General features: G+C 39.4%; 2 protein-coding genes across 3 annotated transcripts; both read right to left on the reverse strand.

Moving 5' to 3' along the window:
* Window positions 1-15,691: 15,691 nt before the first annotated feature.
* Window positions 15,692-39,540, reverse strand: DEPDC1B (DEP domain containing 1B). Of its 2 annotated transcripts, XM_059834074.1 has the most exons (11): window positions 39,493-39,540; window positions 38,570-38,835; window positions 33,348-33,483; window positions 30,959-31,086; window positions 25,036-25,166; window positions 23,918-23,965; window positions 23,334-23,474; window positions 18,576-18,742; window positions 16,914-17,090; window positions 16,204-16,389; window positions 15,692-15,881 (listed from the first exon to the last, which is right to left on the reverse strand). In XM_059834074.1, the coding sequence occupies exons 1-11, from the start codon at window positions 39,538-39,540 to the stop codon at window positions 15,720-15,722; spliced, it is 1,590 nt and encodes a 529-aa protein (XP_059690057.1). In that variant the 3' UTR covers window positions 15,692-15,719. The 2 variants fall into 2 exon arrangements, with proteins under 2 accessions (XP_059690057.1, XP_059690058.1); XM_059834075.1 differs by lacking the exon at window positions 16,204-16,389.
* Window positions 39,541-43,372: 3,832 nt separating this feature from the next.
* Window positions 43,373-55,143, reverse strand: ELOVL7 (ELOVL fatty acid elongase 7). The gene is made up of 7 exons (XM_009820096.2): window positions 55,080-55,143; window positions 52,538-52,728; window positions 50,109-50,189; window positions 49,637-49,693; window positions 47,795-47,900; window positions 44,807-44,943; window positions 43,373-43,576 (listed from the first exon to the last, which is right to left on the reverse strand). Exons 1-7 carry the CDS (start codon window positions 55,141-55,143, stop codon window positions 43,373-43,375), a joined length of 840 nt encoding a protein of 279 aa, XP_009818398.1.
* Between the last annotated feature and the right edge of the window lie 16,946 nt (window positions 55,144-72,089).

Below are 72,089 nucleotides of genomic sequence, written 5' to 3' on the forward strand. Positions count from 1 at the left end.
TAGGGTCTCTGAGAGAAGCATCATCAAGGTCTGAGGGGGAAAGAGAAAGTGCAATAGGGTGTGTAAAAAAAGAAAAAAAATCCGCAATACTAGCAGATTGCACCAGCTTCAGTAATAATATAGCATACTTTAAAGAATTACTAAAGCACTAAAGCCTATGCACAAATCCTGTGCAGTTTATTATTCATACACAGATCATTCTAGTGATTTTTTTTCTTCATAAAAATGAAACAAAAAATACTGTTATGTCATATAGTTTGAACTCCTACCTGTAATAAAAAACACCCTCGCACATTCCCTGCAAAAGAATGGCAATTAGAAGCTGGATTGATTTTTGTTTGTTTACAAGCATTTGTAATCACCAGTTACAATTATAGGTCTCAAAACCTCTAGAGCTTTTTGAACAAAGAATATAATGCCCTGGTTGAGATTCCAGGACCATGCTTTGGATTACCTACATGATAGCATATCTGTTCTCTATAATTTTTTTGAGGCAGCTATGGAATAACAGCAAAAGATGCCCACGTACTCCCCACAGACACCAACAACTATGAAAAATAAATGGTGACAAAGTTCCTAATTTAACCTACCTGTTTGTACCTCCCAATAATATAAACAAAAAAATGGCTTCACGAAACCAGGATTACTATTAGCATCTACTAAGCTTTTAAGGGAATCTGTGGAAATATCAGTCCAACTACTCTGAAGAGTCCTAAAATGGGGTCCAAAATAGAAGAGTATCTCTGCTCATGAAGGCATTGCAGTTTCAGAAGCTTACCCATCAGTCGCTTTCCTGAAACCCACAGCAGCTAACTGCAATTTAAACTACAGCACAGTATTGTGAAGCAAGTATCCTTATAGAAAATGTTGTCTGCAATATATAGAGAGGGAAACACCAACAAGACTAAAAGCAGCCTTGATGACATCTTATTATTTCAATTTCCCTTGTGTTCCTTAGATAGGGAAATGCATGTAATACTGGCAAGACCATAGCAATGTTGCAACCATGGAGATACGCCTCTAGTCCTAAAAGGTAATACAGAACCATTCATAGTTTCAGCTTTGTTTCTGAAGATGCTTAGTGGTTTTCCTATTTCTCTCTTCAGTTAAACTTGCAAGGGGTTTTCTGAACACAGAACACTAGATGGTTCTATTATTATTTATTGCAAATTAACAATCCTTTAAAAAGTTGTCTGTAAGATCCTTTCCTGCCTCCTGAGCACGTTACCTTTCAGCATTTCTTCATACTGTTGGACACCTTTTCCCTTCCACAGTTTTATATTTCATTTTGGCAAAGATAGAAACATGTCATCAGTAGAGGACAACTCAGCAACTGCAAGCCTTCAAAGTGATCTATGGAAAGAAGTAGAAGACAATGGGCTTTTCTCCTCTCTGGTAAACCCCTAGCTACCCACAGGTAGCCATCTCTACTTTCCAAGTCTTCTCTTAGTGTAATTTTACTATCAAGTAAAGACAATTTCACACTCAGCTAGTCTCATTACTGAATCTTTTTGATTACCCTCTTGTGTATTATTTTAATTTCTGTTGCTCACATGTTCATGTATAAAGCTGAATGAAACCATATTAAGTACTAACAGTGCCATACGATTCCCAAATGGTTATAACAGGTATCTTCACAGCCAGAAAAGGTTCCACCTCCTTCTAATAACATTACCCCATTGATTTTGTCTGAACAATGTCTAATCTCATAGCTCACCTTTCTCCATTCACCTGTTTTTTGCCCCATTCTCTTTTTGTATTACCCTCAACAATTTAACTTGCTTTGCCAAACTTGCATAATGGTCTTGTACAGTGTTTCAAGATAGTGGTAAGACAGTCTTGCTCTTCTTGGACGCAATCAGGTGCAATCATGACCATACCTGGAGAACAGTCTTCACAAGTCAAGTTTGGATCTAGACTGATAGAGGTCATATACAGAACCTGGTCTCTGGTAACAGAGAATGCCTAAGTGTTCGATATAAGCATCAGAAATACTGTGAGAAAAGATGAGTCTTTGCATACACTACGTTTATTTAGGCAACTTCAAAAAAAGTAATAAACATGTTAGGGCAAGGATCAAAGATATGGGAAGCTGAAGACTGTAACATCATCTTACTTAATGCTTTCAGCAGCATAGAAATTTTTTTGGTAGAAGTTTATATAAATACTGGTTGTTCTTCCCTGAGCAAAGATAGTTACATATGTTGAAAAATATTTCCCACCAAAATCAAACACCATGGAGGATAAATGTTTAAAAAAAAAAACAAAAAAACTTTTCATAAAGTGGGATGACTCACATTTTATGTCTTTCTCATCAGTCTGGAGCATGTGGATAGCATTCAGCCTCATTTGTTCAAGGCTTGTCTCAAGACAGCTTCTACTCTGTGCTAAGCCTTTAGAATGGTATCAGTAGCATTGCTTAAGCATCCTTTTATCCATTCATTGAGACAACCTACCTGTACCAAGTGGTGGCACTCTTCCCTGCTACACCCATGACATGCTGCAGCACCATTATCAAGATACCTCACCCCCACAAGCATTAGGGCAATTCCTTTGTCCAGGTTGGATGACAGCAGACAATATTCTTCTTTACTTTCTAGATAAAAATAGAAGTGAAGTATGACAGAAATTCCTCAACTAACACACTAGAGGTAATGTGAAAAAGAGAGGTCCACGTATTCTCTGTGTTTAGTGATCAGTGACATCAGACACCTGTACCTCCTATGTGAACACTATGTAGAGTGCCCTCAAGGAGCATCACGCTACTCTTTGCTAGTCTTAGATGTCAGTAAAGCACCCCATGAGCCAATGCTTCAGGGCAAAATTTTAATTGTATGCTGTGAACCGTTATTTGTATGGTTCTCATTTGCTTGTCCATTTTTTGGCCATGCAGGGCAAGAAAATCAAAGTTCCTGCCATTTCACTGTCGTCTCGGGGTAATTTATCCCTGTCTCTGCTTTGACCTTCAGTTTAAAAAGAAAAAAAAAAAAGAATTTTTTCCTCTGCATGTTAGAAAAAACTCCTCCTGCCTCCTTGACTGCTTAATGGTTCCTACTTAAACAGTTAGAGATTTCATATAAGTATTTATTAAAAATTTGTTTTTACTTCCCTTCAGTTATTTCATGGCTGGGTACCTCTCTTATTCCTGTGTCAAGCTGTTTTTCCCCTATATTGAAGAAAATTTCTTTATGCATGTATGTCACAGCACTTCTTTCATAGATAAATACTGAGAATCAGAGAAAAATTCAGAATAAAAAATTGCTTTTCAAGCCTTTCATTTTCCCTAGATATATTTCTAGGGTTATCATTCACCATAACACTCTTCAAGAGATGTCAGAATATTTCTTCATTTATCTCGTAAGTCATGTAGGATTATCACTTCCTTGCTTTAAATACAAGTTTACAGTTCAGTTTTACCAACATTTTTGCAATTGTATACAAGAAAATATTCTGTAAACCTATATTTGGATTAATATGTTCTTCAAAAATTTCTGGTCAGATAGCCTCTAAAATCTTCTTTCTCCCAAATACATATTTCATATACCTATCGTAAGGAAACAGCCATAGCTTTGAGTTAAGCTAGCACTAACAACAGTCCTAGCAAAGATCCTGAGAGCAAGGGCTTCTGAGTAGGCCAGAGTACATCTCCATGGCTCCTGGCAGCCTTGCAAGCTGCATTGAAAGCTCTGCTTCTTCACCATTACCAAATCAAATTAAATTCACCATATCATAGAATGCTGCAGTCCTACATTTGGCTTGATAAACATGAGAAGCAAATACCAGGATGATATTTTTTTTTATTATAAAGTTCATCTACACTTTTTTTTACATCAACAGAGCAATACAGGCACTTTCTGAAAACAACTAATTTCATTCTCAAAAGGCAGGAGACAAGTAGTCTCTTGAAAATGGCAATAAAAAGGGATTCAGTTGGCATTTAGCTTTTATGTGGCTGAAGTTGCATGTAACGTTCCCACCTTAAATAAGAAAAATGAGCCTGCCAAGCTTTCTCAATCACTCCACCTCTTAATATAAATTTCATTTTCATGGTTTCAGGTAATAGTTTTCTTCAATAACAGGAAGCTGAAATCGACAAAATCAGGTGAAAACTACAAAGAACATTGCAATGTTTGGTAGTGAATTTGCTCTGATAGTGCAAGCTTGACTTCCAACTCAATTTAAAGGTGGGGGGGGGAAAAATCATATTTTATGCCAATATTACAAAACTGATATTACATCTAAGAATATTTTATTCCAATCTGGATTCAAGTGTCTAAATAAAAACATTTTCTTAATGGAAACCAGGTAACAATAGTATTTCAATCTTGCAGTGTTTTTCAAAATAAAATTCGAATAAATTTGAATTTGATGAAACAAAACTTTCTAGATGGGCAAAGAAAATTTCTTCAGATGTTATAAACTGAGTCTATTCTTGTCTTTACTTACACATTTGGCATTGAAATAGTATACAACTTTCTTTTTCCTGTGGTTCTATTTCCTGACACGATAGGAACCAAAACCTACAAAAAAAAATTGTTTGTGGTTTTAGATACCTGTGAAATGACCAAATAGGTTGTCTAGAATAAAACATGAGTTATATCAGTTAATATTTTGCAGATATTTTGGGTATATTCAGACACAATACCAACCAAATGTGCAGAATAGTTTGGGAAATCAGGCAGTAAACCTTGACTCCCTTCTATTTCTCTCCTAGCTGTAAGAAAAAGAGCACTATCATGGTAAGAACAAACATTACTATTCCACACTCAGATAATCTGCACATCATCACAGAGTAGTAGATGAACCTGGCTACAGAAAAACAACACTTACCGTTCTTGAAAAGCAAGTTATGAGACGAAGTCAATAAAGGAAAATTTGAGCCTATTTGACTCCAAGCAAGAAAAAAACATTTTAGTAGTCTTAGTCTGTCCTGTAAGAAAACTAGCTTGAGTTAAGAAACTCAGACAGGTGTTTCCCAGAGAAGCCTCAACAAAGACTTCACATGCGAGCCTGTAGCTTCAGGAAGTCAAACCTGATTTGCATGGCCCACTCCATATTCCTAGTATGTTAAAAAAACCCAGAGCCTTTATAAAATTTAGAGTGTGCATTAGTTACACATCATAGAATGTCCTATTCTCTAAATCTGAGCTGTCTGAATATGTAGTGATCCTTGCTGAGGTGCACATGGTGCAACTTTTCTGTGGAGATTTGCACAATTACTCTCGCATTTTCTGAAGTTACATAAGCCTCTTGTATTGGCTTGCATGGCAAGGTTTTGGTAGTGGAGGAGGGCTACAAGGGTGGCTTCTGTGAGAAGATGCCAGAAGCTTCCCCTATGTCCGAATAGAGCCAATGCCAGCTGGCTCCAAGGGGGACCCACTGCTGGCCAAGACTGAGCCCATCAGCGATGGTGGTAGCGCCTCTGTGGTAACTTATTTAAGAAGGAGAAAAAACAGCTGCACAACAGCAGCCAGGAGAGAGGAGCGAGAATATGTGAGAGAAACAACTCTGCAAACTCCAAGGTCAGTGGAGAAGGAGGGGGGGAGGTGCTCCAGGCACCAGAGCAGAGATTCCCCTGCAGCCCGTGGAGAAGACTATGGCGAGGCAGGCTGTCTGCCTGCAGGTCCCCATGGAGGTCCACAGTGGAGCAGATATCCACCTGCAGCCCATGAAGAACCCCACGCTGGAGCAGGTGGATGCACCCGAAGGAGGCTGTGACCGTGTGGGAAGCCCACGCTGGAGCAGGCTCCTGGCAGGATCTGTGGACCCATGGAGAGAGGAGCCCATGCTGGAGCAGGTTTGCTGGCAGGACTTGTGACCCCGCAGGGGACTCACGCTGGAGCACTTTGTGAAGAACTGCAGCCCATGGGAGGGACCCACGTTGGAGAAGTTCATGGAGGACTGTCTCCCGTGGGAGGGACCCCACACTGGAGCAGGGGAAGAGTGTGAGGAGTCCTCCCACTGAGGAGGAAGGAACGGCAGAGACAAGAAGTGTGACAATCTGACCGCAACCCACATTCTCCGTCCCCCTGTGCTGCTGGGTGGGAGGAGGAGGTAGAGAAAATTGGGAGTGAAGTTGAGCCTGGGAAGAAGGGGGGGGGGGGGGGGGGGGGGGGGGGGGAAGGTGTTTTAAGATTTGGTTTTATTTCTCAATACCCTGCTCTGATTTGATTGGTAATAAATTAAATCAATTTTCCTGCCTGAAATCTGTTTTGCCCAAGACAGTAACTGGTGAGTGATCTCTCCCTGTCCTTATCTTGACCCATGAGCCTTTTGTTATATTTTCTCTCCCCCTGTCCATCTGAGGAGGGGGAGTGATAAGAGTGGCTTTGGTGGGCACCTGGCATACAGCCAGGGTCAACCCACCACACTTCTCCTCACCCTAAAGTGGGAAAAAAAGAAAGTAAATTTTACCATAATTTGTTGTTTTATAATAGCTATGTTGTTTATCTGCCTCATAATCTACCATGGTCAGTTTGAAAGGACAGAAATGGGCTGATGTTTCTGTTTAATCCAGATGTGTAGAAACTCGGGAGTAACACATACTGGGTAAAAGCATTTAGATCTTTTAAAGGTTTAGGACAAGCTTTGTAGACAGCATCCCAGAAGAATCTAGGTGGTACTGTGTATTTCCATTCACCCAAATTACTTGTTTAAGGTAAGTTTATGGATGAGGTAAGTTTATGCACCCTTTATGGATGCAGATGTCTGAAGAGGTTATTAACTGAGGTTTACATGCCCGGTGTGACACCTTGAGAAGCAGGCTTCTCTGTCAAAACCAGACCAGGCATTCCTGCACTGTGTTCTCAAAAGGAGGTGTGATCGGGAGATGCTCACAAATCTGGAGTTTCTATATTACAACTAAAGTGGTGGGCAAAAGCCATTGTGCTAAGGACAAAACATGTTTTTGAATGAGACTGTCAAGACAGCAGAGTTAAGTACTCAAGAACTAGGAAGCACCATAAAATGATAGTTACTCATGCAACATTAATTCACAGTATCTTTTCTTTTGCATACCCATGAGGTTAGGGCCTAATTACATAAGTGCATACTATTAAGTCCACAGGATGCTCAATTTTTTCATTTCAATACAGTGAGTGGACAGGAACAAGAACAACAGACACTGTTGCTGATTAACATTAAATAGGCTTCTTTGTCTTAATACCTTGGCTTTCCTATTCTCCAGCAAATAACAAACGTTAGATGCCCTCAATAACATATTCAGAAAGAATGTGTTACAGCATTCTGGTCACAGCACACTAATAAAGGCTTCCATCTCAGGAAAGTCTTCCATTTTAACAAAGTTCTTATTTTCTCTCTCTAATTGGAGAACATTTTTGTAAGATAATGCTCTGCCTTGCAGGTTTTTGGGTGGCTTGTAACCACCTTTTGCAAACAATAAACATAGTAGCTGCTCTTGCTCCTAGCTGACCTTGCCTCCTTGAAGGTAAATAAAAGAGAAAAAGCGAAGAGGGTTTTGAAAGAAAAGCAAGCATTAAAAAGCACAGTCTCTCTATTCTTGAGGCTGATTTTCACTTGAAGTATGTTTTTATCAGCTACACCAAAACCTCAGAATATTGTTCTCATCACAGTGTGGTTTTAATGTCTGAAAAACAACTTTAGAGTATACAAAAACTGCAGTAACAATAAAGGAGTAAATCATCTTTGCGAAGTTCAGAAAACAAACTTGCTGAATGAAAAAGGCAATATGTTTTCTCTGATCCCAATGTCATACTCAAGTCATTTAAGCATGTTCTATTGCAGAAGACTCAGCTGCAGCCTTGACAATGCTGTTATTGCACCTTCAGTTCTACTGTCCAACTGGATAAAACTGCTTTGAAGCTAGCTGAAGGTACACAGAAGATTGTGTTCAAGGAGAACATAGCAATTACATCAGCTGCTGTTGAATTTGCCAATTGAAACTGAACTTATAAAACAGGTAGTCAGCCAATTTAAGACAGGACTGCCACTATTCTTGATGAGGATTATGATCTGAATCATCAACTTCATATACAATTAGACCCTTATTAGCATCAAAGAAAGCACCACTGATCATTCTTGCATTGTGATGCAACATAGGAATAGCATTTTACATTGTGAACAAATAATACGTGCTTCTGAGCTGGTGTAGAGGACAAATAATGATTTCCCTCCACTCCCCAACTTTCATTTTTTTAAGCATCACAAAGGAAAAAAAATGCTCTTTTATGGAAAGGTAAGAACACCTTTTATTCTCATAGCCTCTTAGAAAGAAGTGACAAAATACTTGCATATTCTTCCCACTTCCCTCCCCACTTTTTCTTGACCTGCCCCAGTCACTAATGCTACACAGACACACTACTTCAAAACATCATTGTGAACCTGAAGCATGTAGCATTCAAACAGTTCCATGTGTTACCTCTTGATGTTGTCTCACTGAACTACACAACCAACTCTGGAAATACAATGCTTTTACCTAATCAAATCAGTAAGTAGGTATTTTAGTATACCAACAAGGCTAACATTTCAGACAATTCATAACAATTTTACAAAACAATAAACATTCTTATTACATAAAGACATGTTACACTGAGATATTTAAGCCACACATGTAGCTACAATACATTAATATCAAACCAACTCTAATTTGCAGGAAGGTATTTTACACAACAAAATCCCAAAGGCTTTTCTAATAAGAACTTTGTCTCTACTCCTTTTCTTTGAGCGTATGTTTTGAAAAATGTCACAAGGCTGACCTCTGCTGGGTCATAAATTACCAAGCACCTACAGTGATACACAAAACATTAAATAATTATCAAGGAGGAGAAAAGGAAGGAATTTTTCATAGGATCCCAAAATATTTTGCATAGAATTCAACATCAAAAAGACATACTATTCTTCACACAGTCTCTTGCAACAAAAAAGTGAATATACTGCAAGTCATTATAAGAAACAAGAAACTAATAAACCCACTACTCATTTTCTCACCAGTATTTGAATACAAAATTAGCTACAGGACTCAGAACTACTGCTTTTTGTAAGATTAAATGTAAAAGCTAGCACAGCATATAAGCTTTGAGATCACATCGCAAACCTTAGTCATGCACAAGGCCAGGTCCTCACAGGAATAAACACTCAGGTTAAACAAGGAAACAAAAGAAAGATTTGCAAACACGTAAATATATTACATTGTGCCTTTTATTCACCTTTAGAGTCTGTCTAGAAGTGCCAAGGTCAGTCCATTCTCTCTTCAGCAGGCAAGCTCAGGAATCATTGCCAGAAGCTTCTCTCTCAGCCACCGCTAAAGTTTTGGAGAACCTTGCAGTGATTTCAAACCACAGTTATAAAGAAAGTGTAAAAAATTCACACTAAGAAGTAGCTATAGACAGCCTTAAGTTAATGTTAAGACAAGAGATACTTGAGGCTGCTTTGGATGTTCAAGAGTTTTCTTTCCTAGATATGAGAATATGATCAGTTCAGCACCACATAATCCCAGGTTAAAAAAAAGACTAAGACATACATTTTAAAATACCTACTTAGATCATAAAGCAGCAATGACTGTATTACTATAATTCATACCAGCCACCAGATCACATTTCTACGTATCTTATTCTCTCTCTCAATCCCAGGCAAAGCAACTGCAGCACACCAGAGACATACCTCACCCTCCCTAACAAAGAGTGCTGGGCAGAGCAGAGATGATTTTCATTATCCCCAGAAGCAGCTGTGCCCTGGCAACTCAAAAGGTGACCCCTCTTCACCTATATTCACTGGGGTTTGGCTGAAGAACAAAAGTAACAAATGCTGTTTTCTTTAGTTGCCTCAAAAATCAAGAGAGGAATGACAAATAAACTGTTTCACATCACCTCCTGAATATCAAGTAATTGAGTAAAGCTAATGAATCTGAACAGATGTGTGACTCACATGTGAAAATCCATAGCATGCAAAGACGGAGAAGCCCTGAGATTTTGTCCAGTCTTCCACACATGATAAGTCATTATACTTCCCCTCTGCTTACCCTGTCCTGAGCTCAGTGACTTGGGTTTCAGTAAATAACCACCGGAGAGATTTTCCTCTGAAGACACCAGGAAAAGTTAAAATTCATCACATTCCCATCATTCAGTACCCTCAACATAAAAAAACCATATCCAGCTCCATCTTCCATCTGCTGAGCATTACTTCCTTCTCAGCCCAAGTCTTTGCTGCTTACCAGTATAAGTACTTCCTTATATGAATGTACTCCATAAGATAATCAAGTGACCTCCTGTTCTTTTTTCTCATAAATGGGAAAGACTGAACTAATGCAAACTCTCAGTTTAAGGAAATAATTCCAAATACTCACCTTGCATAATCTACAGTTTTACAGAAGCTGCAAAAACTGCAACGTTTCAGTGTCAGTCAGTCAGTACTGAGTGTAGAGGTCACGCAAGATGAGTCAGCTGATTTTATGTAACAACCTCCAGTTTAGACCTTCAAGAACCACATCAGCCCTTTGCCTCAGCATAATGTTGGGAATCCTTGTTCACTGTGGGAGAAACCTTTTACAGAGCTGTAGTTTTCCAGAATACAGTCTTTTGTCCTCTTTGTTTTCTTTTTTTGCATGACCTACATATCTTGTTCTCAGACATATAACTTTGAAACGACCACATTTGAAATAATTTTCAACCTGCACTGTTCCATGTTAATGCCTCTATTATTACTGAACAGTCTGAAAACACTAATAAGATCAGCTAATGATGCTAACAGTGATTTTTGTATTTATTTTCACGTCATCAAGGAAAACACTAGCTGATAGGAAAATCTGGTACTGATTTCCTGCAAAAACCCATACAGTATATCCATAACGATTCCCTTGTGCCTACATTTGGGCAGTTCTGAATCACTTTAACACTTAATGACATTATTGAGGAATAATTTTATCAGATGCTACTAAATTAAATGCCATAAAAAGCCTATTGTACCCACCATTTTCAGCCATATCCATGGCGCCATCAGTACTTCCAAGGATCCATAAAAAGCAACGAAGAGCTAAGTCAATTGTCAAGTTTACCTAAATCTGCTATATAAATATCCCACCTTCATGAAAAAATTTTCAACAGTCAAAAACTGACACACCTTATAATATAAACTTGTAATCTCCATTGCTAACAAAAGCAAGTTTGCTGTGCAAGACAGTATACTCTCTGTAAGGAATTGAAACAATGCATTGACTAAGCTTCAGCTCTATTACCGTGCTTTAGGTTTTCCCATTAAAATTCTGTATCAGTTTTTCCACTGCTTTGCCGAGGTTTGCTATCAGACTCATTTGCTATTGGCTATTTGAATTATTCTCAATTAACTTTTTGAATAACGGTGTATATGGCACTGTTCTGGTATTTTTCTGCTTTTGACAGGACAAGCAAGAGATTTTTTTTCAGGCAGCTTTAGATACTCAAAGTTAAAAAAAAGCAATGAAATTGAAAATTACTGTCCCTAACCAATACTGTTTAAATATCCTGCATCTTTCAATTACATTTAGAAAGGACTTCACAAACATGTATCAGCTTCCTTCTTTTTAAACACAGACTTGAGCATCTCCTCTATGATATTTAATTATCTTGGTAAAATTAAATGTGAGTTAGGCACTCAAACAGAATCTCATGAAGGGGGTCTCACTTCACCTAATTTTAAATGTTTATACTTAGTAAATTTGTCCACACCCTTTACAGACAGTAGAATGCAACACTCACTTATCAAACATTATTCATATAGAAAGAGGAAATAAATAGTGTCCTGGATGCATAACTATTCTATAATCTGGGTTTCTGGAAAAAAACCCCAACAACAGAACTGACACCTAACACAGGTAGAGGTGTTGATAAACAAATACCATACAGCAGATACTTGAAAACAGAGCTAAAAACTTACATAAATTCTAATCCCATTTTACAGGCTTTGTTTTCCTGAAAAGCTTGTCACCTCACACTTCTTCAAGCCTAAAGAATTGATTAAAATAGTAATGTTAATGCATTACAGCTGATACAAAGCTCACCAGCTGTTCCAAATTAATAAAATTAATTCAAGTGCCCTTATATACCTACAGAATGGTATCTGTGAGTTTGTGGATTTAAAATCTAAGAAGTATGAGCTTACCTAACTAGAATCATAAGCCTTGAGGCAGTAAGAGACTTAAAAAATTGTGAAGAGATAAAGCAAGTCATCTGAGTTAGTTTCTTTCTGAAAGAAACAGACACTCTTACAATGTAAAATACCTTTTTAGAAAAGAGGGGAAAAAAGCTCTGGCATGTCACAGCAATAACTTAAAAAGCATGGTATGTTAACATAATACCTTCTTCACTTCAGTTCTTGTTTCCACTTAGTAGAGTAAGAGGATAAGATCACCCAGATTTTGCCTAAGTTTCCTCCGCTATGAGGTGAAGTAACATCTGAAAACAGTTTCAGAAAATAACATCAATCATCAATCATTCTCTGTAGTCTAAGTGTAAAGAGCTGATATCACAATCCTGGTGAGTTAAACAGACCTCATACAAAATATAAGCAATTAAATAATCTTTACTTATTAGCAACTTACAATGGAAACTATAACTTAAGGAGCATCAGAGGACTATAGCAGTAACAGAGACATGTGAACCAAAAGGTTTTCCAGATGACTGATTGTTAATTTAGGAGCTGGAGCAAGCTGTGTTTGCGTAAGGAAAGCAAGCAATGCAACAATTGGCAAGAAAGAGCCATGTTAAGCAAAGACTCAGCTCCCTTCCCAAGAAAGGAAGATAAATACTGTTATTCCCTCTTCCAGGAAATGCTAGAGCAAAGGTATCACAGATGTGTCACCAGGAACAAATAGGTCAGGAGAGAGGTTATGCTCAAGGTGGGGTGGAGTGTGGGGGAAAAGAGGTTTCTTTGCTAGGGGCAAAGAACTTAGCAAAGCAAAAAAAACCCCAAACAAACAAAAAAAAGCCTGCCACAAAACCAAATAAAAACACCCACACAATAGAAGTTTCTACTCAAAGATCTTGTCCAAAAAGCCTAACAGTACCATGACAGCTAATGGCATTACATTAGGAGTTTCAGTACTAAGGAGTTGAACAGCATTGTTCAAATTTAGCAAGAAATAGCTCCTACTTACATACGAGCTTACAGGTGGATGTTTCAGATGCTCCTCTTAGATAACAAACACTGGTCTAAGTAGACTGAAAAAGCAGCTGATACAACATCTTCTACCTTTACTGAGTCTTCCACCTCATGTGCTTTAAAAGAATGTCAGCTAGTGCTCCATTTAGTGAGCCTCTTCAGAAAATAGCAACTAGGTCAAGCAAAAGAATGTTTGACTTACGATCCTCACAGTTCAAGGGAAATAAACCCAATAGAGCCCATGTTGTTCTGTCTTGGCAACATCAAGACACTGCAGCGCTTTAACACAGAAGTAAAGGTTAAATTCCTGAGAAAATTGATATCAAAACTGAAGTTTCTATTGACAATAGTTTAGGGATACAGCGACTGTGTTTTTTTCTAAGACACTTCATCAAGCCCACACTCTTCTCTGAACTAGCTTTCAAGCTTTCTTTTCCTAACCTCCACCCTGAAAGGAATAAGAAAACTTACTTTTGTGTTCGTACCATATTCATCTTGCATATTTGCAGTTGGTTCAGTTATGAGACAAGGAAGAGCTGTAAGCAGCAACCATAGTCACGTTATCTTCTATTACTAAGATAAGATTTCTGAAGTGTCTCCCCAGGTAGGGCAAAAGTTAAAATTCTGTGAGAATTTGAACTCTGTCTGTAAGATTATGATCTCAGATCAAGTTCCCTCCCTACAGTCCCTTCAAGGTCCTCTAAAGAGGATTGTTTGTAGTATTTTTCGCAGGCTTGGGAATTGTGAGCAAATGGACTTGCTTGGTTTGTCTTTACCACAGTCGAGGAAATAATTCTTTGAAACAAAAGCGCAATTGATTTGTAGAAACAAATGACACATCTTCAACTTCTCCTCATGGAAACTAATGAGTAAACTCTACTTAGTGTTTAAAATAGGCTCAGGAAGGCTAAAAATTTTTAAAAAGTAACAAGGGAGGGAAAAAAAAAATCAACATGACAGTAGAAGGCTTACTGGCAGGCAGTGAGATTATTTCCAATGGCAAATAGACTGGCTTCTACTTCTCTGCAATTTAGGAATTGATGTCAGAGATCACTTAGGGTAGGTTTCCACTTCTATGCAAGACTTGCTTTCCAATTAGCCTTACTCATTATTATACTTCATGGATTAGTGCTGTAACCAAATTACTATATAGGAGTAGTCTAGTCATAGTCAAATTTTGACTGCTTGTAAGCACACACAGAATACTGACACATCTAAAAGATTATGTCACCCTTGAAGACCTAATACAAAAGATAAGAAGTGGTCTCAGACTCCTTTTACTATTTCCTTATTCTTTGAGAAGTGTAGCCTTTTATATCAATTTTGCTTAAGAAAAAGATTATTGATGTGAAGTCCAAGTATAACTGATGCGTGAAAACAGATCATGGAAACGTGTACTGTTCAACACCACATTGCCCAAGAAATACTCCAATCTATTAAACCAACAATCTTGTAATGTATATCCTAATGCTTTTTGGCTGGTTAGGAGGTTAGCAAAGTGAAAATACTGTCAATATTGCATTACAGGATAGTCACCATGTTGCTCAGTAAAATGTCAGATAGAAATTTGTTGAGATGTCAGCTGTCTTCTCTCTTGCATAGACTACTCTGACATTGAATAAGGTATGAAATGCTGCTCTTTAAATCTCTAATGGATGACATGAAATCACCAATCTAAGTAAATATCGGAAAATGGTAATGCTTTAATAGCTCAAAAGTGCTGTCAGAATTAAGTATGTTATATGCACAGTCAAGTTATAGGTACAGTAGATTTCATAATGCAAAACAACTGAAATCATTAAAGGCATGTATGCTTCAGTGTCACTTCAACATTCGAATTCCATTTCCAGAGGAAATGCAAAGCTTCAGATTTTTCTGATAAAGTATGTTCTATTGTCAAGCACCCAATTTTGTACAGTAATATTTAGTAATAGCATATAGGAAAAGACTTAAAAGACTGGGTTGCTTAAAAGAATGGGAGAGTACTACAGAAGTTAATGGAATTTCAACAGGAGTTGACTTAAGCTGTAATGCATCATATGAATCAGAAAATTAAGAATGAGTTTTTGCAGTTTTCCAAAATAACTCTTACATATCAAGAACACTAAGGTGTACAACAGCAAAACAACATCCAGTGTTTCATACTTATTCAAGCAGGTAGAGCAAATTAATTCCTCAAGCTGTATGTGAACAAACACACCCTAGTTTATGCAAGAGACTCATTGTCAGGGAAAAAAAAAGCTGTTTACTAGTTACCAACAATACCTTACACACAAATACATTTAGACCTTGAAATGGTGGTCAAATCAAACTACAGCAACTGTACTTTATCACCCATGTAGATTAATCACCTTGAGTTTGTTGTTTTATTGGGTTTTTGTTTTGTTTTTTAAAATAACAGACATTTAAAAAAATAATTATTTACAAAAATACTGATAATGGCTCACATTTCTACCACTTCAATACTTTCCTCTTCTTTTGACCTTTTCTAGCATCTCAGGAGTATCTCCAGTAGTTTTTTTTAGTAACTACATGCTGCTCAGGCTCCTTTTGCATAAAATCCATTCATAATGTGCTCTGACTCGGTTCGCTGATACATTTCAAACTGTTTACATTCGAAAGCTTCTGGTTCTGTGGAATGGTTGAAAAGGCTTTTTTAAGGCCCACATCAGTATTGGTGGTTTCTGTTTATTTTTTTCTGGAAATAGCACCGCTTCAGTTTCAGGGGTAGGAAATCGTACTCTATACACTTCAGGGTAAGATTTCTGAAACTGGAAAAATACATCAATTTAAATTAAGAATTCATTCAAACTTGTAATACAAAAAACTACTAAAGTGCAACCTCCGCCTCTGGAGCAGGAAAATTATTATTTCTCTAATGGACTTCCTATACCTTTATATAGAAAATTAGGTGATCATTTCTAATATGGCTTGATTGATGTCAGTACTGCTATTCTAAATTATTAAAAAGTTTGAAATCCCCAAGAGTACCTACTATTTTAAATCTCAGTATTTCTCTAGAGGACTACATGTCTAAGACTTGATAAAGATTTTTAAGTTAAAATTAAAGACTCTGGAGGAATATCTATTTACTTGCTTGAGCTTCTTCTTCTTATCTTTCACAGATATTTCTTTATTCATTGCAATTTCTTCCAATAAAGCTGCCAGTGGTTCTTGAGAGCCAGTTGCCCTTTGGTATTCAAATTCATCTGTACTGATTTGGTGACAAAATGATGGAGGAGGAAAAGTTGCATCAGTATCAGCTCCAGCATATTTTATCTGAAGGAAGAGTAAAAAAAGAGCATCTATGTTTTCTGCAATAAATTTACAAAAACTGTCTTAATCAAATTGACCACCTGAAGTCATTAAGTAGGGATGATATAGAATAAAGACCCTAAATTGTATCTCCTGTCTCCTGCACTGATTGAGTGAGTTCTAGTAAGTCAAAAAACATGACACAAAGGAAGCCTGTTTAACTCTTGGAATAAATTGCAAGTTACTTTTTCAGTAGAAATTAAAGAAGGAATAACTAAAAATCAGCTTTGAACAAAACAAAATATGGTATCAAGAAACAGAAAAAGAGTTATGGAAGAGTTATTCTTGTCTCTAAACCATTCAATATGTCATTAGTTTCACTTAAATACATAGTGGTGGTTGAATATCAACAGTCAAAATTAGTTAGCTCTTCATAAGCTAGCAGAGACAGAACAAAGTCTTTAAGAACTGTCAAACTTCAGAGCAGAAAGAAAAAATTTGATCTACAAGCACAGAGACATAAGAGGATTTTTTCACTAGATACCTACTTGGACTCTCTGGAGATGTACAACATGTTCCTCTATAGAGGACTTTAAGGCGGAAGGAACACTTAATATCTCTTGATAATTGTCCATGAGAAAAGATACTAGTTTAGCAGCCAGCAGTTCATCCAAGTCCATTTCATCCTTTGAGCAGAGAATACAACGGGAAAATGCCTGAACCATCTGAGAAAAAAAACCATCATTATTGCATATATTTCTGTTTGGAGGTAAGGGGTGGGGAATCAGACCGTATTTAAAAAGCAATCTTTTTTCTAAAAGATTTTAACAGCACAATACTTACCGTACTTCAAACACATCAATATAAATGAAACCAAACCAAAACAAAACAAAGAGTAATATGTACAGTGACATTATCTGAGTGGACTGAAGATGGCTCTTGCCTCATATAAGTAATCTAACCCTGACTTTAGACTTTGAATGGCTGAATTCCACTTTACTCTCAAGACTTCGTCAAATAGCCACTTCACATGGCTTTTCCGGTTAAATAGGGCACAAATATTTCAGAAATTTTTAAAATAACACAGGAATTTAATAGAAGTTAAGCATCAGAGGAAAAACTTAATACCGTTATTTTGAAATAATCAAACCAAATATCAGGTCCAGCTCAGTTCATCTAGTCTTATGCTCAAGCATTCAGTTACAAGAGTTTCCTGTCTGTGCACCAGTCACTGCTAACATTAAAAGCACAGAAGGCAATCAAAATTTTCTGTCATGTACCATAGACTACACTGCTGAATTAAAACTTAGTACAAGATACTTAACTGTAAAGGAGTCACTTCTAAAAATAACATTTAGATTATAACATAATTATTTTAATCAAAGACCATTCACATTTAATTAAATTATAAACTTAGCAGTCGAAAAATCAATTATTTTAATCAAATACCGTTCATCGTTAATTAAAAACTTAATTGCTGTGGAACAAATTTAGATTTATGAATGCTACTATAGGATTTTTATGGAGTGGCTCTATAGCTGGAGTTTTCTGCTGCCCTTCTTGCAAAAGACTTGAAAATTAACCAAAAGAAATACATGTTAGCCAGTCAGAATTGCTAAGTTAATGTCTAATAACTTTATAATAACATGCTGTTGCAAACATCAGTGATAACTCTATAAGTAGTCCTACAGAAAGAATATTAGCAGAAACCAGGGCTTGGTCAAAATCTGATTAAAATTCCTTTCAGAGATTTCTGTAGTCAAGTAATGAAAGGAAAATTAGTACTGAAATAAACTGGTAGGAATTTTTTTTTTTTTAATGGACGAAAACGGGTAAATCAAAACATGAAGCTACATATTTCTAACTATGACTGAAACAGGCAGTTTTTTTGTCTCACACTGTCTGCAGTGATAAAGAACACCAGACACCTCATCTACTGTTTTGTTTTTTTTCTACTCACTAATGAAATCAGTGGTGATTTAACTTTGAAAGGTAAGGAAACCTCCAAATCCTGAGCAAATTCTTCATTTGCTCACAACTCACCAAGAAAACCCAGTTTATTCAAATTCAGAGTAGCTTTCCACACAGCTAGAATAGATGAAACATTCTTCAAACAAACAAACTATGTTTGGTATACGCTGTCGAGTAACAATCTTATCTGTGCTACTCCAAAAGCCTTGTCTAGACCTTTTGCCTTACACTATACATACCAAGGTTCTGGTCCTCACTGATTCACAAAGAGGTGGCAAATCCTTGTTAAAGCTAATTCTTGCCATCATCCGCACCAACAGCTGTAGTCTTTTCCGATTTTCTGGTGGCAGCAGGAGACAAGATATCTGAAGAGCTTCTATGGCCTTGCTGTGTTTTTGCAGCAGACCTGGTTTATACAAGATCAGGAGATTGGGCAACATTTCTCAGTTATGTATTTCCATAACGTTTAACACAACATTTCTAAATCTGTCTCCCCAAATTCCTTTCTTACTCATTCAAGACTGCCTTAGAACCCCACTCCCCAAAGAGTCTAGGAACATATCCCTAGAACTGGACTACTAGAACTGGGCACCTTGTTTAAGTATTTACAAGATTTCCTTCTGATGCATGGAGAGATATTAATAACCATAACCAACAACTCTAAATATCAGTAGACATGAAAAACTACAACGTTTTCGTTCATCCTTTGCTCTTTTATTACCCTCAGCTCTAAACACAACTGAGATGTATGCACAGATGTAGCAACCACATAAAAAAGTTAAGTCTGGGGCAACAACCAGAGAATCTAAACAAAACATGTGTTTATGCATCAATGATAGCTATGACAATACTGACATACCCCTCACACCTACCAAAGTTAAATCTGTGACTAGTTCTACTTGCAAACTTGCAAAAAACACAGAATGTGAGCATGGCAGAGATATGTGAAGACTGGACAGGCACAGTAGAATCTGATAGTAGTTTAGGTACCTATAAAGAAGTCTCACCACCAAAATGTCATCCTCTTTTGGGTTTCTAAGGCTCAGTGAAGGAAGCATCTAAAAACTACACATTTGCCTAAATAGCACTAGTAGCAGAAAAAAACAGAAGTCAGGAGCAAGATGTCTGCATGACTGAAGTCTAACAGTAATTTCTCTTAAAAAAGGAACAAGGAAGATGACAAAGAGATACAATTCTTTTTTTTTTTTCCATAGGATTATAGAGGTTGGAAGGGATCTCTGGAGATTATCTAGACGTCTCCCCCTGCTCAAAGCAAGGTTACCTACAGCAAGATGCCCAGGACTATGTCCCGTCAGGTTTTGAATATCTCCAAGGATGGAGGTTCCACAGCCTCTCTGGACAACCTCTTCCAGTGTTGACCACTTTCTAATTAAAAAAGCTGTTTTCCTATGTATAACCAAAGTTTCCTATATTTCTGTTTGTGCCGATTGCCTCTTGTCCTGTTATCGGATATCACTGGTAGAAGTCTGGCTCCCTCTTCTTTCCTCCTCCCACATCAGTGTTTTATACATATTAATAAGATCTTCCCTGAGCCTTCTCCTCTTCAGGCTAAACAGTCCCTGCTCTCAGCCTCTCCCCATATGACAGATGTTCCAAGGCCTTAATAATTTTTGTGGCCCTCCACTGGACTCACTGGCCAGTGCTGAGAAAAGATCTCCCTCAACCTGCTGGCGATGCTCTTACTGCAGCTAAGAATGCTGCTGATCTTCTTTGCCACAAAGACACACTGCTGGCTCATGGTCACATTAGTGCCCACCAGGACTGCCAAGTCCTTCTCAGTAAAGTTGCTTTCAAGTCAGTCACCCCCAGCATGCACTGGTGCATGGGGTTATTCGTCCCCAGGAGAGGACTTGGCATTTCCCTTTGTTGAACACTGAGATTTCTGTTTGCCCATTTTTCCAGCCTGTTGAGGTCCCTCTGCATGGCAGTACAATCCTCTGCTGCGTTAACCACTCTTCCCCATTTTGTATTACCTGCACACTTGTTTAGGGCAATCTGTCCTTGTTAAGGACAGTGTCCCACCATCCAGGTCATTAATGAAGTGTTAACCACTACTGGCCCCATTATCAGGCCTGGGGTACTCCCTACTGTTTGACCCCCAGCTGGACTTTCTGCCACTGATCACAACCCTCTGAGCCCAGCAATTCAGCCAACTTCTGGTCTACCTCACTACCCACTTATCTAGCCTGTACTTCCTCAGTTTGCCTATAACAATGTGATGGGACATAATGTTGAAAGCTTTACCACAATCAACATAAACAGCAGCCACTGCTGTCCCCTCATCCACCAGGCCAGTCGGTTCCACACTGTGTAAAAAGTGAAGCTGTATGTTATTAAAAAAAGAACAGAAGTATGCAGCAGCAGGTAGGGCAGCCAAAGCAGACAGTATTCCAAGAAAAGAGTGGTAAAGCATTTTAGTTGATTTCATTTTCAAAGCAAAGCTTTCTCTGATTTCAAAGGAAGATTTGGCCAGCACACCAGTGCATATGTTTAGAGGAGGCCCTGGGAAATAATAATTAACCTTAATGAGATTAGTACATAAAGAATCATTATAATATGTGCAAAGAGCAAGTTTAATCTTACCAAGTTAGTAAAATACCTGATGACCACTGACATCTTAGTCCTGTTTTCTCACTCAGCTATTCTGAAAACTAATTTCAGCTAAGCTCTTGGAAGATAAGTACTCTAGACAGTCTTCATTCAAAAACAGAAGCAAGTGAGGCATCTTGATATAGTTACGTGAACCACCTAGGACTTCTGCAAATATTTCCCAGGTTTTAAGATGGAGCTTTTAGACGTGGACAAATCACATCACGGCTGCCTCAAATGACTAAAAATATCATCTGATAACACTTTCTTTGCTATTTCCTTAAGTCTTCCACTAAACAGAAAACTTATCCACTGAAGGAAGAAAGAAGTCCTATAATCACTGTGGAAAAGTTGTAATTCCTTGAAGGTAGCAATATGAAAAGTCAAAAACTCAAAGACTGAAATCTTGGTTTATAAATGTCTTAAGATTGAGAATTATTGCCAATTTAACAAGCCTCCATTAAAAAAAAAAACAGAGAAATGCAACTGCAGACATGGATTTGCTTTTCCATACTTTTTAAGTACACAACTTGCTAAGCAATTACTGCTTCCCGGGCAGCATTCAGTACTAGCATTGACAGTTACTACAAAATAGTATTCTATGGAGTGTACATTATTCTCTACACTTACCTACAGTTTCATAATGGTCTGTCCATTAGCTTCATTATTAAGACTTAATTACATATTTAGCAGAACCCAAAACTTTCCCCTTTCTCTTTCAGCTGAACCGAATAAAATCCCTTCCTCTGCCCCCTTTTCCCCAAGAATCACAGATTGAATCTCAGAAGACAGCCTGAGTGGTTAGAGAAGACCTTGCTACCGAAACTACAGATAAGGCATCTCTGCCTTATATTTACTTGTTTATTTTCTTACTACTGGTTCTAAGTAGTTTTGAGTACAAAAAGGAGAGTTAGGCTTCACCACAGATATGCTGAATTATCTTCTTGAACTACCTCCACTGGCTAGATAGGGAGCATAGTCTCGAATTATTAAAAAAGTGGAAAAGAAATCTGGGGATCATCTGGCCCAACCCCATTACCCAGTCAGTGAGGGTGCCTAACTCAGATATCCCAGATCATCCCACAAAGGCCAAATGCAGCTTTTTAGCCATTTAAATACCTGTGTTAGGTGTCTGGAGGAGGATGTTTAGGTAAGACTTCTAGAGAAACATGACATTTTCAAACATATGCTGCCAGTACTTTAAAGTAAATTGTGTATGTATGAAGATGGAAAACAAACTAAGTAGTCCTTGAAAGCCTGTATTCCCATGAGTTTTTTGTGTAAATCTATTTTTGCTAGTAAGGAAGGATTCCATATTAACACATCTTTTTTTTTTTTGTGAAAGAGGACACAAAATTATTTTTTTATGTTTTGAAACAGTGCATAATTTCCTTTCATTTCCACATAAACATTGTCAGGAATTCTTTCTTCTCATTTTTACATCTGTGAAATACTGCGAAATAAAAGTCTTAAAACCTGGAAGGTGTGAAATACAATGGAAAAGCAAACAGAAAGAGAGGATGAAAGGAGAGGAAGAATTTTTAAAGATATTATCAAGAATATCTGTTGTCTAAGAAAAAGAAGTCAGAAAAGAAACTATATTCAGTTTGAAGCAAGATTGTTGACTAACAAAGTATGAAAATACTAAATTCCAGAAATAACAGTGTTATTCTGAATTCCTTTTTCATTTCAATAGTTTATTAAAAGCAATGTTGTTCCCACTTCCATAAGCTCAGAAAAGTGACGTGCTACAAACCATGCTTACTTTTCAACCCAGTTGTTCTTTTCTGAAATGTAACCTAGTATTTTCACATTTATTATCTTTCAATAGGCCATCTATAGCTACAGGACGGGTAAATTTTATATAGTATGAACCATTAAAAAGTTATTAACTGTAACTAAACTACTGTTTCTTTAAAACAGTAGATTAGTTAATGTCTAAATTTAAGCAATGAAGGATTTCAATTTCCTTCAGATGTCGTATTGCCAGGGTTAAAAACAGTTCTTATAGCCCTAATCTTTTTTAATCTAGACTTCAGTCAAGCAATTTCTAAAAGCTTATGTGAGTTTTTAAGACACTTAGGCATTTGTCAAAAAAGAAAAATCTGTTAAAATCCATCTGTTAGGTGTGACTGTGCTAAGCAATGAATAAAGGCCTTTAAAAATTACAAAGACAAGCAACGGAAGACTTTTGGACTAATGTGATCAAAAAGACACAAGAATAAAACCACATTGTCTTATGAAATAAATTTAAATATTAAACTATATGCAGAATGGACAGGACAGGTCCTAAAGAAATGAGCTGTGATACTATTTGAGTATGGTAAATTAATTCCAGAAAGTTAATTAAAAAGAATAATTTTTTTGTTACATCCCAAACTACTTACCTAACACACTAACAAATACATCAAAAAAATTAAATGTGAGAAGAGGTTCTTTCATCTGGCCAAAGTAGTCCACTATAGTTTTGAAGACATCTCTTTCAAATCCTGAGTATGTAGGCTGCTTCAAATCTGAGCAGCTGGGCCCTACAAAGAATTAAAAAAAAAAAAAAGAGAAAATTAATTTGTAGCCACCAACCAGATCACTATTTTCTATTCCAGCCAATAAAAATGCAATGTCAAGTAGGAAAAAAAAAACCCAACAAAAACTTACACTCTGTCTCCAAAATTTAGGTGAAATTGTATCCATCTATTGAATTGATCTATTTCCAATAGGTCTAATGAAAACACATAGTAGAGGAAAAATATTAAGAGAATAGTTAAACCTTTATATATTTTATTGAAATAAGCTGCACTGGCAGGAGAATATATGCTGGCTGATTTTTTCCAACTTTGTTTAAGGCAATGATGAGAAAAAATATTGACTGTGAATATAAACAGGATTTGATAAAACAATAAAGGAAGAGTCAATTCAATTGATTTTTACACGGGTGGGTTGGTTTTTTTTTCCCCATCCTGAATTTACTTACAATTTGCTAGACATTTCATTGCTGATAATATCCAGTGAGGTAGTTCCTCTGCATAGGGGACAAACAGACAGAAATCAAAAGGAGAAAAACCCTGAGAAAAATATTAAACTGTAAGATAAAAGCGAAGCTGAAAATTCTATAAGAAGTTCCTCCTATATAGTAGATTGACTGATTGCAAAGGCAGGATATACCTTAATGTAGGATCTAGCTTGATATAGCTTTACATCTATACTTTAGTACCTCCAGTACTCAATATCAACAGTTATGCCTACTGCTCTTACAACTCAATCAGCAAAATGGATCGTATCACAAATCCTTAACATGCCCTGCAGAAAATTGGTCAAACTAGTTCAAGCTACACCTTCACTAGTGCATTACAGTGAAGTGTTTACTTTGCACTGAAGATGATGAAAAACACTCATACATTCAATACTGTCATTTCTGCAAGGAGGAAGTTAATATCTTAAGGTGCTCCAACTGCCTTTAAAATGAACACGTGTATGCTCTGGAGAAGGTTTCATTCACAAACCAAACCAGGTTCCAATATAGTATTTCACTTCTCTACAAATCTTGTGGAAAACATGGTGGCAATAATATTGTAAGTGATATATCACAGGAGCAAAGATGCCTTACTTTCTCCCTGATGTGTAAAACAGTTTTAAACTTGGAACTGGTTTCAAAATACATTGACTGAAAACTCAAAACTGAGAAATTTTAAGCATCTCTCAGTGTACGTTTTGATTCTTTCCCCATTTTTAATACACATTTCCCTCATGTAAACGCTCCAGTTCAGGTAGTTAAGGGCTGGGCTGACAAAGCCAGCTTGAAGTGAATAATACCCCTATTTTTATAAATGAAAAGTTGCTGTTCTTTCACCTTCATCTTTCAACCCTGCTAAAGCAGGAATATGTTTAAGAAAGTAAATATGGAATAAACACTGATTCTTACTATCAGTATGTCAGACGACAACAATGGCATACTTTGTACAAACTCTAGTATAGGTACGGCCATACAAGTATAAAGATGCTACACGTTAGTATAGATTAGAACTAATACTTTTTTTTATACTAGTAAACTACAATATAAAAAAGTTAAATGAAAACTTCTAAAATACTCACTTGATTTGTCTTCTAAAGTGACAATGCCTTGCTTATTGACATTGTATGCATTTTGGACTATATGCTTTGAATCCACAAGTTTTGCGTCTAACACTTCATCCAGAGAATCCAAACCCAAGACCTTTTGTAATCTGTAAAAATACATAAACACATAGTTCATACATCATCTAATCTGAAAAATACAAACATATAGTATTAGGATAGATACGATTCTGAAAGAGAGACCTCTATTTCATAGAATCATAGAATATCTCAAGTTGGAAGGGACCCATGAGGATCATTGAGTCCAACTCCCTGCTCCTCGCAGGATTACCTAAAACTAAACCATATGATCAAGAGCATTGTCCAGACACACCTTGAACTCTGACAGGGTTGGTGCCATGACCACTTCCCTGAGGAGCCTGTTACAGTGACTGGCAACCCTCTCAGTGAAGAACCTTTTCCTAATATCCAACCTGAACTTCCCCTGATGCAGTTTCATTCCATTTCCTCATATCCTATCTCTGGTCACCAGAGAGAGATCAGCACCTCCCCCTCCACTGCCCCCCTTAAGAAGTTGTAGGCTATGATGAGGTCACCCCTCAGCTTTTTCTTCTCCAAGCTGAGCAAACCAAGTGACTTCAGCCACCTCTCCTAGGTCTTGCCCTTGAGACATTTCACCATCTTGGTTGCCCTCTTCTGGGCACACTCTAATAGTCTGACGTCCTTCTTATATTGAGGTGCCCAAAACTGCATGCAGTACTTGAGGTGAGGCTGCACCCATGCAGTGTAGAGTGGAACAACCACCTCCCTTGACCAGCTGGCTATGCTGTGCTCGATGTACCCCAGGACATGGTTGGCCCTTTTGGCTGCCAGGGCACACTGTTGACTCATGTTCAACTTGCCATCAATCCAAACCCCCAGATCTCTTTCTGCAGGGCTGCTCTCCAACCTCTCATCCTCCAATTTGTACATATAACCAGGGTTACCCCATCCCAGGTGTGGAATCTAGCACTTGCTCTTGTTAAATTTCACAGAATCACGGAATCACAGAATCACTATGGTTGGAAAAGACCTGTAAGATCATAAAGTCCAACCATCAACCAACAAACACCATGCCCACTAAACCATGTCCCTCAATGCCTCGTCCACATGTTCCTTGAACACCTCCAGTGATGGTGACTCCACCACCTCCCTGGGCAGCCTGTTCCAGTGTTTCACCACTCTCTCAGTAAAGAAATTTTTCCTAATATCCAGTCTAAACCTCCCCTGGTGCAACTTGAGGCCATTTCCTCTTGTCCTGTCACTAGTCACTTGGGAGAAGAGACCAACACCCACCTCTCTGCAACCTCCTTTCAGGTAGTTGTAGAAAGCGACAAGGTCTCCCCTCAGCCTCCTCTTCTCCAGACTGAACAACCCCAGTTCCCTCAGCCGCTCCTCATAAGACTTGTGCTCCAGACCCCTTAACAGCTTCATCACCCTTCTCTGGACACACTCCAGCACCTCAATGTCCTTCTTGTAGTGAGGGGCCCAAAACTGAACACAGCATTTGAGGTGCAGCCTCACCAGAGCCGAGTACAGGGGCACAATCACCTCCTTACTCCTGCTGGCCACACCATTTCTGATACAGGCCAGGATGCCGTTGGCCTTCTTGGCCACCTGGGCACACTGCTGGCTCATCTTCAGCCGGCTGTCAACCAGCACCCCCAGGTTCTTTTCCACTGGGCAGCTTTCTAGCGACTGTTCCCCAAGCCTGTAGCGTTGGTGATTGTCCAGCTCTCTAGTCTATTCAGATCTCTCTTTAAGGCCTCTCTACCCTTGAGGGGGTCCACAGCCCCTCCTAATTTAGTATCATTGGCAAACTTACTTAATGTACATTTGATTCCTGCATGCAGATCATTTATAAAAACATTAAATAGCACTGGCACTAAAACTGAGCCCTGGGGAGCCTCACTCATTACTGGCCTACAGCCTGATGTAACCCCATTTACTACAACACTTTGAGACCGAGGTGTCAGCCAAGTGCTCACCTAAGATATTATGGACTTGCCTATCTGTGTGCTGGATAGTTTTTCTAGGAGGATACTGTGAGAAACAGTATCAAAAGCTTTGCTAAAATCCCAGACCACCACATCTACTGGCTTCCCTTGGACCATTAGACAGGTGACCTTGTCATAAAAGGAAATTAAGTTGGTTAAGCAGGACTTTCCCTTCGTGAACCCATGCTGGCTATGACCAATGACTGTGTTGTCTCTCAAGAGTTTTTCAATAACTCCCAGAATAACCTTCTCTATAATTTTACCAGGCACTGAAGTGAGACTGACAGGCGTGTAATTACCAGGGTCTTCCTTCTTACCCTTCTTGAAAATTGGGACAACTTTTGCCAGCTTCCAGCCGACTGGGACCTCTCCAGACTCAAGACTGTTGAAAAATAATGGAGAGAGGTCCTGTGATGACATCGGCCAGCAATTTCAGTACCCTGGGATGAATCCCATCAGGCCCCATAGACTTATGTGCATCCAGTTGGAGCAGCAAGTCTCAAACAAGTTCAGGATCAGCTGGGAGTTTATCATCCCCCAGTCACGGTCTTCCAACATAGGGTTCCGGGGGTCCCAGGGCCCATCATCAGTGTGGAAGACAGAGTCGAAGAAGGCATGAAACGTCTCCGTTTTGTCTACATCCCTATTTGTGTGGTGACTGATTTCGTCAAGCAATGGACCAATGTTATTATCTCTGATTCTCCTTTTGCAATTAACATATTTTAAAAAGCCCTTTTTTTGGTCCTTCACAGTGCTGGCCAGCTTGAACTCTAGTTGAGCTTTGGCCGCATGAATTTTCTCCCTACAGCGGCGAACAGCACCTCTGTAGTCCTCCCACGTCACCTGTCCTTGCTTCCAATGTCCGTACGCTTTCATTTTCCAACTAAGTTCTAGGAGAAGATCTCTATTCAGCCAAGCCGGTCTCCCGCCCCACTTGCTTGACTTCCAACACTTGTGAATTGCCTGGTCCTGCGCTCTTAAGAGATGGCATTCATGGACCCCAAATACCTTCAAAAGCAGATTCCCAGGGAACCTTACCAACTAGCTCTTTCAGCAGCCCAAAGTCTGCTCTCCCCATATCCAGGGTCAATGTTTTGCTGGCAGTTTTTCTCCTATTGCCAATGATTTGAAACTCAACTACTTCGTGGTCACTGTGACCAAGACAGCCACCAATCCCCACTTCACCCACAAGTCCCTCTCTGTTTACAAACAAAAAATCTAGGAGGCCACCTTTCCTAGTCAGCTCCCTTAGTACCTGCACTGAGAAGTAATCTTCCACACACTTCAGAAATTTCCTGGACCTGTTTGTGTTTGCTGTATGATATTCCCAGTTTATGTCTGGGAGGTTAAAATCACCCACAAGGACAAGGACGGTTGATCTACAGACATTCCTTAATTCCTTGTAGAATAATCAATCAGTGTTGTCATCCTGGCTGGGTAGTCAGTAGGAGAATCCCACAACAAAATCCGCTTTATTTGCTTTCCCCTTCATCCTTACCCAGAGGCTCTCAACTGTGTCGTTGCCAACTGTAAACACCGTACAATCCAACCCCCCCCTTACATACAGTGCCACCCCCCTGCCTTGCCTGCCCTGCCTGTCCCTCCTGAAGAGCCTGTAACCATGCATCATGCACCCCAGTCACAGGACTCATCCCACCAGGTTTCGCTTATGCTAATGATGTCGTAGCATTGGGACTGGGCCAAAGCTTCTAGCTCCTCTTGCTTATTCCTGATGCTGTGCGCATTAGTATAAAGACATTTAACGTGTACTCCAGTGCACTCAGCACATCGTGGAGCAGACTGAAGGACCTCGCTAGCACACTGTCCCTCAAACACTGGCGTGCCACCCCCAGGCTTATCTATAGTGAGCCTGGTTTTACCCCTTTCTCCCTTCAAATTTAGTTTAAAGCTCTTTCAATGAGCCCTGCTAACTCCTGCAGAAAGATCCTTTTCCCCTTTTAAGACAGGTGTACCCTATCTGTCTCCAGCAGACCTGGTGCCTTGTAGACCAATCCGTGATCAAAAAAACCCAAATTCTGCCAGTGACACCAGTCTCAGAGTCAGGTCTTGATGTGCTGGGTCTTCCTGTTTCTTCGCTCATCATTCCCTGCAACTGGAAGGGTAGAGGAGAACACTGCTCGTGCTCCTGATCCCTTAACCAGTTGTCCCAAAGCTCTGAAGTCTCTCATGATCGCCCTTGGAATTTTTGTTGCAACTTCATCGCTGCCTACCTGAAGAATCAATAATGGATAATCTGAGGGCCATACCAGGGTAGGAAGCTTTCTTTTCACATCTTTAACACAGGCCCCAGGGAGGCAGCAGACTTCCCTAAGAAGTGGGTCCGGTCTGCAGAGTGGGCCTTCTATTCCCCTCAGAAGACGATCTCCTATGACAATGACCCGTCTTTTCTTCTTTATGGAAGCAGTTTTGACACAGGGTGTAGGCCAACTTAACCTTGGCGACACCTCTGACCTAGATGAACCATCGTCTTTGTCATTGTTCAGTTCCACTTGCAGAGCCTTGTATCTATTATGCTAGGGCATCTGGGAAGGTGGGGTAGTAACAGAGGAGATGTGCTTCCTGCACCGGGCAGGAACTTGTCACCTTTGCCCCCTACCCCTTAAGTGACCACATTCAGCCAGGTGGAGAGAGGAGAGTGAACCCTCCATATCGTGTGTCCTGTCTGCCTGACAGGCCTGTCCCAGGGAAGGTAGGGTGCATTTCCAGTAATATCTTTCTCTCTCAGACTCAGTATCTCTCTGATACTCCTCAACCTACTCACCTCCTCCTGGAGCTCTGTCACTAACCTGAGGAGTTTCTCTATCTGGGCGCACCTCCCACAGGTGTGCTCACTGCTGCCATCTGGTACTGACATAAGAGCAGAGCCCACCCTGCAGCCTGACACCTGTGTGGCAGCATGTTCCCACCAGAGCTCTGTCTGGGAAGCTGTGTCAGTCGTGGCGAGTGCAAAGTTTAGAGAGGCCACGAGCAGTCTGGATACCACTGCTCCCCGGTCAAGCTGGCAGAGCCCTTCTGTGTAAATCGCCATGCAAACTGCCGCGCCATGCCCTGTTTGTGCTGCTTGTAGTCGCTAGCGCTACGTAGGGGCTTCTTTTATGGGGGGAGCTTGGTCGCCATTTTTCCTGGCCCCGCCCAGGTGTCCTCAGCTGCTATTGCCAGAGCTGCAGCCTCCCAGCTGCTCTCTCTGCTCCCTGGAGGTTTCCCCAGTTGAGGAAACCCCCCTGTACACCCCACTGTGGATCATGCCAGCACCGGAGCTACTCACATCAGCATCAAGTTTATTACATGGAGATAATGTGCTAGGTTTAGATTAAAGTAATCATTAGTGAGGCCTAACTGTGCTATAAAAATAGCTGATGTATATTAATTTTTTCTCCTGCATAAATAGTCTAAAGTAATGCCTTTAACTTTGCATAGGGCATTCCTTTTGGAAATAGTAAAGAATATCCGAGTCTCAAAGCCTTCTGCACTCAATTAGCTACTCCATTTCTTATCTCATATGACGTATTGTACTTGCCATTGAAAGGTTTCATCGTATCACACTTCTGTAGAAGTGCTTCTATTTCACAGCAACAAGAAAAAAAAGAAAAAGACTGAGGAAAAAAGTCATTAAACAAGACAAAGTCCATACAACAAAAGGTCTTGTATAACACAACAGGAAAAAGTCAAAAGATATTACGCACAGTAAAGTTTCTTTGCAAACTTTATTTGCTGAATTCATTAGCCAGATAACAAGTGGTATAGTTAGTCTGGCCACTATGGCTTTGATGGCAGTGATGAAAGTTGAGTGGATGAAATCACAAGCCTTATCAGAGAAGACAGGCAAGACTATTACCTACCCCACAATTTTACTTTAACAGCAAATGACTCCCAAGTATACTCACCGTGACAAAGCCATGGATTTCCATATTTCTTCTATATTTGTTTGTGTTAGCTCTCTGCGGAACACAAGTTTGCATGCTGGTACTTCCCCTATAGCTATACTGTGTCGCTTGTACCACATCTCAGAGTTCTGAAATCATAAAAAACACTCCTCATTAACTGGTGACTTTTCAAGTATTAAACAGCATAATACATTTATAGTACAGCATGCTCCCTATTACAAGTATTTTAAATATTCCTAAATTCCAGTAAAGTCTCCGGGATGCAAGTCAGTGTTTAGGTTTCACAGACATGCAGCATCTTTTCTCAGTTACATCACTAGTCCAAAGCTGAAAAATTATGTGTGTCAGAATAGCCATTAAAATTCAGGAGTCAATGGCCTCTAGTCCTGTGTTCAGATCCTCTTCATGATTAAAATCAGTTCAACTCACTTGTTTTCAACTACCACTATGAGATTAAACATCTGCTTATGGAAAAATGATTGCAGAATAATTAGATGAGATATGAAAGACTGATATTCATCCTTGTTCAGCATATACTGATCATAACTGAACATTAAGTTCATTAGCAGCTTCTATACTTTAAGTAAAAGCAAATAGCTAGAGCTGAAGACACCCATCAGATCTAGTCCACCGTTACAACAGAATAAAGTAAAGCAGAGAATGCAAGAGACTACTATCCTTTACTCAACCTTCATATCCAAGCTCGATGCTTGAAGATTGTCATTAACTTGTGAATGGCTGGACATACAGTACAGTTTGTGTCAGCAGCATAATTTTCAAGGCAAGACTCCTAATCATTCCTAGTTCTTTGATTTACATCACAGAGCAGTCCTAAAGCACATTAGTAGTATTGCTTGTCATCACAACCAAACCACAAAATGCACTCCAGGAATGCACTTAATTACTCCAAGCACTAATCACCTGTCATTCCATGACACTAGACTAGCGCTAGTTTGAAACAAATAGCACCCTCCAAAATTAGTGTCTGGTCTTCCACATCAGTATTTCACTACACAGACCCATGCCCATCAATCCACACACAGCCAATAAGTGCTCTGATTAATGCTGAAGCAATTTAAGGTGCCACCACTTTCAGCTACCTGTCTACTTCACCATTCCCATTGGAAGCTACTCCTTTCTATGAAAGAGCCAGCAGAAAGAAGCTTATTCCTTTGCCTCAGTTACTTCAGTTTACAATCCACTGTATTAACCAAAACTGCCAATGAAAGAGATTTTGAGTTATGCCAGACTGTATGCTGCCGCATCTGAGTCAGATGTGTATAGGCAGTCTTTTGCTAACTCTTATCAGGGCAGGATGCTTGGATGAAAATTTAGAGCAGGCAGTTGGAGGCTATAACATGTTAAAACTGCAGCAGATACTTGCAGTAACTAAAATAGTCTATTCTCTTTACTTTGGCACTATCTTTTCCTTCTTCCCTCTTAATCTTCTACCTACTCTTGAAGTTCTAAGGACCATGCTTTTTCCTCTTCAGGAGGCTGCTGTACATGAAAGGTGCACTCGATCTGCACATAAGTAATTGGATTACAAATATGGTATAACCTTTCATTCAGGACCTCTAGATGTTCAGCAAAATGGTAGGAGCTACTTTTCCAAACAGACTTTTGATCACCAAGAAATCCAAGGCTTGTGTCCTGCACTGATGAGCATTAATAAAAAGGCCAAAATCATCAAAGAAGTCCCAAGAGTTCACAAAATATGAGAACACTCACATACAAGATACACTGGAGGAAGGGTTTAGAACTCAAGAAGCCTAGCCTTTTAAGATGTCCAGGTGGCAAGAGTTGATACAATTTTGGTTTACTAATAAAAGCAACAGTTTCTTCAACAACTTTACAAAGGCTGGATCAATCCAGGTAAGTACGGGGCAGGATGATTCTCCAAGCTCACAAAGGGTAACAGTGAAACCAGGACCACTTCTTAGTCACAATATTCTCCTTACGAAAAAGGAAATTGAATCACTAACAACCTCATAGGAGCTAGGAAGTGAGTGATACTGTATTTACTCTGCTACATGAAGTCTCTGAATAAGAGTCACAGTGTAAGGGACAACAAAGTAACTATTTTGTCTTGTAGTGTACTAAATGCCCTATTGGAATTTGAACAAACTGGAATGCAAGCATACTGGCAAATACAGTCATGCTGAACTTACGATGCTCAGAACATCATAACCTGTAGCAGAAAGAACACTCAAAGCCAACATCCGTAGCAAATCCGTAAGAACAACTTCACCTCACATAAGTTTAAAATAAAAGTATTTTGCACTTAATTTTATAACCAAGTATTTTTTGCCACAACAAAGAGATCATTAGTTCAGTTTTGCTTTCCAAATATGCTTACATCTGGGGAAATGAAAACTGGATATCTTACCATTGTGACTGATTTTACTGGGATGTGTTCTTGGGAGGTACCAGCCTTCGGTTCATTCCAGTCTGGAAATTTAATTACTTCCTTTCCACATGAAGGTTTCTTTGGATATGGCTTCAGCGGTGAGGAAGGAGGAAATCTACAATTAGAGAATATTTTTAATGCTTCTGAACTCCACCCTATTCCATATTTACCAATGCAAAACTGTAGTAGGTTTTCACATGCAAAAATACATCAAATGCCTTGGACATTCACAGTGCGACTTAGTTGCCTGAAGACTGGTGTTGAGTGACACGTAAAACATCCTAAGGTGTCTTGTTTGGCCTCCATCTGCTGCTCCAGAACAGTTCAGGGCCTTTGTACCTCCCATGACATAGCTGCACCTGGGGTGAACATCTGGCATCCCAGTGCATCTCAAATAGCACTGGCTGCCTGTGCATAAACAACTGACTCAGGTCTTCACTAGAAGATGTTGATTCTGCTGAAAAAGCTGTGGGTAGATTTTCCCCCGTGTCAAGTGCACTGCTAGCATGCATCACATAAAGCAAAGCTAGATAACTAAGTCACATGACTAATGCTTGAATTTAATTAGTGTGCATGCAAGCGTCCACGCAAAGTTTTGTCCACATTACCATGTTCTTCTGTGTTTACATGCTTTCTGTGTGAAGACCATATCCTGCAGTTCTTTTCTGGAGTCTTTTTCCAGCTGGTTGTGAAGGAAACTCATTCACTTTTTAAGGCATTTCAAGAAGTGCTTGAAGAAATTAGCAGAAATAAACCCTAAGCTAGCCCTGCAGAAAATAAGGAAAACTATTCCAGATCACATTCAGCTCAGTCACATCTCCAGCTTGACCAGAATTAAATTACTGCCAGACCTAGGTCAGAGCATGTACAAAGGAATTAATGACAGCAGAGCCGAAAGACAAATCAGTTCAATGGCAACATAAGACTGGCCCAGGTCAGATCTTGTTTCCCTACACTCCTAGGCTTTAGATGCTGAGATTCCTCATGCTTCAATAAATTGCTTCAGCCTCACTCACTCTTTTAATCAGAATGCAAAAGACAGTTATGTCTGTAACCATGCAACAAGAGCTTGTACACCACTGGATAGCATGCATTTATATCCTGCCAGAAAGACTCTCATGCTCAAGAAATCCTCAAGATTTCTCTAAAATTACAACCCATCCTCTCAAGGCAGTTCCAACATTTAATTAGTTTTTAAATTAGTTTTGTATTGCAGTTTTGTTAGCCCAGTAGTGTTACACTGCATGGGTTAAACTCGTTACGGTTTTGACCATGCACACTGAGCCCATTTGGCATATTTCACAATGCTCTTCAACAGAATATCTACAACACAGGGAGGTATCACTTCCTTCAGACAAACCCTGAGGAAAAGTAATAAAGACCTTGCACTAATCCTGCAAGACTTACTCTGCCTATTAAAAGTTACCCAGATTACATTGCAGATGTTCAGCTGTTGAGTGTTCTCCACTATTTTTCAGCTATTTGTCATTTCTTAGAGTTTAATGTTAAAACACCTGCAGCCTTTTTTTCCTTTACCTTACAGTATTCTCAACAGTTCCGTGTTTCCCCTCCAGTTCTTCACATTTTTTAGCTTTATGTCATTTGCTGCCCTGATTCTCAACCAACCAGTAAATGAATGAGTTCTTACAAGCAGAAAAAGGAGGTGCATTCCCTTTTCAGGTAGCATTACAGCAAGATCTAGATAGAGCCAAGTTTTTGGATGAACAATGAAAAGCCTCTGATTTTAGGATGAACAGAATAATGTTACCTAAAGCTAGCAACTGAGGAGCATTCCAAGGCTGACATGTCAAGGTTAGCCAGCAACACCAGTTTTAGGAGTTTATACAAGGAGGAAATAAGAGATTCCTGTTTGTGACTAGGGCGATAGTTAGCAAACAGGGTCAACCAACATTTGTACCAATGGTACACGTACCACAGCTGAATTCCCAGAAGTTTACTAGCAATGCAAGAGTACTAAACCCTTTGCTTTTAATACAATTGCTTAGATTCCAAAAAATGTAAAGCCTGACACCTTCCAAAACTGTAACTTCTCATTTATTATTGTAGACTGTACTAAGCCAGTAAGTCAGGACACAGAGACACATAGTCTTTGCTATTTTTAGAAGCCACACTAGTTCTCACCTTCGCATTTAATACTTGCTCAATAATCTCAGGCAAATCAACATTTGGCAACATCTTTTTTGCATACTCCGTAAAGTGAACAAGAGCAGACAACTACACTTACATGCAAAGTTAATGAATGACACAACTGTGCACCACAGTGTACAGTTACAGTAAACTAACACAGCAATTTATAGAAAAAGTATGAAGCATATCAAGGTTTGCAGAGTAAGCACTGTCAGTGGAATTAAAAGCGACTTGTACTGCTACTCATATCAACATGGTGAGAAAAGTACTTACAACGCAACGTTAGGAAAGTCCACCGGAGGGAGCTGCCAGGACATTAAATACATGAATAAAGGCAGGCTGGAAAACCAACGTTTCGCTCCATAAATAGGAGAAAAGCATGTTTTAATACTTAAAGCCAAACACCAAAACCATAAGTAGCATACATTGTTTATTTATGCACCAAGCCCAGTGGGAAAAAGGTGGCTCCAATTCAAGATGCATGAAAGGTCTGCAGTTTTACTCACTGAACTGGTTTTTACTGACTTAGTTTTCTTTTGAATGGGAGATGGACAAAAAACATCATTAAGATAGCTATAACAAAAGACCTCTCTTGTCCAATAGTAGATCATTAGAGAGAGCACATAGAAAATGAAAAGCACAGTAATATTTCACCCAACCACCTTCCACAGCCTGCAGCTCAGGAAAGTAATGGCTGAAAATACAAAGGAGAAACAACAAAATAATTTGAATGTGTCATGATGCCAACGCAAAACAAACAAACAAAAAACACACAGCCAGACAAACTCAACAAACCCAAACCAAAGAGTTATAGCATAGTACCAGTGGTTACCAAAACCCATATTTAATTTTCTGACAAATAGTCAATGCCCAGAAAGAAGACAAAGTACTTAACACCTATGGCACCTGTGAAAAAAACTATGCTGGTAATGCTGTCCTAAAAAGAATAGACAGAACAGGACTGGGCTAGGAACATACCAAACCAATAACACACCTACCACCACTAACCTAACTGTTTTTCTAACTCTGTTTAAACAAGTAAAAAGCCCACTCCACATTACTCCTTTACATTTAACCTTCACCAGGCTGAAGTCAAGACCTAAGTTCTTCTGCAGCTCTTCTTGCCTTCCATGCCTGTTTTCCAACCTGAACTAGTCAATGACTAGGTAAACCAGGCCAATATCGTGCCCTTTTACAGCAGCCATAAGCAGATGGCCAGAGAAGAATTTAAGAACAGGACAAGCACACATGATACTTCCTCAGCATGTTTCCCCAGTCTTCGGTCATTTTCAGCCCACAGACTGCAGAGCCATATATTGTTTTTATATACTTAGCAACAGACTTTATTGGGTGAGCTTCTCAAAATATCTTCAGATACAAGTCCTTTGTTACACTGGGTCCTTCAAATTTGACTCCAAAATTTGAAAAATTAATATTTTTCTTAATTAATTGTTACATGGAATTTCCTTTTATGGAGCTAAGTTTGCTGAGAACATTCATTTTTTTATTCCCCCCAAATTATTTAAAAATTCTTCCATTAAAGTTGATTGAAATTGGTTTGAATATTTAACTTATTTGTCAGGGAAGCTGTAGCATTCAGTGTTGTTGCCTTCAGAAGGCAGGTTAAAACCAGCTACCACTTTTACTGAAAGATGTCATGCAGTATCTTAAAGAACAAGTTGAATGTGTGCTAATTTGTTACCAGAATTAAATACAACTTGATCCAATCTGACTGTAAATCAACTAAACAGCTCTGGAACAAGTTTAACATAAACCATGGTTCTTTTATAATAAAGTATCTTGACCCAAGTTTGCTTATGACAAAGTGAAAGAATTACATCATACAAACCTCTTACTTTTAGAGTATTCCAAGTTAATAAATAAAATCAGGAGAGTAATGAACAACTGCACTTACAGCATAGGTGTACAGACTTGACAGCAAAAAAGCTTAGGCACACTCTACAAGCAAACTAGTTAAGATCATAGAGCAAAATGAAAAATTGGCTTAATCCCCATCAAGTGGAAGTTCAGTATTACATACATTTTTCCAAAGACACTATTAAGAAATCATTAAAAAAAATATAAAATTTATTTAAGTATATATTAATATATGTATAATAAGTAGAAACACAGCATTATTGCTGACCTATTTTCCCTATCGCTCTGCATGGAGATAGCTCCCATTTCCTCAAAAGAAGACTCACTATATTATAAGTTACAGATCCATACTTAAGGTAATGGTCATTTTTACACTACTTTTTCACTGAATAGGACACTACAAGATGGTACAAATTCAGAACCTGCAACTTCTGGACACCCAAACCTTAACTGAGGTGACAGGAGGTCAAAGAACCCACTCCAGCAGTACTAAGCTTTCATTACAAAGAAAATTCTTTTCCTCTGTTAACAAGCCACCAGTTGAGAGGCTAAACAGGGATAAGTAAGCAAGCATCCTTCAGGATGAGAAAATAAAACTTTTTCGCTTTTAAGACAATTTCAAGATACAACCCAAGGAGTATAGAAAAAGGCTATATCGTGAGTGACTTTTAAATTCAGAAGGCCTTTCTCTTTTCTCAGAAGGAGTAGAAACAGCATCCAAAATAGTCAGGGAGTTCGGGGAGGGGCAGGACAACTGGAGTTGGATGCTCAATAGCATCCTCACTTCCATCAATGTCTTCTTGTTATGCATTCTTCCAACACTGACAAACCTGATCTGATGTCTACCAACAGCAAACAGAACTCGCTACCTTGTAAAAGCTGCAAAAGCTTTTGTTAGTATTCATAGAATGTAATCGAGTAAAAGTGCCCTTCAAAAATATTTTAAAAAAACAAGGCAAAGGAAAAAAAAAAAACCACCAAGCCAAACATTAAATCGTGACAGTTGTCTATTACTAAAGAAAATAAAATCTTTAAAAGGAAGGGGGTGAAAGGGAGGAAGACACATTAACACCTTTTCAAAGGCATTCTACAAAAACGTTTATAAGGCCAATACACAAAACTTATTACTCCGTTTCCGAAAACCAAAATTTTTCAGCCAACATATACAGATTTACCTATATAAATGGCCATCATCTTGAAAGTCCTCTTTGCCCCATCTTCCTTTAATATCTTCAATAACATGATTTTTCAGGAATTTTTTAAGCAGCTTAACCGTTTGATTACGAGTCACTTCTGGGCCAAAGTTTTGATTAGAGCCAAGCAGTTCATGTAAACAGTCCACTGCTTCCGAGGCTTTGAAGCAACGCTCGTAGCTTTTGAAGCGGCACCGATGCTTCCGTAAAGGCATCCCAGCACGAAAAAGTTCTATTATCTCGTTCCACTAGGGAAGAAGAACAAAGCAAACAGTTATGGGAGGTCTTCTAGAAGCATTGTAGTTGTACACAGCGAGATCAAAATGCAGCCAGATCTGAACGCAGAACTACATACTTCTTTGATCATCTGCGTTTACAAGCACGTTAAAACCTAAAACTATGATTTGAACAGTTAAGATCTGAGAACAAACACCAGATTTAGGAAGCGGAAATATCTAGAGCCCCATAGAGCTCTACAGGTACAGCTTTAATCTCCCCTTGGCTTTTAATTTGCCAAAAGGCTGGTCTAAAGGCCCGCTTTGCCGGCCTCTGCCGCCTCCACATTCCGGCGGGGCGCACGGGTCCAGCCTGCCTACACAGACTCAGCGTGGGGGGCACCAACACCCGGACGCCGGCTGCAGGCCACCCCGCTGGGTCCCGACCAGGGACGAGCTACGTGGGACAGACCCAGGCCCCGCCCGGGCTGGCGGCCCTCGGCCCTCAGGCCGCAGATGCCCGGCCAGCGGGGGAAGGCCCAGGCGGCCAGACTGCCTCAAGGGAGCCGACCAGTACCCAGGACGCTCTGGAGAGCCACCGTCAGGCACGGAGGCCCCACCCGGACGAGATAAGGCTACACAAGGGACAAAGGCGGAGACAGGGCACCCCAGCCCAGGGAGGCTACTCACCAGCCGGGTGGCGCGGTAGGGCCCGGGACCGACGAATCTCGGCTCCATGGACGCGGCCGGGCCTCGCCGTCTCCACGGAAACTGGCAGCCACACGCGCCGCGCCCGCCGACCGTTTGAATCCGGACCTGAAGGCGCCGCCTTCGCCTATTGGGTGGCGGTGGCGCACGTGACGTGGCCGCGCCGCTCTTGATTGGCGGAGGCCCCGCTGGCCCGCCCCGCCCCCGCGGCAGGCTGTGACAAGGGCCGGGCCCGCCCGGCGCCGGCGGAGGGAGGTCCCTGTGGCCCCCGCCGCACCCCCGGGGTCCCCCCTCTGCCCTTCCCCAGCCTCGGGCGCCTCTGCCCCACGCGCGGTCCCGCTGACAGGCTTCCACGCGTGCCCGCGCTCCTCGGCCGGAGGGCTGGCCTTGGGAGGAGGGGCCGGGGCGGGGGAGGGCGCAGAAACCAAGGCCGCGGGAGGAGTACCGGAGGAGAAACTCGACCCCTCCCGGGCAGGCAGAGCGGGAACGTCTCCTTGGGGGCAGCCTGCCTCCGGGGGACGTTTTGACTTCCCAGAAGATACTTAATTCGTAAAACGGGCGTTAACTACGTGTTGTTGTTTGACTTCCTCAGTCAGTGAGTGGTTCAGAACGGGGGCTCAGGCTTAGGTTTGGGAAACAGTCAAACTTCGCCAATTAAATATTGTCTGGTGAATTGCCACCTTGATAAAGAGAATACAGCCTTTTCATTAATTCACAAAAAAAAAAAAAAAAAGAAAAACCCCAATTTTCAGCACTCAGTTTCTTAGGAGAGTAGCAGCTAGTAAGGCTAGTGTTTCTCCACCACCAAATCCAAGGAATACAAAATTTCAGCCCAACTCCCCTCATTATCAGTAAACATTCACTATACCATTAACAATTATGCTGACTGTTGCAGTCCTCCTAGTGTAACTAACATAGAATACATTTCAGCATGCTAAATGCACAATTTTTAGGTAGGAAAAAACTAACTGTCCAGATGAAGACTGTGTGATTCTCACAGGCTGCAACGCGGAGCGTGGGAGGACGGGGTTTAATAACATTTTGTACTGATGTCATTAGCATAGTTATGCTATATGCAACCTACTAGGATACAGCCATACAACTCCCTGAAACAATGCATTCTCTTTCTCCAAATGCTTCATAATGTACAGAAAACTAAACCAGTGTGCAAGAACTTACAGAGTAGGAATCCGAAATGGCGCTTGCTGACAGCCCACTGAGTGATTAGCATCTCCAGTTGCTGCTCCTGCTTATTAATTCTTAATCTCAAACAACTGACTCTGGAGGCAGTTGGCTACTGTGCAACTGCTGGACTTGGAGGTTTTTCCTAGCTCCCTTCTGTTCAGCACCTGTCCATCTGCAAAGCTGCTTAGTTCTGACCGTGTATACTCTCAGCTCTTACTTAAGCGCAAATGAGTTTGAAGAATCAGTTGCAGATACAGATCCCAAACCAACAAACAAGTATCTGGCCCCTCACACCCAGCTGCAGGATGCATTCTTCCATGCATATCTGGGAGGACGAGGGAGGGAAGAATTGCAAAATCGGAGTCCAGAACTAGACTTCCCCTACCAGCACAGGAGTCATCTGCAAGACTAGAGTGTAATGCCTACTTCCCTCCGGAAGAAGCAGAGTGTAGCATCATCCAGCTTACACGATGAACTACCTATTACAGCCTTTCCCTGAAAGGCCATCATTTCCCAAACACATTTGAAACCTCAGCCTCAAGAAGGCCTAAACAAACCAAATTGTCCCACTTTCTTCATCAGTACTTAGTTAATAAACCATTGTACAAAAAAAAGGCACCATTCAAGCTTTAAAATTAAATCAGAGGCAAATACTTTCCAGCTGTTTGAAAAAACAGCAATAGGTCTCTGTCCTTAGGAGGTGACACTCTACTTTGGAAGCCAAGGGCATGCACACAGGCTGGAGGCTGGCAGGATTTGAGACTTAAGCGTCAGTGATTGCATTTCCCACTGAAAACACATGTGGCCACTGATCAGCACCCCAGCGCTTCTCCATGCACTGACAGGGAGCCGAAACTCAGCAGTGAGGATTCCAGAATCAAGCATCTAAAATTTAGGGATCGCAATATACATGTGAAGCCATCCAAATCCTTTCTGGGATCTAATTTCAATCTGCTGATAGTTACAGGGATTTCAATCAGTTGATAGTTACAAAGATTAAACAGTGGAAAGATAAATATAAATTTCTTTATTTGTTTTATAAAGATGACTTGTATGTAATCTCATAAGAAATCATTTGCAACTTAATGTCCAAGATAAAGTTAAATTCTTTTAGCATTAACAATGCACCATAAATGTCAGTATCCCCATAAAAGTATTCACATAACAAAACTTAGTTTCTTGAAATTGTACAACAGGGAGGCAATTAAAACCTGCCCCAAAGTTTTGGGTATTTGAAAAATTCCACAGATAGATCAAGCACAAAGCAAATATTGCAAGCTTCTTTTCTGTTAGTAGTGAACATAATAAAAAACAGTACTTTAAAGGTAACATTAATTTAAACACCTCTAACTCCTCATTTACAGCTCTGTTGCATGCACCAGTTCTTTAATAAACTCATACAGTACAAATGCAACTTGCATACAAATAGCTAGATCATTTGATTTCTACACATGTGTGACCCCAACAATCTCCCTAACCATGGAAAACAACACACCAGTTAATTCTACATGGACTGGAGTCATGCTGTGTCACCACCGGCCTGCCCTACTCTCAGCAGCTCAGACAATGGCACATATCTTTTTGCCTAGTTCCAGAGAAGGTAACTGGTGCTATTAACAGAGAAACTTTAACCTTGAGTTGTTAAAAACAAAGAATAATAATAATGAAAAAAACAACAGAAAATCTTTCTAGGCATCTATGTCAACAGATGATGGAAATGGAAGAAAATAGAGCACAGTACAATCATGCTAGGTGACATTTAAACTTCAATCAAAAAATATTTTTTTTAAACTTATTTGAGGACTAAGATTTTGGCTACTGAATTACAAGGGTTTTCCTCCCCCCTAAACAGCCTAGGCTACCAGTATCAAAATATATCCATAGATATATTGAATAATATTAGGCTACTTTGGTGAACAAATCAGTAAGATGTTTTGATCATTACTTTACAAGACAGTTGAGATAATCCTCAAATTATTCTAAATGTCTGAAACCTATTAATGTTCGAGTGAGTAGAACATGAAATGAATTAAGTTATCTCAGTAAAAGACAGTATATCCAAAAATCTATGATCTTCAAATAAAGCGTCATACCTTGACAGATTAACATACATTCCTTTCTTTGAAGTGATATAATTTATAAACACATGTAATAATGTTTATGTATTAACTCTAATAATAAGCTTTAGATTCTATAAACAATACTTATTGAAGATTCATTCTTTTTAGTAAAATGCAGCTGACAGTCTCAACAACTTATAACATTTAAGGTGAAGTAATTTTTTCCCCTCAGTGTTCAAAGTACTCAGTACTTGTCATACACATTTTAATTTTCCCAATGAATATTTTAATTATTTATTTTTTCCCAATGAATATTTTATTTTCATGCATCCTCTAGATAGAGATCATCTATCCATTTCTTATAGGATAAACATGAATAAGTTGTTGAAAGAACACCTTTTTTTCTTTTTCTTTTTTAATCAGAGATCCATGCTGCTTCCCCCACTCCCCAAATTCTGAATCCCAAATAACTTATGGTAAAAATACAAATTCTGTTTTGGAAGGAAACATACAAAATATACACCACGTAGTGTGTGCACCTAAATACCTCGATTGTCAAGTAGTGCAAGTTACCATTTTGACATATACACTTCTTTGGTTTTAGAGACAAGTTTGTTTCACTGATCTTTTCTGACCCCGTTTCTTGCCATCTTTGGTAGTCTTTGTCCCTTCGTGTAAGCGTGGTACCAGAAGTGGAGAAACAAGATTAAAAACATAGAGCCGTATAGCCAAATAATAAACATGAAAATCGGATACTGGTACGGACAATCATCCATGATGTAGATTTGTCCTATATGGGCTGTAATCATAATAAACTGGACCTGGAGAAAAAGGTGAAGAAAATAAATACTTTTTAAGTAAATGACAAACTTACTACAGAAGGTTAAAAAGATTCAGCATAACTTGCATACAGAAAAACAGAAAGTGTGTTTGGGGAGGGGCTTTTTAAAATGACAGAGATGCGCCTGTAAAGCCCCTCTCCCAAAATGTTACTCCAGTGAAAAACATTTTCACAGAGTAAAGAAAGAGAAGTCCTGGGACAAACTGAATTACAAGCAGCACTGAGAAACGCATACTAGGAGAATGGGAGTCTGTCCTGGTCACTTCAGAGAAGAAAGAACACTGTTTGACCTGTGACAAATGGGACGCTCCTTTAGAAAAATGAGCCAGAAAACAAAAAGGCAACCATTATAAGATTGGTGAACATGAATTTCCACACTAGCATGTGATGCAAAGGTCTGCAGGTCCCAAAAAACAATTTAATGGAGGATTAAAAAAAAAATTCCACATGAACTCCAAGTTAATAATCCACTGGCTAGTGCCACCAAGACAAAAAGACTTTAAGTTATAAATATTCAAGCTAAATGGTTCAGAGTTACATGTGGTTACATGAACTATTCTGTTAACACCAGACCTGGTGCAAGCGGACAGCCATGGCTGCTTCTCCCTGCTCCTTTCCCTCCTCCATCAGCATCCTTGCTCAGGCCAAACTAATTGTTTAGCCAGAAGCTGAATTTTGAAAATTTGGCTATTAAAAAAGCCGGGCATGAAAAAGCACCCAGAGCAGTAAGCTTTTGAAAGTGATCTAATGCTGATAGAACACTTAATGCTCTGAGTTAGAGAGCTAAATTCTCTAAATGCAAACGTGTTCTATGAAAGAACGGACATGAAATGGTAAAGAAATACTTTTTTCCCTTTCCTCACTACTAGTCACATGCATATTCTGTATATTAATTATGTTTTCTCGGTGTAAAATTACATTCTAATCATTTTTATACAGGCATAAGCTTTGTAAAAGTATTTACCAAGTACTGCATAACTGAAAAGCTTATGTGTGCAAATCTGTAATTATAGTGAATGCTGAAGTCAGCAGATTTAAGTATATAACTGAGGGGAGCTCACAACTTTTGTTTTATGCAATTAAGACATGAGTAAACCTTGTACCAGCTGTAAGCTACACACATGAACATAACTAAAAGTACAAATATATTGCATTAAGTCTGTGTTAGCCACAATCACCTTTGAGGGGTGTTTATGTCAAAGTTACTCACAAGTTGTATAGTTGTCAAGTATTTTTTCCACCACAAATATTTATGATAGGCTGGTCCCAAAGAACAGATTCCATAATAGGTGTACATGACCACATGGACAATACAATTCAGCAAAGCATGAAATGTTCCTAAACCACCTGTAGCAAAACAAAACATAGTAGTATTATTGCATCAGGTGTTTAAAAAGCCACCTCAGGTCCTAGTAGTTTGTTCTGAGTTGGAGTAGAAAAACACGTACCACAAAACCTACAGACTTTGATTAACCCTCAGGGTATTTAACCTGAATTGGGTTGACACCAATTCTGAGGAATTGCATCAGTTTCCTTTCTCAGAGAAGGCTTATCTAAGCATTTCCAAAACAGCAATAAAACTTAGCTGATCTAATTATCTGTAAAAGGTTTCAGTGAATTTTTTGTTCTTTGCGTTCGTTTTTTAATTATTTTTTATTGAAACATATACACGATAGAGACACAGAGGATTTAGTAGAAACAGTGTTCCTCCTGTTTTACACCTCTTTTCTAGACACCATGATGAACTTCGCAAAGCTCTAGAGGATAAGTAGTAATTCTCTCCCCAGTACAGATTTCCAGATTCCCAGGGAAAGAATCACGGTTTCAGACAGTAAGTTTTTGGAATCATGACCTAAGTGAGGGTCTCACAAATCCATGGTCCATCTCAAAACCATACTTACAGTGAAAAGGAATTTTAAGGCAAAGTAGCTCCATTTGGGGCAAACTCATAACTGAAACTGTTAAGATACAAACATTTCACAAAGCAAGTAAGGAAATACTTCCTCTTACATTGGATCAACTATGGAGTTAGATGATCCCACTCAAAGTAATTTTATTCTAGTGAACACAAGAAATTATAGGTAAAAATGATCCAAGAACTGGCAGACAGCAAAGTATTTTTAAGAGAAATATGAACATGAAAATACTGACCACCAGGAATAAAACTAGATGACATAAAAGCAGACATTTAGTGAGGGAAAAAAAAGCCCATTTTCCAGTAAGAATCCTTCAAGTTAAAAATAAAATTTATTTTGTAATTTTAGTAGGTCCCACTAATCTTCCTGCTTGATAGAGCATAACACCTCCAGCTGTGATTGCAAACTTTCTTTGAAACTTAGCTATTTGTATTTTTAAAAATAATTTGAGTGTTCTTACAATTCAAATGTACATACTTTTTTTGGCTTGCACTGCGAATATTCAAAAGAAAAAATAAATAGTTAGAGAAAAAAAGAAAAAACCCTAATCAACAGTAGAAAAACAGGCTCCAAAAAGCAACACCATATATAAGCATCATTTTACAATTTTCTGTTAATATCAGATCAGAGAAAAACCAGTATCTCTGTTCAAACCCATTGTTTTTTTTATAAACAGGATGAAAACTTGATCAATGCCACTATTTAGGAGGACAAACAGTGATGAAACTGAATACAAGATAATCATCAGCAGGACTGAAATTCTTGGGAAAATTTTACGCTATCAAACAGAACAATATTTGGAAAGATTAGTATAAAGATAAACAATAGAGTTGTAGGAATAAACACAGCTCTGCATGAGTATGAGGGACTATTATTAGCAGAGGACAAAACAGTTCTTGCACACTTCGCTGAAAGTATTTGTCAAATTATCACATGGGAAATTTGAATCTGATGCAAAATCAGAAGCCTGTAGCTGGTGTACTGATCCGATGTCTAGATAAAAGGCAGAAAGTTAATCACCTATAAATGGAAACTTTTCAAGGTTCAAAAGGAAGGACTGTTATTTGCTGGGTTTGGGTTTTGGTTTTTTTTTGCACATCTATAAACACACTGGACTGTATGCTTAGAAAACTATTCAAAATTTCATCATTAACTTAAAATACCAGTTACTCAGCAACATTTGAGAAAGACATGATCAAGGCACCAGCTTCCTAATAACAGAAACTCAACAAATACAGCAGAAGTATATCCTTTTATATACTAGGAAAATCTGCACACTGGACATGTTCAAAAGGTCCCCTCTACAACTTTTCTGGACTGCTTCCAGGTCTTATTTTTGTATTAATAGAACAGACACTAACAGATCAGATTTAATAAGCAATGGCTCTCTTTACCAATTCGTCACCAATTTTCTGGGAGAAAAAAACATGCCAGAGAACATGAGTGGAGAAACATGTACAAAACAAACCTATTTCTTTGTAGAAACTCCTAAAAAAACCCCACACCCTCCTAGAGATGGACTACTAAATGACCGTGTGTTTCTCCACCCTGTGCTTATCAGGCTATTCTCATGGCAAGCTATATTTATTAGTCATGCACACTAATAATGTAACACAGGAAGATGCATGCATAAGACACACAGAGCAGGAATGGAGAAAGTGAACGTAAGCTAGAAGTGGACAAAGACTTTCAATTCAGTACAATTCAACTAAGTTTCTGTAATAAGTAAGGTTCAGAATATATTTCTGTAGTTTTGTGAAAGCCAAATCATGAGATATAAATAAACCCCAATTATGCTACCTAAAGCCAGTAAAAATAACTGCAACAAAGCCTGAATAATTTCTTAAACAGGCAAAAAAAAAAAAGGAGAACATCCTCCAGTCCAACTCAGTTCTTACATTTCACAGGGACAAATGGCTTTGAAGTAGTTTTTAACAGAGTTATCTGCCTCATATGAGTGCTAGCACTTCTGATTTTGCAGTCACATCTCTTTTTCATGTAATAATGCTCTTTCCTTATATATGGTTCTCTCTGCTGCACCTTTTTCCCCCCTACAAGAAACCAACACTGCACAAAATGCTGTCAAATAGGAAAAATCGGTACTCCCCACCCGTTTAAATAATTATGGTGATCTCAGATGTTCCATGAAATACTGCAGACATTTAAATTTAAAAACATTTTTGTTTGCAAGATTTTTAATTCTGTTCTTTAAATATTTTTGTCCAGCATATTTAACTTTTACTACCAGAAGATATGTACAACTTAAACTCTCACTCCACTACCTGCAGCAAATTTGACTCCAAACCACCAGGTCCATGGCATGATGGAATGATGAAAGACATGCAGGAATGTAACTTGGTTGTTTTTCTTACGCAGCACAAAAAATATCTGAAACAGATTTTTAATGAACAGAATGTTACAGGAGATAATCAAGCTGAACGTACTTACAGAAAACTGTATGCATCAGTGTTGGTTGCTCAGTACTATACATTTAAAAATTCTTCACAGTTGCAGTCTTGGGAGAAGAAGGGAAACTGAGGCTCTGGATATGCAGACTAGTTTTCAAAAAAGATTAAACCAGTATTTAAAATCCACCTATGGAGTCTCAAAAGCCAGGGCAAGCTCTGAAAGCAAATGTCCAAGGTTGAGCCATCACCTATGTGTGCAACAGACAGTGTAAGATGGACTTGCTTGGATTGAGAAGTATTTAGAAGCATCAGATTTTAAGTCCCCTAAACTACTAAGGCAAGGCCATTTGAGAAAATTAACCAAAGGAGTTGCAACAAATAGAGACAGTAGAAAATATTAAGTTAGAGAAATAGCACTTTATTATAAACACTGACTTAGCTACCCTTGGAAAAAGGCAAAATTGCACAGAATATATATAGGTATTCTTAAATCAACATTGACGTGCCACATTTTAAAGGACAGACATCGCGGGAAGTGTTAAGGGAAGACAGAGCAAGAAAACTGTGTAAGGAGAAATCAGGTCATGCAAAGGGTAATATCAGATGACAAGCAAAGGAACACAGAAGAGAAGTGTGGTGTGCCAGGGAAAACATTTGGAAAGAGCTAACTTAAATACAGCTAAGAAGTTACTTTTGCAATAGAACCAAAAAGCTGCTGAGAAACAGGTACCTGACTGGGTGGATTCAAACAAAACAAATTTAAAAAAAAATTTCAGGCCCAGGACTAATTAAAAAGGAGCAGTCTGACCAGTGGGTAATAAAGGTAAATAGAGGACTAAACTTGTCAGGCTTTTCCAGTTTTAGCATTCCTGGCCCTTCCATTACCATTCCATTTGGCTCAGTCAGTAAGATCTTCCAGTGTTGAATCATGAGTATTTGCAGATGAAAGTTAGATGGCTAACTTTGCTCGCAGGGTGTAGAACATCCTAACTGCTCATGAATCAGCTCCTGAATCACCACTATTGTGCCCCATACAATAGGGCAAATGAAATCGCAGCTGATTCCAACACTCAGAAGCTGGTTTGAGAATAGCTACACCAACCCTGCTAGGTATCAGTCTCAGGAAGAGGGGAAGGCAGATGGCTGCTGGTGGTGTGCAAGGTCTGCATTCTGCTTCAATGCACTGCTGCTCAGACTTTCTTTGAAACAGGTTAGAGTGCCAGCCTGATATCAAATACATTTACAGTCATGCCCCCCCTCAAGGCATTCTTAGGAATTTAGAGCAGGTAGGTATGGCAATTTATGCTGTATTCAGAGCTGCTGATGCAAATATTCTGAATGTGGAAGATAAAATCTGAAAATGACATGGAAAAAATTCAGCATGAGCAACACTTTTTTATCTGCAGTGTTGAGACAGCATTACCATAGCACAAGTTAGTGTATTCAGCTGTTAAACAGACAAGTTATCAAGGCTTCCTAAATTTTTAAAGGTGTGTTCCCTGATTAACATTTTTCCTGATAATCAAGGAATGACAGTGTAATGGGACAATAAGATGAGAAGAGATAATAAGGGTAAACACCTTGATGGTACTCCAACAATTGAAGACTGGAGGGCTAAATAAAAAGCAATATATGCCCCCAGCCTCCAACAGCACCAATTCTTCTACTGTGAAAAGGAAACATCACTACTTCTTTTATTAGGCTACAAATACTTACAGTGTCTAATAATTCAATGAACTTGGAAAAGTAGTAAAGCCAACAAGTTCGTACCATCTGCAAGAGTGAAAAAACAGAAATTGTCAAATTGTAATAGTCATAAATAAAGCTAAGCAGCTGCAGGAAAAATAAGTAACTATATAAGGAACGTATTGGGACAAGTAAGTGGTATCACAAGATGGAGAGAAATATTTAAATGTATGGTTTGTTTGTTTTTTCTTTAAAAACACAATCCATTTTTTAATCCTGAAGGAATTTTAAAACCAAGAAGAACAAGCCAATAAATATGTTGCCTCTTTCTTTCTCCCAAACAACCAACCCCTTCATTTAACTCACATGCTCTACATTATGCAAGAGGACATTTCCATTTAGTGCATTCCACTCTACAGCAGTGCATTTGGTTGTTCAAAAAGCATTTCTAAAAATAAAGTCAGTATAGCATAACAATTTAGCTTTGTGTTTGGCAACTTACCCTTAGAGCAGTAGGTGACCTCGAGTAGTCAACAATATCGCACCGGAATGAGTACCCTGTGGCCCAACCTGACATAAGAAACTGGAGCAAAGAAAAGGGAAAGGGCAATGATTTAATTTGTGTTTTTTTCAAAATTCATTAATTTTGGATTACTTTTGCAATCACTAAGCAGGAGAGGAAAACAATATTAAAAACTTGTTGAATCAGCAACCTTGTCAGTCATCTACTTCTGTGTGGGCTATCTACCATAAAATCCTTTGCTGTTGCACATTAATGAATTTCTAATTCCAGGATCACACCTATGGACAAGAACTTTCTTCCTACACCCATTATCTCAGCATTAGTAACCAAAGAGGAGAAGCAGCTGCATCTCAAAACCAATGTTAAAAAAGCAACTTACTGTGTAAATCAGACCACAAAAACAAATCAAACATTTTGAAATTTTTTGAAAATTTCTATCACAGCCAATCATCTTAATACTGAAAAGAAACCAGCACAGCATCTTAATACTGAAAGAAAACCAGCTAAACACAACATACGGCTTAATATCATTAAAGACAAGGAACAAATCAATATGCACTATATTTTTAGTATCATAGTTTCTAAAATTTTGCTTTAGCTGCATGGTTCAATTAGCCTTTCACTGATACGAGCAATGAGAAGCTAGGCTTTTAAAACCGAGAGCACACACATGACCAAAGGACTGTATGTAACAAATATAATTTAATCTTTTCTCTTGGAATATATTAAAGCTCAGACAAGAGCAACATTGTTAATATTACACTTGGCTCATTCCCCTGCCAGCCACTAGGACTACTGTATCTTATAATTGTTGATAAAGTGTTTCTCATGCGTTGATCATCATCATGCACTCAGGCATGATAGGATGTTCAGCTCTCTCAACAGATGGAGGGTTTTAATCCATTCAACTTCCTAAAATAATCAGTTGCTTACATAAAACAAGATTTGAAACACCACCAAGACAGCACAATACTAAAGCACCCACCAAATAGCTTGGATCCAAAGATGGAAAGAATCAGCTTTTTGCTGAGCACCAGACAATAGCAGAAATCCAATCTGTTACACTCTATCCATGCATTCTTTCATGAAATTGTAACATGGAAATCTTGACAGCAGATTAATTGAATACTGTGTTAACTAACAGAAGTTTAATTTGTTTCTGAGGGTTATAACCAACACCAAACTTGTCACCAAATCACAAAAGGAAGTTTGGCGATTATTTAAAATGAAGTCTGAACAGCAAATGCGTGTGTCTTGCCCACCGCTTTCCACTCCGGCTGGGGTTAAACCACAACAAACAATCATGACACGAAGTAGCTGCTGCTGCACTGCCTTTAGAGTGCTGTTAAAAAAAGAAATGTCGAGCAGTTCACTGTAAGTCATGATGAAATTTATGCAGTTGAGCTAGAGAAAGGTATCCTGCCAACTTGGCACAATAATTTGACAACTTTTCATTACCAGTTTGCCAAACCTGAAATAGCCATATAGCCAGATTTAATACGAAAAGGGTCAGTACTAGCACAGTGATGCTTCACTAAGCAAATGTATAAGGCTGTCATTCACACAATACTATTGTTAAATAGCTACACTTCAAAAAAATAACCAACCAAAAAAAAAACCTCCACCACTCAAAACACCCAACAGACATTAGCTATCTTAAGGTTTAAGGTTCTAAATTAAAGCTTCTACATAGTCTATACCATTCGTGTTTAAGGATTTTTAGGTCATTCAACACATAATGCTATACAACTCATCAGGCTTTCCAGTCTTAAAGTCTAACATTTGCTTGAGCTATGAACTACAGCAAAATCTCAACATTCCTTTTGAGAGAAAGAACATTTGCTATTTTGGGGGTGGGAGAGGAAAATCAATGCTAAAGACTTTCATGATTTGGGTTTTGGGGGGGGTTGGAGTTTTGTTTGTTTTGTTTTGTTTTTTTAAAGGATGAAGATCCCCACATTAGATTTTGTTAACTTCTGTCATTTAAAAGGCAGATGTAACTGAAGATTATTCCATAGTAAACGTACTCTATACAGTGTTTGAAACAACAGTGTTGACTATCATGTAGTAGGACAGAAACAATTACAACAGACTAAGAAAAACATGTAGTCTGCTTTACCCATGGAAATTAAGTAAGTTATGAGAATTTTTAATTTTATAAATTATATATAATGACACATAAAATATTTTACAATCAATCTTTCTAGGTATGACTTATTCCCTTTTTTCAAGTATCAGCTCAATTAGTTTAGCATACTGCTTGGAGGACTATAATTACAACAATCAGAATAATAGTTTTTTGAGAATTGCAGAGTGGGAATTATATTAATAATTTTTTTAAAAGTTAGTATGAGGACAGTTAGAGACATGAAATATATAAATACATTACAAATAAAAGTAGTACTTACTTCATAAGTCATATATAAAGAGAGGGCTACCACACTAAAATTATAAAATGCCATTATCTGCCTGAGTTCAAAAGGTTTTTTATTTTCCATGAGTTTGGGTCCCAAGGAAGTGACAAAATAAATGTAGGTTCCAATGATAAAGGTTGTTGGAAAAGGTGAAGACATGAGTGGCCAGCCTTCCAGTCTTGGATCTAGAGGAAGGGGGGAAAAAAAAAAAAGAAAAAAAAAAATCAGATCTTTCCAGTACTTGCTAAATCCTAAAACAGCTATAGAAAGGTACTTAATTCTTAACAGTTTAGGTTTTGCTGTCACTGATCATGTTTCAGAGTCCATTCACCTCAAATCCATACCGACTGGATAACAAGATTTAGCACCTGTAGGATTCAATGCTTCTTTCTGCAGCAATTCTTCACATGTAATGAAGAGGAGACACAGAATCATGATTGATGTGATTTTCAGTCTAGAGGTCTCCTTCATGAAAAGTCTGCATTTTCACACATGAATGGGGCTCAGAGGGCAGCATAAGAAAGCAATGCACAAGCAGATCACTGAGGCTGCGTTTCCACATGAGACTTCATTCTTCTGGAACAGCATGACCCTTACTTCACAAGTTCAAGTCACAGAACGGGGAGTAGCCCCACTTTTCAAGACCCTCAAGCTTTATAAGCAGTACGACGTTAGACGTAGTAAGTATGGGGATTTTAAGTTAGAAGACCTTCTGTCCTATCAGTTGTTATTCATAGCTCAGTACCTGAGGCTTGTGGCTCTTCAGTCCAGACATGTCACCACTTTCACAGCACCATAAAACACACACTTTCATATTACAAGCCTCCAAATGGCAGAAGTGTTGCAAGTTCCTCTCCAGTTATCCCAGATGCAAGTATTGCAGACAGTCCTTCTACTATGCACACCCTGCTCCCTCTCCCTGCATCTGAGGCTGGCAGGTGCTCCCTCTGAGCTTCACTATGATTCCACTGCACCCTTCTGTGGTTCATCACTGAGTCCCAACTCACCAAAGGCTTCCACATTTCTCTATAAGCGGAACCAATACGAACTTCATGTATTTTTTTTAATATATATTGCTTTAATTTTTATAAACTGACTTTTGGAAGATTAATTTCTGAATGACCCCAGGCTTAACTATTGACTTGGTAAACTGCTGCTTTCATGATTTGCTGCTGTATTTTGGGGGTGAAATTATACCAGTGCAATTTTTGTTAAGTGTTTTAACTCATGGCCAAACGTCTTAAGTCAGTGATTTTCAACCCACAACATTCAAGCAACCTATCACCCATGACAGCCTCTGATTTTGTTTACAGCCACTGGAAGTTTTAAAACAGATTGAGGAGGAAAGCACATTATAATGCTGCTCACAGCCTGTTATGTGTGCAGCGCTGCTGCCCACAGACCGACAAGGATTGTGAACCACAGCACTAGGCATCTGTATATCTTGGACTAGAAGAGAATCTCCAGCTCTTCACAACTGACTACTTTTTCTGCATCCACCCCTTGCACTGGTACTATTGAAACTTTCCCATTGGTCTTCCCAGCTTGGTCCTGAGGAAACCATATCCTGCCACTAACAGTACGCTACAAGATGCCAAATACAAGCATTGGTAGGCAGGGAGACGAGGAACTCAAATTCTGACGTCATGGACACTGCAGCAGAAATGCTCCATCACCCAGCTCCATCCCAATCGACTTCACCCTATGAGTCATACTGATAAAACTCCCTTCTCACTTGCATGCTGTGATTCTACAGAACACAAGAAATGGTTCTCAGCTATACTGGAAAAGATAAATTAGTAATTTTATTGATCAAACCTTAACTGCTTTTCAAGTTTTCCCCATGAATCAGCTAATCCCTATCACTATGTGCCTACCCCAGTGAGGAATACTCAGGGATGCCACTGCGACAGATGGGTCTTAACACCAAACTTGAGATCTTCTCTGTCATTTTTTGGTAAGCATATAGAATTACAGAACAACAACATTAAAGCAAAGGGTGTTTAATATCCTCGAACCAGCTGTAACAAGAGACTAACTTTCCTTTTCAAAACAGAACTGTGACAGAGTTAATTACTCTGAGGATTAATTTCAAGATACTGTAACTTATCAGGGTTTTTATTTCTTTTACTTTGAAAAGCAAAATACAATAACACCATGCATCTAGCTAAATTAACTGATAAAATACCATTGTTCGGTAACGAAGAATAGTTAGTTTTACGTTCAGCTGCACCGGAAAAATGTCAACTGCGTATTCAGGCAAGCCAGAAACTCTCACAGAAGAATCGCTGTCTGCAGTTTACTTAGTCTGAGGTTATATGCATAACTAGCTGAGTTTTGCTTTTCTCCTTTTTTAAAATGCAGAAACTAGTCTGTTCTTTACAGTTAAAAACCTCAACAGGTAACCTAGCAAATCTTAGAAACATTTACAGGAAGACAAAGCTACTTTAAGTTGATAAACAGTACACATACAATAGCTACACATTGTTATTCAAAATTATTGAAAATTAATAAGTTTTAGATTTAAATGACTCACCAGCATCTTTAATCCATTCATCATACAGTAGTACAGCCTTTGATGTCAGATTGTGAAAGGCCATTTTCTTGTGATTGAGATTTTATGACACTGCCTGCAGGGAAACAAACCAAAACAGAAATATGGATTTTTGCAATTAATAAAATAAAGGTCAGTAAAGTGTTTTGGAAAAGATTTTCAGGAAACAGAAGGGAAAAAATACAGAGGGGGCTAACAGAGCACCACATGTGAAATACAGATTGGGGAGCGTTAGCTGACCACATCGCACTATGCTTGGGGATAATTTATAGGCGAGCTGTTATGCACAACAATATGATTTTGTAATCTGTACACACCAAACAAGGTGCTTCCATGCCATAAAGCATTATCTCAAGAAACCATGCTGTGGTTAACCATTAAACTGCTTAAATTCATTTTTATTACCATGACCACTTAAAGTCCAAGTCACTAATATATGTAGAAGTTCAGCTGTGCAACATTTACTATTGAAAATTTTAATTTTCAAACTAAGAAGTGTTTCTAAGGTAGGTGGGAGGGAAGAAAGGTGCCAATATGTCTGCATACTCCTTTTAAATACAATAATTATCTATGTTATAATTAGTATGCAAATCACACTCTGATGAATCAACTGTTTCCACACCAGGATCATAAAGTGTCATAGTACCACTGGTAACACCATTAACTCACAAAAATCATCCAGCACATCCAGTTTGTATGCAGCACCATTTACACATGTAAAACTTTTCAAAGAAGTATGCTTATATGAATACTGATATTTCCTCCAAAATCAAGTACTCATCAGCCCTTCCCTTGCCCCATTCCCCCTAGAAAATACTTTTTAAAAATCCCAACACATTTGAAGGGTGTCTCTCGTGTTACCACTCAGTGTCTCACTTTGCCATACGATTTCTCTTCATACCTCTGTGCAATCTGCACACTGAATTCCCCTTTGTTAATCCAGGCTGCAGCACACCTTGATAACTAGCTTGTTTCCACTGGTTGCCCTTCTGCATATCCGCCAGACTAAGTTCGCTGCAGGTTTGGAGAGTCAGTTCCACCCTCATGACAGTAACGCATCTCTCTCCTCAGGTCTCGCCCCTATCATCTTCTCATTAGTCCTCACCTTATCTCCAGTTCTACAAGTACCTCCTGTTCACTGCTATTTCACAGGAGTTTTTAGGCACCTCAGAGTACACTACACCCACCCTTCATCACAAGATGCAACACAGACAAGCCTGCCTTCATTGGAGTTCATCTGATCTACCTCTTCCCAATTCTCATTTTGCTGCCCACTTGTTGTCCTGCTTGCACTTCTGTCCTGTGTGTCTGAACACCTGAAACCACCACCAATTTCGTGTTCAGAAAATACTCCCTCTGCAAGTCCTTTAAAGTTCACATTTTCCAGAAATAGCATCCTCCAGCATCAGCATTTCCCAACTCAATGTCACTGCCTTTATGCTGACCATTTTCACATGCCCTATGTTCATATTACAATGTTTGCTACAAAGCTCTATATTTATAAAGGTGCTGGCAAAATCAGAAGAAGCAGGGGGCATCCTCTTCCTTTTCTAATGGAAGCTTGAGTGGCCTTCTTCCTTTTGGCACTAGCGATCACAGGAGAGAAAAGATTTTATGGTTAGAGACAAATTCTAAATATCCCTGTCAGCTTGCTCCATAAGCCGAACTATGGATGGTATCAAACCTGTCTTGAACACCAGGTATTTCAGACTGCCTGACTATGACAGCCAGGCAACTCAGCTGTAAGTAACTGCTGCTGGGGGGGGAGTGTTAAAAATCTGTATTTCTTAAGTAATTATTTTAATAAAATAGTTAAATTAATTACAATAAATTATGCTTAAAATCCAGTATTCTTCCCATTTCATTCTCATGAGAACAGTCTATCAAGTGACAAAGCATGGCAAACAGAAGGTACCTTGTTCAACAGTTAAAACTATATTCCACTAAAGCCTACTGACACCTTGTGCACAGTATGGCTCAGTATTTCAATAAATTTATTCACTGAATACAAATAATCGCATTATATTTAATCAGTTCTTCAATAAGAAAAATAGTTTACTGATTTCACTGCCAGTCAGTTTTCCTGCTCTCACCCTGATGAAGATGTCACTGGAACTCAGACTGGCTAGCTCAACATGCAGACCAAAACGTAAGTTAAACAAGTAACCTACTGCTTCAAAACATGCTCTCAAAAATCCAGAATATTCTGCGTGGATGCTAGCTCAAAATTAATTGCCATTAATTATGGGCTTAGGGGTGTTGATTGACTTTTCCTCCCTCTTATGGTGTAAACCTCTTATCCTGACACTGCAACCTCACAAATCAAAAATTCTGACATTTATCCACTTGACTTGTCAACATCAATTTAATTTTGCTTTAGGAGTCAGAGAAACATGCTGTCAGTGTTTAAATAGCAACTCTTACACCTGCTAGGCATTGTGACCAAAAGCAAGCTTTTTATCTGGAAACAGACTATTCCCAATAGATTGCTTCTGCTCATAGTAGAAAGGCAGCAGATGAACACAGCTAATCCTCATGTTTCCCAGCCCCTCTCATACTGATGGAGAGGCATTTGTCCTACTTCTCCTGACCCCAGTACTTGCAGCTCTTCTCCCCCTAAAACATTTCACAAAAGCTAAGACAGCCTTCAAGGTTTCTTTTCTGTTCATAACCAAGCAAGCAAGATACAACTCCACAGTAAGTGGAGTAAGTTGCTAAACTTACTCTGAAAGTTTTTGCAGTTTAGTTACTCTCCTTGAGAGAAGGATGTACCTGCCAGGAAACAGCCACAGCCTCACCACACAGACATACTGACTGATCAATTACTCTGATTCTGAAGGTAAGTAAAGTACAAGAAGTTAAAACTCATTCTTTTAAGAGTAGAAATAATGTCTGCAAGAAAGACACTTCGCTGTTCAGGACTTTTCTACAGTTAGAAGTTTTATTTAAAGTCAACTTTCATATATACCACTACTACTTAACTTTCAATGTGCTTTACAATTCTACTTATTTTCTTAACATAACTAGTTTTCCTTTGTAAATCCATTTCTATGAACAATTGTTTGCATTAATGTTGGGTTTTCAGTATTTTTTTGTTTGTTAACTACCTACAAGTAGGGTTAATGGCAGCATGGAAGGTATTTTATCTTACCCTGTTACACTTACTTCACACACTAATTAATACGTACTGGAAAATAATATGATCAAGGCTTGCCTGTTTTTTTTTTTTAAATAGAAGAGTAAAAAAAAAATCCCTATACCCCCACATAAGATAAACAACTAGCATGTACTTCAGCAAAAAAACAAGCCATTTTTACCGTACAACTGTGTTGTTAAGAAGTAACCTGATAATGCTTTAATACAATCTTCCATAACGTTTGGCAGTTTTGCTTATTATGTAACCAGAAAACTTTCTGCAGCATTTCAATTTTTCTTTCAAGACCAGATCAACTAAGCTTTGGGTCACTTTAAACAGGCTTTCACAAAACAAGAACCAGGGGGCTAGACAGCAGTAACACAACCTAGTATTTTCAGCCGTGCTATACAATCATGCTAAACTCACACACCCAACGCTCCCTGCTCATTCCTCCACACGTCAACATCTTTGTAATATGCTGAGCTTTTACCCATTCTGTTTTTTTTCCTCTACAGTAGGGACAGTTCTGATAAATATATGTAAGAATTATTTATAGCTGTGGTGTTTCTAAAGTGCATACTGATACAGAGACAATACACATTGTTATAACCAAGCAAACCGGAATATAAAACTCTGCAGTGCAGGTAAACAGCACTCCTTGCCCCTCTAGTTCAGTACAAAGATAGCACAGTCTGGGCTTTTTCACGTTATTAAGACACAATTTAAAGGTAAGCACTAAAAAGGTAGAGGGAGTGCAAGTGCTAACTAAATACTTTGAATTAAAGGGATCAAAGATGTCTGATGACATCCAAAGTTCGCATTTTGTAAGAATAAAAATGAAGTGTCTTCGTGTATGCTTCATTTCATTTCTTCTCATTGTGGTGATGAAGATCGCTTGTTTTGAGTACACACTGTAGTTATTTGAACGCTTTAGTAAGACTCTTCAGCTTTCTACCAGACACCCTTTTTAAGGTGAAGCATATGGAATGCAGGTAAGAGCATCCTCATATCAGTTATCAATACCTTCCCAATATACCTGACAAAGGGCAGGCCACAAGCGAAACAGACTCAGCTAAGGTTGCCAAGATTTGTGATCAGTCTAAAGCTCTCCTTCCTTCTCCTCTGCAATAGCATTACCTGAAGTCTGTATCATTCTTGAACCTCCAGGTAGGATGGCTTAGAATTGACTCTGCTTATGAGTACTACTGCTTGTATCTACCTGCCTGATTAAAGTTAGTCATGCCAAAATATGAGAACGGACATGAGTGAGACCGTCCCCTTCCTTCAGTGGCAAGCTGAGTCACTGAATTGGCTCAATCATATTGTCTATCCTCATTAACAGTTAAGAGTTAATACATATGCATCAACTGCATATGAGAATCTCATACATCCAATTAATTACAATAGAAGCAGTTTGCTACTAAGGACTGGTAAAGAACTTAGTTTGTGTTTACCCATCACTTAAAAGAACAATGATGTGAATTGTCATTAAATAGTCACAGTGGGGGGCTCTCCATGGAAGCTAAACAAAAAGAGAAATCCAGAGCTAGACTTCAGCTTCCAGAGAAGACTCCTTAAAACAAATGGGAACAAGACTTGTTACACTGGTAACATCTTGCATAGCTAGCCAATACCAATGGGAAAAAAAGCAGATGAGCCTTCTTATTTCCAAAGACATCTTGTAACCAAGTAATCAATGGCAATGTACCCGTAGCTAGTCAGCACTAGAGAAAAATAAATACAGCAAAATCAGACCATAAATTTCCACCTGCAGTAGACAAAGACAGGGAGACGGTGCTGTCTTTTGTAACAGGAAAATACAGCAGAAAGGAGTTTCATAAGAGGGGGAGATAAAGAAAATATATATAATTACCTTAAGAACACAATATTCACTTTAAGAAAGGTGAGCAAGCCAAGTGAAAAATATTAATCATTACCAAAGGAGGAATTATTTTTCTACAGTCTCGTCTTGCCTATAGCATACGCTCAACCTAGCTACTGTCACTGTAGTTGCCAAGGCAAAATGACATTGCAAAGTCAATGTCGTTTTATGGAACTTTTATTGCACCAGCTGTAATCTTGCTGGATTCAGAATATTAGTAACTAGTAACACTGATAACACCAGTGCGGAGTTGCAACATATTATTTTGTTCACTCTTTAATGCAGCAATTTACAGAAGCTGAACTACTCCCACACCCCTCACTCATGCTGACGTGGGCTAATTTCCTTTACCATTGTTTCCCACCGCCTTGCACTTGCTCAACCCACCCACCCTCTGGGTCCAAGGCCGATATCCTAGGCAGCCAAATAATGCATTCTTTCTGCTCCGATTTTGCTTGTGTTGCATTAGGCAAGCATAAATATTAAAGGCAGCTGACCTAGAACGGACACCCTCCCTTCCCTCCCCCCGCTTTTTTTTAAGCTGCCATGCAGCATAGCGGACATGCTGTTGAGCACTGTAAACATCAGCAACTGCACCCTCCCTCGGAGGCTCTTTCAAAAGAAAGCTGGAACCAGCTGGGCCAGCACCTTCTGCAACAACCCCTACAGTGCCACCGTGAACTTTGGGAAGTGCGACGGGGGCAGCGGCTGCACAGTGAGAGGCGATGGCAGAACTTCAGGGTGGCAAAAGCCATTTTAAAGGAAACTCGTGCCACGTATTTTTAAACTAAAGTCTCAGAACACTCCCCCTATACAAGGAAGCCTGCTGACAGTATCATAAAAAAAGCTGCTGCTCCCAAGTTCAGTCTTGGCACATGAACTACTGTTGTGAATGTGCTTTTTGGAGTGCTCCAAGAAGCTACCACACTGCCGCATCCTAAATCTTTTCAGCCCATTGCTGGTAATTTGTACAGCTGCAGTTGGAGGTTCCAGATCACTGAGGGATATGCAATGACATATAAGTCCTTAGGTTTGGGGTTTTTTGGTTGTTGTTTAAATCAACATTCTTCAGCATGATGAGAGGTCGAGTTTGTCACTACAAAACATACGTATTAGTGTCAGGCAACCCCCGAAGGTACATTATACCGCTGTTTGGAGATTCAGGCCGCTCAGCCAGAACAACTAAACAGAGCAGTAAGAACATGAACAGACTCCTTAAGTTGTCCTGACACTCCTGTTTTTTCCTCCTGCATCCCAAAGAAGATCTCCACTTAAAAAACAACAAATAATTAGTTTATACTTGACCAGAGTTACTGCAGAAGTGAAATAGTTTCAGAAATGGAGGTGAGGTGGAAAAGCCAGATGTTTCCCAGTAAGTGCCTGTTGTACTCTGTACTCAAGGGAAGAATCACAGAGGGATGGAGAACAGACAGCAAAGACATGTCTGAACATTAGGGACAGCTAGAGGAAATGACCCTGCAGACTCATCTGTAGTCAAAGGTGATAGCAAAGACTTAAACAATTTAGTTAGCATACAAAGAACAGAGCCTTTTGTGCAAACTTTGTACAGATAAGTTAAGAAGATACTGCATCACATAAACTGAAATATGCTTTAGTTTTCCTGGAAACGGGCTGGCTGTGGTCACTGGCTGTACTGGGTTATGTTGATGTTGTTTACCTTGAGATAAACAATGTACTGAGATACAGCACCTTGGAGGAGCCTCTGCGTCTCCTGATAATCACTGATACACATACAACCTTGAGACTTGGTATTGTTTACACACCAAACAGCAAAGTCAGTGAAATGCCCCAAATGGGTGTCCTAAGCCTGACCTACCTCACTGTAATGTTAAAACCCACACCTCCCAGCTAGAAAAGCCCCCAACCCAAATAAGCCCCCTACTCTCTGGGCATGCACAGTGAATTAAAAGAGAACCGGATCTTTCAGCTGAATTAAGAAAGATACTAACCAACAGTTAGCTAAGTGGTGGGACCAGTAGGCATAACTAACTTTGTTAACTGTTTAAATACCTGTCATGATTCCAACTGGGTGTGCATGCTAGGAGGAAAAATCCCCCATGCACCCAGCGCTGCAATAAACCAATGTCGGCTTTCTACACTATCATTTGGTTTGGAGAGTTTTCGTGGTTACGATTTTTGGTAACAGAATTTGGCGACCCAGATGGGACCTGCTGTCCGGAATCTCGACAGACCAGAGGAATCATGAGGACTCCAGCACATACTGGAGTATTTTCAGGGAGGCCCTCTGATTCCCTGGTTGGGTGAGTTTCTGCAACAGCTACCTGGGAGATTAACGACATTGGTTATAAGTATGGGTATTGGTTGCTTACAAGTAAGTTGTATTTGAGTTAAGCACGTGTTGTTAAGCTATTGGTATCGGAAGTGCCCTATTGTGTAATCCGTACGCTACTACAGGGATGCCCAGAATCCGGATTTTGGTTAGGGTACATGTGGTAACTTTCAAACTTTGCGTAATGGGAGCTGGACAGTCAACTGAAGGGGGAATTAAGAAGCAGTAAACTCCTGGGAAAGATTACCTTGTGTAAGGTCGCATTGGGAAAGTTACGCATCAAGGAATATTTCACCCTACATAAGGCACTAAGGGGTAGCGCGTCTTGGATAATTTTGTTTCCACACTCTGGTCTGGTTTATTGAGCATACGCAATATTAAAAATTAGTGTGGAAACACTGGTTTGATTTTCAGTACCGAAATGGGTTTAACTGCTTCTCAGGAAACACCCACTTGTTCCCATCTAGGATGCCTCCTGAAATATTGAAATAAATTTGGAGGGGATCCCCATGACTAAGGATAAGAAAAGATATTGTAATCAATGGTGACCATAATATCGACTGGAAGATGAAAAAAAAAAGAGGCCTGAAAATGAATCTTTAACCTATAATACTATTCGGCAATTGATGTTGTTTTGTAGAAGAACTGATAAATGGGATTATGAGATTCCATATGTAGATTTGTTTTTATTTTTCTCGTGCAAGGAATGACTGGGAAATCAGAAAGAAATGTGGTTTAGTGGATTCTAAATACCAGAACGGGATATATTTAGTGGAATTCTTAAGTGCTGTCCCTTGGGTTGTATATTAAAACATTGGAGCAAGTTTGGGGGTGACCCCCCTCACTCGGAAAAAGTTGGTAGACTATTGCAATCATTGGTGACTCTTGTATACTCTCGATGATCGGGAGAAATGGCCTAAGAACGGAAGTATAAACTACAATACTGTGTTGCAATTAATGCTGTTTTGTAGACGCAAAGGAAAATGGGAGGAGATGCTGTTATGTGAATTTAGTCTTTGCATTATGGAATAATTATGATATATGTAAGGAGCGTGGCTTGATTGTAAGCGAAAGTGGTGTGTTGGTACCAGAGGCAGAAAATAAGAAAGCGCCTAAGCGTTGTCGTTCAGCGTGTAGCATCGGCAGGCGATGCAACGAATATAAAGAGAAACGGTAAGAAGAGGAGGACGTTGAGATGTCGGTTGGACCAAGAAGGGGTAATGGAGCAAGGAGAAATGAGAAGGCTATAGCAGCGCAGGTTGAAAGGGGGATGAGCGGAAGGAAAAGGGAACAAAGGAATAGTGATTCGGATAGCTCCAACGTGGACGTGGAGAAGGTTTCGGTCCAGTAGCAGGTAGGACTAGGAGGCGAAATGCTCAGAACATACAAGCTCCTCTCAGGCAAGTGGTAGGAGCGGACAGACCAGTTTGGGTAAAAGTGTTGGTTTTGGTATCAGATTTAAAGGCTTGGAAGGAGATAGCAGGCATATACCGGGAGGACCCTGAACGGGTAGCAAACGTTATGGAAACTATAGTTGAAAACCAGGGTCCAGATTGGAAGGATCTGCAAGTTAACTTAAGACACTAAATCGTTTACAAGGAAAGAAGAAAAACAGAGAAACAAGAAGCTTAAAGATATTAAGATACTGGCAGCAGCCATAGCCCAGGAAACTGGGAGGGTCAGATGAGAGGGCTGTCGGAGCCCAAAAGGGAGAAGGTTTCCTGGTGGAGCACAAAGGGTCAGAATACCCTTGGAGAAAGATCAGTGTGCTTTCTGCAAGCAGAAAGGACACTGGAAGGGCGAGTGTCCACAGTTAAGTCGGCAGGACCTTGTGGAAATGCTGAGGCAGGCTGTTAACGTGATGACGTTAAATTCAGATTGAGGAGGACCGGGGGAAGAATCGGAACCCTCCCCAACACAACCCCTGGTTATAGTAAGGTTGGGGAATGAGAAAGTAACATTTTTAGTAGCTATGGGGGCTACTTATTCAGCATTGAATACATGCAAGGGTAATTTGAGTAATCAAAGCATGTCAATTATTGGTGCCACAGGGTGGAAAGAAAATCCGCTGGTTTTCCAGCCTTTGAAGTCTGGAATTTGGAAAAGGGTGTTAACCCATCCACTTCTCTATATTCCAGATTGCCCTATGCTGCTATTAGGGTAAGATATACTAAGTAAATCGAATACACAAATTACTTTTGAAAAAGGGAAAACCCAAATCCATATTCCTGAAAATAAAGCACTTGGGCATCCAAAGCTTATGTTACTGAAGGAAGCCAAGTTACAGGAGATGCCAGAAGAAGTTGAAAATGCTGTAACACCTCTTGTATGGGCTTCAGGAACACCAGGACGATCTTGAGCAGAAGAACTGGTAATCATTCCGTTGAAACCAGATGCCAGACCGGTAAGATGGAAACAGTACCCAATTAAATTAGAAGCAAGAAAAGGATTAGAAGCATTAATAGAACAATTTGTAAATTTTGGGTTATTAAAAGAATGCCAACCAGAATACAACACCCTGATCTTGCCAATTAAAAAGCTGCATTCAGAAGAATATAGATTGGTTCAGGACCTAAGGGCTATAAATCAAATTGTGCAGGGTGTCCACCTGATAGTGGCAAACCTGTATACTCTCTTGACCACCCTGAAGGAAACAAATGGTTTACTGTACTGGATCTCAAAGATGCGTTCTTTTGCCTTCCGCTAGCCGCTGAGAGTTAGGAACTGTTTGCTTTCGAATGGGAAAGCCCTAAGACTGGTAGAAAATCTCAGTTGTGCTGGACAGTATTACCACAAGGATTTAAGAATAGCCCTACAATCTTTGGAAATCAATTAGCCAAAGAATTAGAAGACTGGCAAACGATGCATAAAAATATCACCTTGCTGCAGTACGTAGATGACATACTGCTAACAGCAAGTAACAAGGAGGATTCCATACAAATGACAATAGACCTCCTAAACGTTTTGGGGCTGGTGGAGTATTTTTCAAAACAATTAGACAATGTTAGCAAAGGATGTCCAGCATGCCTCCGAGCAGTGGCGGCTACAGTACTACTGATCCAAGAGGCCCAAAAACTGACGCTCAGTCAGTTAGCAAAAGCTAACTGTATTTGCGCCCCATGCAGTGACAGCAGTGCTAGAACAAAAAGGAGGACACTGGTTGTCACCAAGTTGGATGCTGCAATATCAAGCCGTTCTTTTGGAACGAGACGATCTGGAGCTGAGAGTAACCATGATCCTGAATCCAGCGACCTTTCTAACTATTGATCCTGGTGAAGAAGAATTAACTCACGACTGTTTGCAAACAGTAGAACAGACGTATTCCAGCAGAGCAGATTTGAGAGACGTGCCAACAGAGAATGCGGACTGGGACCTGTTTGTAGATGGTAGCAGCTGTATGTGGAATGGAACACGGAAAGCAGGTTACGCAGTGGTAACCATTAAGGAAGTAACTGAGGCAAAAGCTCTGCCATCCAACACTTTGGCCCAGAAAGCAGAGCTCATAGCTCTGCTAAAAGCAATTAATCTACACCAATTAGTGGCAATTATGCATTGCAAGGCACAAAAATTTGGAAATAACCCAGTGCATATAGGAAACCGTATGGCAGATAAAGCTGCGAAAGAAGCAGCTGAAGGACAAATATTGTTAGTTTTGCTGGAAAAGGTCCAGAGGTTGGGACCTAAGAGTCTGCAGTATGCACCAAAAGACAACCAATTGGCTAATCTACTGAAGGTGAATAAAAAACATGAGGGCTGGTGGGTGACTCCTTCACACCAAGTAATAGTTACACAGGAATTTATGTGTGAATTGGCTAATAGACAACACCAAGAACTCACTGGGGAATTGAGACAATGGTGGAAGCACTGAAAACACAAGTGCTAAGTGTACGAATGACTGGAATAGTCAAAAAGCATAGTGAAGAAATGTGAATTATGCTGGAATAACAATCCTCACTTACCCCAAAGACCTTTACCAGCGGTAACTAAGAGAGGAAACAGTCCAGGAGAATACTGGCAAATAGACCTCTCCAACTTACCGTGGCAAAATGGATACCGGTATCTTTTAGTAATGATAGACACTTTTTCAGGCTGGCCGGAAGCTTTCCCTCGTTGCACCAACAAGGCAAAAGAAGTAGCAAAAATGTTATTTAAGGAAATAATACTGAGATTCGGGGTACCCATAGGACTATCTTTGGATAGGGGTCCACACTTCATAGCAGAAGCTGTTCAAAGTTTAGCTAAAGCATTAGGGGTAAAATGGGATCTCCATGCCCCACGGAGACCTCAATCAAGTGGGGAAAGTAGAAAGAATGAATCAAAGCCTAAAAAGACAAATACGTAAAATTTGCCAAGCGGCTCAGATAAAGTGGCTGGATATTTTACCTTTAGCTTTGCTACATATATGCATCCAGCCTAGAACTAAAGAAAAGGTTAGTCCTTTTGAAATCATATATGGTAAACATTGTCAGGTGACAGGAACAGGGGTTAATCCTGAAACACTAGAAAAACACTGCCTGAAAGAATACCTTATCTCTCTAGGAAAGGTTCTGTCCTCTCTCCACAGGTACGCCACTGTGAGCACATCGCTATCCCTGGACGTGCCTGTGCATCAGTATCAACCTGGAGACTGAGCGTATCTGAGGATGTGGTCAGATGGACCGTTGAAGGAGAAGTGCAAAGCACCTTTCCAGATTTTACTCACCGCCTACCAGCTGTCAAGCTTGAAGGACTCACTCCGTGGATAATAATTTATGTGGTCATGATTGTAGTTCTTTTACAAATCTGCATAAGTTGTACTAAGAGAAGCACTGAGAAAAATATATGCAAAGTAGTAAGAAAATCTAACTACTTCCAAAGGGGGAATTGATACCGAGACTTAAACAATTTAGTTAGCATACAAAGAACAGACCCTTTTGTGCAAACTTTGTACAGATAAGTTAAGAAGATACTGCATCACATAAACTGAAATATGCTTTAGTTTTCCTGGAAACGGGCTGGCTGTGGTCACTGGCTGTACTGGGTTATGTTGATGTTGTTTACCTTGAGATAAACAATGTACTGAGATATAACACCTTGGAGGAGCCTCTGCGTCTCCTGATAATCACTGATACACATACAACCTTGAGACTTGGTATTGTTTACACACCAAACAGCAAAGTCAGTGAAATGCCCCAAATGGGTGTCCTAAGCCTGACCTACCTCATTGTGATGTTAAAACCCACACCTCCCAGCTAGAAAAGCCCCCAACCCAAATAAGCCCCCTACTCTCTGGGCATGCACAGTGAATTAAAAGAGAACTGGATCTTTCAGCTGAATTAAGAAAGATACTAGCCAATAGTTAGCTAAGTGGTGGGACCAGTAGGCATAACTGACTTTGTTAACTGTTTAAATACCTGTCATGATTCCAACTGGGTGTGCATGCTAGGAGGAAAAATCCCCCATGCGCCCAGCGCTGCAATAAACCAGTGTTGGCTTTCTACACTATCATTTGGTTTGGAGAGTTTTCTTGGTTACCATTTTTGGTAACAAAGCCACTTGTCAAGGTTGCACTGTGCTTATACTTCAAGTCCAGGGATGAATGCATGGAAATTAGTGTATCATAAAACCCCATTTGATTCTGTTTGAAATGAGTAAGCTTTTGGGTACCACTCAAGCTGTCTTGGATGCTGTTTACACTCCTTCATGGTCGATAACCTTCCACAGCACCTTTCCCTTTTGAGGTGACTTCACCCCTTGGAGGGTGATTTGGTTTGACAGAGGTTGGGCACACGGTGTGATCACAAGAATGGGGGCATCTTTGCTTTGGCTCAGTACTAACAGCAGTTCCAGAAACACTCTTTGCCAATTGCTGTGGAGGTACCCTTCTAAGGACTATAGAAGGGTTGGTCTTCCAAAGGGTTCCCATGCAAGCCCTGGGGGTCAAGACTCAACAAACAGTATGGAACAGGAACATTCATAACTGCCTACAAGCGTTAAAGAGAGGAAACATCCAGTCAAGGTGACTCATAGCAGTCAAAGGCCTATTGGGACAAGAGAAAAAGGTTGCTCCAACAGCAAAGCAATGCTGCATGGGACAGTACTCAGATGACAACCTAATCTCAAAAGCTTACATGAAAACAAAACTCTCCATCACCTAAAAACATTAACTGGCTTGATAAGCAAAAGTGTCTTACAACATTTTTTAAAGCAGATCTTGTTATAAAAATCCAACTTTAAAAATGTATCAGTTCTTTGTTCAATTTCCAAGCAATCAACGTGCAGGAATTTACATAACACAAAATGCAAAGTAGAGGCTGATATTTTGGGCAAAATATATTAATGAAATTACACAGCTGTGAAGGTTTACTTCTGCTCCAGATCTAGTTAGTTAGACTTAGTTCCTTTGCTAATAGGAATTTTTTTAAAGTCTTCATTATTTTGCACTTTCAGGAAGCTCAGGAAGAGTGTATAAATCAGCATTATGCAGGCTGTGAGTTTGTAACAGTAGAGCTATTTAAAATCACCTTAAAATACTGAATGATAACTTCACAGGAGAACAGAACAAAACACCACATTAATGCACAGATTTAATCACAGGTATGTTGTAAGGATTTTCCAGCTTCCATCAGGATTTTTCACTACTATAGTAGAATGTAGTTTTTACCATCTTTCCAAGCATTCAGAGACCACCCAGAACCACAAGACACCTCTGCAGTTTAAAATAGATCAGCTCAGCCAGACAGCGTGTAGGGATGAACCAGCTACATCTGGACAAACCAACTGCACTTTTTTTTTTCCTCTTTCTGATCCTGAAAGGTGGCCAAATACAAATAGCTCAAAAAAATGTATCCCATCAACAAAGTGCATTAGGCAATGAATGTGCCACATCAGAATAACACAGGAGACAATAATAGTTCTAGCGCAGAAGCTTGGCAAGCAGCAGAGTACTCAGCCTAATACTAATGTTCCTGTAAAACACCAGTATACAAGAAACAGACAAGTGTCTAATAGTCTACTCAGCATGCAACAGCAGTAAAACAGAAGAAAACTGGACTGTCTCCAGCACAAAGAAAGATTAGGCTTATATTTAACTATGCATTTAAGTTATCAAAAAAAGTCTTAGATAGCATTTTTCACATACACATTTCAGTGCTTTGCAGAAGAGGTCAGTGTGTTTGGCTCACTCTTTGTATCGAGCAGTCAGTCACCAGAGAAAAAGGGGCACCTTTTCCATCAGTTAGCACAGCAAATCTGTGAACAAAACCAAGTGTTGGGTCCCAGTTCAATACTCCAGTTACTATGCAAAACTACCAGGCCACACACCACCATCCAAACCTAAAGCAACGCCACAGCCCTCATCACCGGAGTGCGTTTCTAAGCGCAGTGGTTTGTCTCCACTCTTGCTCTACTACCTCGCCTCAAGATGATTTTATTGTTCACACTCAAACCAAGGAATTTGCTATCACCCACACTCACTGTGTTTCATACACATTATATAGCTGCAGGTTCATCCAGCTGACTACATCCAAAAAGTGTGATGCTTTCCCACTGGCTCGACCTCTTCCCACTGCTGTTCGCTCAAAAGATGAGTCAAGGTCATATAATTTCACCATCTGTAAAAAGCAGCTCCCTTGCTTATCACAAAAGTCTGTCTAGACTCAATTAAGTTGTGTCCAATGCTCCAGTACCTTGGATGAAAGCAACCAAAGGCATGCAATCACACTTCACAAGGGTATGTGTAAAGTCTCTACAGGATAAAAGCAAGAACACCAAATAGCACTATTTCCACAGCTCCAGAGGCAATTTCCCATCCCATACTTTTAAATGTAGTTCAAATGGGGTATCTAAGCTGTTCAGTTTTAAAATAGAGTAGCAGCCTCATTTCAACAGACTGGGAAAAACTTGATCAAACCAGAACTCAGCACCATCCAGTCCATGTTCAGGAACCTTTTTTCTGCAACTTTCAGATAAACTTCCCTAATTGATCAAGTGGACCACTTCAGTTTGAGAAGCATGATCAGAATAACCTGAAATTCAGCCGAGGGATTTTTTCACCACAGAACATTTCAAACACTCATTAAAGGACTTGCTGAAGGGAGGCACAGAGAGCTGGTAACAGCTCCTGTGTTTTGCACTCCCGCCTCCCAACCTTCTCCCTTCTCCAAAACGTAAGAGTCATGTTCATGGTTAGAAGTTAAAATGAGTGGACTTCCTGAACACCAGAGCTATGCGTAAAGTTATTTACAGCCTTGCCTTACAGCTTCATCACTTCTTCATGTTAAAACAAATGCAAGCAGACTCCTCTTTTACAACCTAACTTGGTACAGAACGAAAAATGCTACAGAAACAATGTTGTTGACACAATACTAATAATGCAAGTGACCAAAGGAATTAATATCTGTAACAAGTTTTTGAGGAATACAGCTCACAACTAGTTTTGTAGTTGACAATGAACACTGAGCTTACTCCATAGCCTCTTGGCTTTTGTACATGGTGTCTTTTACACATCTCAGTCACAAGAGACAAGGGTGGACAGGGCACTTCCAAAATGCATTACAATAATCTCATTAAGCTTGTCAGACCCATTCTGTACTGTTACAGTCTCAAAAGTGAATCGTTTATTTCAGTACTGAAAAGACAAGCCACAGAACTCGGACTAGAAAAGTGATTAAAGAGTGTATTTACTCCAGGTATTTCCAACTGTACATCTAAACAACGAAAAAAAGGGATTGTAGTGATATTATAAATGCAAATACTGTAAAATGTATTGCAAGTGAATACTTCAGAGTAACTGAATCTAAGTAATTTTCACCTGTACAGGAGAAGGCAACATCACCAGCTACTACTTCTCTGAACAGACTATAGACATTTCTATGCTATCCCATCCCCATCTATTCATAATGCCATATGGTAAACAAACACCACAGTATTTACTTAATAGAATAAATGAGCATATCTGACCAACAACCCTGATACTCTTGATGCTTCAGCCAATACCTTTTCATTAAAAAAAACAAAAAAACATTTTACCAAAAGAAAATAATTGCAAATATTGGCTGTAAAGTCTTTACAAAAAAATCAGACACATTTGACAAATACTGTATTTCAAAACTTAACTAAACAGAAACAATCCTCCCTCCCCCCCCCCCCGCTGGCAACAACAGTTCTAAACCAAGAAGTTTCTCTTTCCCAGTTGCTTTGCACTCTGCTCAGGTACACAACAAAAAACATCAGCTTCAACTATTGGTAACAGATTCCAGCCACTTTACTTTCTAACAGATCAAGCAAAATGCAATTAAAAAAAAAATAAATGTTTGTCACCTCAAATAACTTTCCTGAAAGAAAGGGCACGGTACCGACATGAACCATACTCGTACTCTAAAAGCGTACAGAGAAGCACTGGATCAGGTTTTTGTGACTTTGCTGATTGTGATACATTGTGATACAATGCAAATTATTTCCAAATCAACAAACTGATCTTTGTGTTTCAGACTCCAGCAAGGGTTGTCCCCTTCTTTTGTTAGGAAACAAAGAATAAAAGGAATAGAGTTATTCTTAGTAAGCTATGTTTTTATCTCAGACATACCCATAAACCCAGAATGCCATCACTGGGATAGGAGCATTCTCTTGAATTCCAGTCCCGGAGATGCCTGTAGAAACTTAACAACTCTTTGCACTGTACAT

The sequence above is a fragment of the Gavia stellata genome, chromosome Z, assembly GCF_030936135.1.
Source record: "Gavia stellata isolate bGavSte3 chromosome Z, bGavSte3.hap2, whole genome shotgun sequence".
NCBI lineage: Eukaryota > Metazoa > Chordata > Aves > Gaviiformes > Gaviidae > Gavia > Gavia stellata.

Coding starts and splice junctions, on each gene's coding strand:
- ELOVL7 (XM_009820096.2), bottom strand. CDS start 55,143: ATGGCCTTTCACAATCTGACATCAAAGGCTGTACTACTGTATGATGAA. Junction 52,729..55,079: donor TGAATGGATTAAAGATGCTG/GTGAGTCATTTA, acceptor CCCTTCCTCTAG/ATCCAAGACTGGAAGGCTGG. Junction 50,190..52,537: donor CTTTATATATGACTTATGAA/GTAAGTACTACT, acceptor TCTTTGCTCCAG/TTTCTTATGTCAGGTTGGGC.
- DEPDC1B (XM_059834074.1), bottom strand. CDS start 39,540: ATGGAGCCGAGATTCGTCGGTCCCGGGCCCTACCGCGCCACCCGGCTG. Junction 33,484..38,569: donor GATGATGGCCATTTATATAG/GTAAATCTGTAT, acceptor CTCTAATTGTAG/ATTTCCTCCTTCCTCACCGC. Junction 31,087..33,347: donor CAGTAAAATCAGTCACAATG/GTAAGATATCCA, acceptor TTATGATTTCAG/AACTCTGAGATGTGGTACAA.